The sequence below is a fragment of the Papio anubis genome, chromosome 7 (assembly GCF_008728515.1).
Source record: "Papio anubis isolate 15944 chromosome 7, Panubis1.0, whole genome shotgun sequence".
NCBI lineage: Eukaryota > Metazoa > Chordata > Mammalia > Primates > Cercopithecidae > Papio > Papio anubis.
Window position 1 is genome coordinate 159,350,434 of NC_044982.1, and position 72,089 is coordinate 159,422,522.

Sequence of the window (72,089 nt, forward strand, 5' to 3'; positions counted from 1 at the left end):
TTGTTTTGCAGCCACATTGCACCAACTGTATTGATTGTCAAACTTTTCTCCTTTGAACACATCTGTGGTTCATTCTTCTGCTGTATTATTCTCTTAATTGTCAGCTTAACATTTTCCATTTCTTCTAATTTTTCATCCAATTTTAGAGGCCTTTTGATATGGTTAGGCTTTGTGTCCCCACCCAAATCTCATCTTGAATTGTAATCCCCAGGTGTTTAAGGGAGAGACCTGGTGGGAAGTGATCGGATTAAGGTGGCAGTTTCCCCCATGTTGTTCTCGTGATAGTGAGTGAGTTCTTATGAGATCTGATGAATTTAAAAGGCAGTTTTCCTAGCTCTCACTAGCACTCTGTCTCCCTCTGCCATGTGAAAAGGTCCAAATTTGCTTCCTCTTTGCCTGCTGCCGTGATTGTAAGTTTCCTGAGGACTCCCAGGCCATGTGGAACAGAGTCAATTAAACTTCTTTCCTTTATAAATCACCCAGTCTCAGGTATTATCTTTACAGCAGTGCAAAAACAGACTAATATACCTTTCAATGGAGATGGCTTTATATAAGCTAGTGTTAACCTGCATCTTTATTACTTGGTTTGGAATAACATAGTCCCATCCAATTATTGTACCTTAATGCTTTCTGGCCACTTACTCCCTCCTGAAATCATCCTGGTTCTCAAAGCATCTTTCCATCTCACCTCTTCCTCTGGAATTCATAGAAAACCAAAATGGTTCTATTAATATATTTGTATGTGCTTTTGGTGGAAAGTATTCTCAACTCCTGATAAAGGGACATGTACAAGAATAGATGTTGCAATTTCACAAACACATTCAAATGGAAAAAAAATCCATAGGCAGGTAAAGCTATTGTAATAATGAAAAGGAGGCCTAGTGTGAGTAACTTTTTCTCCTAACCCCCCTGCAGGAGTGGTATCTTTTAGGTTCATTGTTTTTACTTATCTCTACATGTATATTAAGATAACTATGGGAAGAATTTCATTTATAGTTTAACTTTTTAAAGCAAAGATAGTAATAGTCTTTTTTTCCAACATTAATCCCCTGAGGACATAAGAAAGTATGTACACAATTAATGATGCTAAAGATTTATAGGAACACTGTGACCTGACATTATCTGAAGTCAACTGACCAAGAATAAAGAAGCTTTACAACCTCCTCGGACCCTTGCTGCCACCCAGATGACTGTGGTTATTGGTCCCCTCTTGGCCTCAACCCCCTCCCTCTTCTGCCTTCTCCTAATGTAAAAGGAGACTAAAATTCTATTAACTTGAGATGGTTCATTAGGACACTAGTCTGCCATCTTCTTGCTTTGCTGCTCTCTGAATAAAGTTACCTTTCTTGCCCCAGCACCTTGTTTCTGGACTTATTGGCTGCTGCACAGTGTATGGTAGGAGTTTGGATTGGGCTACACTAAGAGGGAGATAAGCTGATGAAGGGTAAAGTCCAGACTGGGGAAATTGAACATAACTGAAAAAAAACACACCATCCTTAGCTTCCCGAGGCTCACAATGGTATGCAGGGCTCAGTTTGAGTGTGTGGATTGGAAACAGTTGCTTGACTGTGAAAAACAGAAACAATCTTTGGTCATGCTCATTCCCATCCTCAGTCCTGGATTTGGCTGCTATGTGCATGATCCATCCTAGCAGTGATGGTGGAAGAGACATGGAGGGATACTAGATCTGTAAGAGCATGGTTTGCCCTTTCTCTGAACTGGTGCTTCCCAGTGACTCACAGTGGCTAACAATGGGCTGGATAATGGCGTTTTCTTTACACAGAAGCAAAGTCTGATCTCGCTACCCGTAATGCTTCACCATTACCTAAAGTAGATTATTTCTGCTGAATTCACCACTGAACTGTGAACCTTAAAAGTAACCAAAAATATTTCACTCCAAAACATCCTTCTTTGACATCTATTGAAATGGTTATTCAAAAAATGTGTGTGGTAAAATAACTAGCCAGGCTTTCTCTGCATCCCATCCCTTGTCCAAATACAGGAAAAATTAACTCCAACTCAGGTAACCCTCCATTCTCTCCCAGGGCAGCTGCGCCATTACCTGAGACACTTTCATCTGCATAACAAGATAGCTTTGGTTTGCTAGGCTTTCCTCCCTTCATCCTCCAATAACCTGTGATGCCACCTCCCCCAGAGCCCAGAGAAACTTGGTCCCACGACGTTGTTCTTTAGCTCTTTCATTTTCCCTGAAAATCATTCACTCCTATGAACCCCCATATTCCCTCTCCCCAAGGAAGAGGGTGTTTAAGTGACAACCATCTTGTCTGTCTTTGTGTTTCTATACTTTTTATGCCTCCCATGCACACATGTGCATGTTAATAAATTTGTATGCCTTTCTTCTTGTTAATCTATTATCAGTTTGTTTTATTAGGCTCAAAGGATCGAATTTTCAGGGGAAAAATTTAAACTTCCTTACAACCACAACTGCCACAATGACTGTGAAGCTGACATTTTCTACACCATAAAATCCGTATGAAAGTCTTTGACTTACAAGTATTTAGCATTTGCTTGAGTGAACCACATAAATCTCAGCCCTAAGGATAATCTCTCAGAACATCATCAAAAAGATAATGGTGGGTTACAAGGAAGACGCAGCATCCAGGGTTTCACAATAAAATGTAAAACATTCAGAGATAGCCCTTCATACAACGAGAGTGCTGAATAATAACGATGATCTCATTTAAATTTATGTATCAGATAATGAAATGAAATGGCCCCATCATTTCCAGAGGAATTTGTAGAAATCACTGGTTTCATTATTTCATGTCCTGTGCTCTAGAGCTCACCTGGCGTGTAAACGGTCTCATTTATATCCTGTGTTCCTTTCACATCCCTTACACCCTCATCACCATAGTCACTAATGTACTTTAATGAGAGCAAAGCATGGGGAGACTCAAATGAACCAATAAAAATAGAAGGGATAAAGTATTATTAGATGGAATGAATACAAAACTAAAATTATGCTATGTGAAGTGCTGTTGATTTTATTGATGCAGGCTTACAAAGGCATGCCAAATTCATGTTTTAGCTGCCCATGAATAATGCCAGTAGCAAATCATTTTCTCTAGTAAGACATCACTACTATCTTTTCTTCAGGGTCCAAATTTCCAAATTAATAACCATTTTTATTAACTTTTTTGGATGAAGCAACTACAGTTAGAAATAGTTTCTCCCTCCAGTCCCCATTTATTTCTGACACACAGACTGATGAAGTCAGATATAATTCTAACATTGTTATATAATCAGATTTCTGTCTGGCAGTGGTTGAGTTTGGGGGCATTTTTTTTAACCAATTTACATGCAAGCTTTAAAAGTGGAAAATTTAAATTTTTAAATGAGGCATAAAAGTGGAAGCAAAAGTTAGTTTCAGCATAGTAAACAGCAGAGAGCTGAAAAAAAAAGTGAAAAATTGGTTTCCTGAAGGGGAATACAGTAAGCGAGAGGAAACAAGAGGAGAGGAAGACGCGAGAGGAGAGAGCGATGGAGAGGTCTCCAGAGGCTGTTCGTCCTGTTAGCCAGCTCAGATGGGACCTCCTTAAGATCTGCTGCACAAGAAGCACTTTCCTACGTGTTCCCAGGAAGCACAGGTGGCAAGAGCAGCTTACAGGTGCCCCTGCATTCCACAGGTGGGACGGCAAATAGACTTATTTTTCTCGATACTGAATGCTATGTCCAAAAGCTTGCTGGAGAGGAGACTGCCCGTAGGCTCCTGTTTTCACTTTTCAGTTCCAGTGCTGATGGCAAAAATCTCAGTTTTGAAATGATGAAGAAAGAACCAACCATATGCTGTATCCTCCACACCTCCTGCCATCATCTCCAGAGTCTCTGTCTGTATAAGAGCAATAATTCTTATTTATTGAACATTTAAAATATGCCAAGAACAATATGAGGCTTCATAGACATTGTCTTATTATATCTTCACAATGACCATGTGAAGGAGGCATTGTATATCCTGGTTTTCAAATGAGGAAGCTAAAAGGCTCAGGTCTGTCCAGGTTCTAACCACTGTGCCCAGTGCCTCCCCAACACACATCCTAGCTTTACAGGTTCCCACGGGCTCAAAACTGGACTAACATGGTATGGTGGAAAGTGTTAATGAGTGGAAAACCCATTTGCCATAATCCTGAGAATGTTATTGAACGCCTCTGATCCTAAATACTTTTATCTATGAATAGGAAGAATTATATCCACGTAGTTTAGCAAATTTCACTAAGGATTAAATGAAATATTGTTAGTAAAAGCACTCGGTCCACATGAGCTCAACACGTGTTCCTCTCCTGGTGCAGGGATAGCCTCCACTCTGCCTCAGCAACTGCCTGTGGCCACTGAGCCCTGCCCCATTTCAAACAGCATCCTCTGAAAAGCCCTTCTCTAGCCATAGTCCAGGCGCACATGACACTTCCCCAAATCCACGCTTCAGCCTTGTGTGGCAAGAGCCTCCCGGCCAACACCTGGGGCTCCTCTCTCTGGCTTCCCAAACTCAGCATGGACTCCTGCTAATTCGTCACCAGTGCAGATGCCTCTATTGCTTTGTCTCTGTGTCCTAAGTTCCCTCGGAACCTAAAATGGTGTAGACCCTCTCAAAATGCAAAACCAGAAAAATGCAGACCTTGCAGCCCTAGCCCAGACCTGCTGAACCAGATCGCTCTATGTTGGACTGGAGAATCCGAATTTTAACAGACTTCCCCCAGTGAGCCATGGATTCATGAAGGCACAGGATAAAACACATCGACCTTAGAAAGAAGAGGCTGACATTTCCTTTCCAGTGTTAGGTGTGAAAGAAGTTTCTGGGGATTGTACTGTTATGCAGATGTTTTGCTGTGATGTTAAGTGTCATAATCATAACAATGTATATGAACAAATAACAATAGTAATGCTTTTTATTGTAGTAGGAAGTTAGAAAATAAACAGAAAGTAGGCTGAATGTGGAAATTACCAGATAATAGGGTCAGCCAGAAAAGAAATTCAATCAAATGTTTCCAAATACTCTCCTCCAGAGAGAGAACGAGAGAGATTGCTGTAAAATTCCAATTTCTGAAGACTGTAACAGAGTAGCACGTGACAATGTGTATATAACATGTCATCTCACAGAATGAAAAGAACTTGCATTAAAAGAATCAGACTTCAGATCCACCAACTCAATAGAATTTCCCTGCCCACAAGACGGGATTGCTCAACACCCCTGAGTGTGGTTGTTATTTCTTCCAAGTTTTTATTAGAAAAATATTCAAATAAACAAAAGAGTTGGAAGGCAAGTATAATGAATGCCAAAGTACTCTTCATCTAGATTCAATCCTTGTTAAAATCCTACCATGGTTGCCATCTCTCTAAATATATGTGTGTTTGTTGTCTGTGCACTTGTGTACACTGAGTCATCTGAAATTATGTTCCAACACTTGAGCTCCAAATACTTCTTAGCATGCAAGAATAATTCTTAGCATGGAAGGTAGTTCTCTAAAATCATTTAATATACATTCTATTTTCAAATGTTCCAAATCATATCCTTTATTTTTTAGTTGTTTTTTTCTTTGAATCCCCCAAAAGGATCCAATCAAAGGTCATGCATCGGTTGCATCACAAGCCTCTTTAGTCTTGTAATCTAGAACCTACAATAGTCCCCCCATTTATGTTACAACGTGGACTCTCTGAAGAGTCCAGCACCACTGTCTTGTAGCATGTTCCACATTCTGGATCATTCCTCATTCCTGTATCCTTTATTTTTCCTATAAACTGTACATTATGTCTGGAGACTTACTACTTCCAGATTAAACATTTTGGAAAAAATACCACACAGGTGATGTAGGTGCTTCCTATGGCATTACATCAGGAAGTGCATACTTTCAGGTTTTCCCTTCCTAGGTCTAGCTACATGTGATCATTTGGTTAGAGTGGTGACTGCTTACTCTATGAACTTAAACATTACATTTTCCTCTTTGAAGTTGTAAAGGAATTGAAGAGGTGATACTTTGTCACTGTGTAAATATTCTATTCCCCCAAAATCTTTTTTATTTTTTGAGATGGGGCCTCACTCTGTTGTCCAGATTGTAGTGCAGTGACAAGATCTCAGCTCACTGCAACCTCTGCCTCCTGGGCACAAGCGATGCTCCCACCTCAGCCTCTCGAGTAGCTGGGACTACAGGCACACACCACCATGCCTGACTAATTAAAAAAAGAAAAAATTTTTTTTTTTTTTGTAGAGATGAGGTCTCACTATATTGGCCAGGCTGGTTTCCAACTCCTGGGCTCAAGCGATCCTCTCACCTTAGCCTCCGGAAGTGCTGGGATTACATACAGGTTTTAGCCACTGTGCCAAGCCCCTCCAAAATCTTTCACAGAACAGTTTCAGCCTTCATTGATAATTCTCTCAGTATCAGTCATTACATTTGGGTTTGCAAAATGGTTATTTTCACATTCTATTATCCTTTCTGCTTTTATTATGCGACATTATTTTTTAAAGAAGGGCTTCCCTTTTTCTCTTTTTGTTGAAATGGCATTCTGAATTCATAAATTTTCATTCAGTATCTAGTAATCTAGATATTAGATTTTAGTTATTAGTTATTAATATGGCTGTGTAAATATTATCTCAGTGAATAAATAAAACACTGTGGATACATACAAGGGAATATTATTCAGCCTAAAAAAAAAAAACAGGACATTCTGACACATGGTACAACAGAGATGGACCTTGAAGACATGGTGCTCAGTCAAATAAGTCAGTCACAAAAAGACAAATACTGTGAGACTCCATGTATGCCAGGTACGTAGAGTGGTCAAATTCATAGAGACAGGAAGTAGAAAGGTGGTTGCCGGAAGCTGGGGGGAGGGGAGAAGGGGAGTGAGTGTTTAATGGGTACAGAGTTTCAGTTTGGCAAGACAGAAAGAGCTCTGTGAATGGACGGTGGTGATGGTTGCACAACAGTGTGAATGTACTCGCTGCCACTAAACTGCATGCGCACTTAAAAACGGTTATGACGGTCAATGTTATGCTATATGTATTTTTACCACAATTTCAAAATACAGTAAAATAAATAGAATCATCTCAAAATACAGTAGCATAAAAGTAGGGTTTATTGTACTTGCCAATCCTGTGGATCAGGAATTTGAATAAGAGACAGAGGGATGGCCCATCACTGCTCATTCTCAGCCTTCAGCCAGAAGATTGGAAGGACAGAGCGGGAATGACCTGCAGTTGATTCCGGGGGTACCAGGGGCCTCAGTTACTTGCCCCATCATATCTTCTGCATGTGGTCTCTCTAGATGTGCTTGTTTTGGTTTCTTCACACCATGGGTGTCAAGGACAAGCTTTCTCAGTAAGAGAGAGAGACAGAAGTTTTAATTTTTATGACCTCATCTCAGAAGTCACATAGCATCACTGCTGTGCTCTCTAGGCTGCAGTAGCCACAGGCACAGGTCTGGATTCAAGGCAGACACATAGCGTCTTCATCTCTGTAAGAGGAATTTTAGTCACATTGTACCGAGAGCACAGAACATATGGGATCTCAGGCACACACCCACACATATGCACACACACACACAGGCATGCATAGCCATCATAGAAAATACTTGTTGCCCATAAGGTGCAACTATCAATTACATTCATTATCCTGTGTTGCTCAGATTGTCCCAATCCTGCCAGTGTGAGCCCTTTCAAATACGGGGTTCGTATCCTCTTTTCGTCACTCTATGATTCTTTGTGGCTTCCTTGCCTTCTGGCTCCACAGGGCATCTCAGGCTCATTTTGTTCTTTTCCTGTCCAAGCTGGTCTCAGCATTTCTCAAGGAAGCCTGGTTGTCTTGATGTGGGAAATGTAGGGACTGTGTGTGCTCCCTTCTATTGAGACGTCATTGCTTCTAACCCCTTTCAGGAGACAGAGCTAGGAATATCTTTTTCAAACCAGGAATCCATACTTGTGGTATTTGCAATTAAAGTTTAATACCATAGGCCCGGTGCAGTGACTCCCACCTGTAATCCCAACACTTTGGGAGGTTGAGGTGGGAGGATCACTTGGGCCCAAGAGTTTGAGAACAGCCCGGGCAACATGCTGAGACCTCACATCTACAAATGATACAATTTTTAAAAATTAATATTATAAAGTTTTTTCTTACCTTCTTTGTTTTTTAATCTTACAGTAAAATCCTGGTTCCTAATAATGTTAATATATTTATTGATTTGCTTTATCCTATAGTATACATTAAATAATTCAGAATTACAATGCCAATATTATTAACAATAAACTATCAAATGAGCTTTAAAATTTATTTTTAGTACTCATTGTCTTTAGAATATGTCCTGCTAAATATATTCAGCCAGAGAACTATATTTAAGGATTCTTTAAAATAAGTTTTTCCCAATATAGTCAGGTTATCAATTTGATACAAGTTTAGATTTATTTGTTTCAGTTTGTGTTCAATGTTAGGGTTTATTTTATTCTCTCTGATTTAACTTTTTGGAGATTTCACATATGTTTGAACATCCATACACACAAGAACACATACATACAGAGAGAGAGAGAGACACACACACACACACACACACACCCAGTTCAAAAGTCAAGTTTATCTTTAAAAGTATTTTCAGAGATGTGTCTCTGCCAATCCTGTCCCCTTTGCTCTTTCGCCTTCCACACTCCATAGCTAACCATTTTCTTATGTATCTTGTTATTGTCTTAGAGTCTCTACTATTTTCTTCATATGCAATAGTGAGCTCACACAATTGACTGCCCTACATTTCGCCATGACCTGGGAGAACGCACTGGGATGGCAGCCTCACACGACGGAGGAATCCTGGCTCCCAAGCCACTCTCTGGCGCAGTTCCCTGGACAGTATTGGGCATTTCGTGAGCCTGGCTTTCAGCCTGTGTGATGCTCTGTCATGAGATTTCAGAGCTCGGTACTGGTCTTACCCTGACCGTCTTTCCAATTCCCACTGCCACTGAGGTTACCTTAGAAAAGCATCCGTAGTGGAGCAGCTGGTACATAGTCCATCCCTGCTCCAGTCCTCTCCCAGACGCTGTGAAATCCCTCATTGTTTCTTTTCTGGGCCACTGAACTAGCTTCCCAGCAAGCTTTGATTCCTGTTCTTTTACATATTAATGCAACCTTTATTTTCCCAAACAAAAGTGTAGTGAGGGGCTTTCTCTGTCTCCCAATGCCATTTTCATAGTATGTATCACTCCCTGACTATCATCCGAAAGCCCCTCGACTCTCATCCACCCATCCAAACCTGGCCACCCCGTGTCCTCTCTCCCATTCATTCATTGATCACATCAGCTCTGGATCGACCACCCTCCTTGCCACCCACAGTGACGCTGTTTGCCTCGGTCCCTCACCATTCTCATGGATGACCCATCTGATGTGGTCTGGGTGTTTTGTCCCCTCCAAATCCCATGTTAAATGGGACTCCCAAGGTTGGAGGTGAGGACTGGTGGGAGATGTTTGTGTCATGAGGGTGGATACCTCATAAATGGCTTGGTGCCATCCCCGTGGTAATAAGTGATTTCTTGCTCTGTAAGTTCAGGTGGGAGCTGGTTGTTTAAAGGAGCGTGACTCTTCCTCCCTTCTCTCTTGTTCCCGCTGTTGCCGTGTGACGGCTGGCTCCCCCTTTGCCTTCCATCATGATAGTAAGTTTCCTGATGCCTCACCAGAGGCAGATACTGGTGCCATAATTCCTGTACAGCCTGCCAAACCACGAGCCAATTAAACATCTTTTCTTTATAAAGTACCCAGTCTCAGATATTTCTTTACAGTAATACAATAACTGCCTAACACACCACCTAAAACTCAGCCTCTTTGTTTCTTGACCTCCACATCCTAATAATTTTTATTTTCTCTCCACTACCCATTTACTTATAAGGAAGCAGTAAATATCACAATTAAAAGTTTAAATCTTCTACCAATGAACTTAAGTATCTACTAGATTCTTCTTATGTGATCAGTGGAATGCATATTACTCATATTCTTTTTAAGTGTATGTAAGAAATTCCTTATATGAGTTTGAAGGGATGACAAGTAAACGTTTTTCGTTCTTTATAAAGGCTCATGCATCTAGAGAGAGCTGATCCCAGCAGCTTGATTGACTGATTTACGCAGAGCTAATGGAGCACACTTATGAGTAATGAATAATGATGGGTGCAAGCTTGGAAACCAATGCTCCCACCATGCTCAATTGCTGCGCAAGACAGGGAGCAGGTCTAAGAAGGGAACGGGATGTCTGGAGAGAGTCAGGGGCCCTGTGGGTTGGCCAAAGCACACAAGAAGGGCAGAGTAGACACAGCAGTCATGGAAAAGAAATAAAGAATCTCCAGGAAGAAGCATGTCCAATCAAGGTGTCTTCGTGTGAAACGCTTTATGCTATGTTAGTCCTCTTCACTCTCTCCCCAACACAGTCTTCAGTGATTTCTTCATTTTCAACAAAGCTCTTGTACAGAGGGAATGCTGTGAACTAAATATTTGCGTCTCCCCAAAATGTGTATGTTGAAATCCTAACTGCCAAGGTGGTAGCATTGGGAGGTGGGGCCCTTATAAAAGCTTTTATAGTGCCCTTGTAAAAGCTCCCTTGCCCCTTCAGCCATTTGAGAACATAGCAAGAAGGCACCGTCTATGATGCCCTCACCAGACACTGAATCTGCTGGCACTTTCATCTAGGACTCCCAAGCTCCAGAACTGTGAGTAATAAATTTCTGTTGCTTGTTAGCCATTCAGTCTAAGGTAAGTTGTTATAGTAGCTCAGGTCTAGGGGACAGCTGACCTATGAGTTATGAGCCTAATGGAGTTTACAATATCTGTTAATAGTTGTTAAATAATTAATTAAGGACCACTGATGGAGTACCAAACCCCAGCCTGTCATGAGGTACTCACCTGTCTAGGTAGCCCTGTTGCCTGCCCCATCACACCCCTGAAAACTCTTTTTTTTTTTTTGAAACAGAGTTTTGTTCTTGTTGCCCAGGCTGGAGTGCAGTGGCACAATCTCAGCTCACTGCAAGTCACCTCCCAAGTTCAAGTGATTCTCCTGCCTAAGCCTCCTGAGTAGCTGGGATTACAGGCGCGTGCCACCATACCCAGCTAATTTTTGTATTTTTAGTAGAGATAGGGTTTCGCCATGTCGGCCAGACTGGTCTCGAACTCCTGACCTCAGGTGATTCACCCACGTCAGCCTCCCAAAGTGCTGGGATTACAGGCTTGAGCCACTGTGCCCAGCTGCTGGAACCTCTTTGTAGAGAACAACCTCGAAGTCCAGTAGACATCGTTTACATTTTACCTTGGCAACATGTGATACTGAGACATGCCCCCCTTGTTGAAATATTATCTTCCTTACTTCCTTAAATCCCTTCAACAGTCCCAGTTCCATGTAAGAAAACAGAAAGTCTAGGTATTTCAAGAAGAAAAAAAAAATTAATCCAAGAAATTAGTTGCATAATAGAAATCACTGGATGAACTACAGAAGCAGAGGTCAGTGGACTTCTGCTGAGATGCAGAGCTTACAGGCATGTCGACAAAGCAGGATCCAGAGGCAGGGAGGCTGCTGCTGTGGTCACACTGTGCCCTCCACACCCACCTCTCTGTACAGAGCTGGTGACAACCCGCCGGAATGCTGAGTCCAGCCGTCACAACCACCCCGACTCCCAGGGCCTGCAGCTCTGCCAGCAGGACCAGCAGGAGAAAGGTGGCCTCTGCTTTCCTGCAGCTGTCCATGCCCACCAGCTGTCCATATCCACCAGCTGTCCATGTCCACCAGCTGTCCATATCCACCAGCTGTCCATATCCACCAGCTGTCCATGCCCACCAGCTGTCCATGCCCACCAGCTGTTCATGCCCACCAGCTGTCCATATCCACCAGCTGTCCATGTCCACCAGCTGTCCATGCCCACCAGCTGTCCATATCCACCAGCTGTCCATGCCCACCAGCTGTCCATATCCACCAGCTGTCCATGCCCACCAGCTGTCCATATCCACCAGCTGTCCATGTCCACCAGCTGTCCATATCCACCAGCTGTCCATGTCCACCAGCTGTCCATATCCACCAGCTGTCCATATCCACCAGCTGTCCATATCCACCAGCTGTCCATGTCCACCAGCTGTCCATATCCACCAGCTGTCCATGTCCACCAGCTGTCCATATCCACCAGCTGTCCATGTCCACCAGCTGTCCATATCCACCAGCTGTCCATGTCCACCTAACTGCAGAAGCTAACTATGATTTCAGGCCTTAGTTGCAAGGGCATCTGGGAAATGTTTCTGCTGCTTGTTTACGTATGTTCCAATGTCTCACACTGGAGAAACGGTGACACGCAGGTGGAGTGCCGGTCCACTGTGTCTGTCCAACTCACTGCATGTTCTTCCTGCTTCCAGGACCACAGCCCTTCCTCCAGTCTTGGTTCCTTACAGGCATCTTGAACCCATTTCATGGTCTACATACTTGTTGGGCTATTTTACTTTCTTTCTTGTTTCCAACTCCCATCTACTTGCTAGCACATCTCAAGCCAGGGTTGCTACCACAGATCCATCCCTGAATGTCTCACTGAAATCTCCCCTAGGACGTCTCAAAAACTTCAAGCTCTGTGTGCCAAGAGCTAAACAGATCACATGCCCCCAGATAAACATACCTGTGCCGTGGCCCCTAAGTCAGGCCACAACACTGCTGTTTATCCCACTGCAAAGTCTGGACCCTTTGCACCTGGTTTTAATTTAATTGTTTTTTACTTCTCATGCCCAGACCAATTGCTATGAACTCCACCTGTATTGAAGCCATTCCACTGCGCTGCTTTGTCTCCCTCCGACACATGCTCCGTATCATGGTCAATGTCTGAAATGCAGGAGCTGAAACTGTGTCATCTTCCTCCTTAAAATCAATGCTGGGCTGGGCGCGGTGGCTCACGCCTGTAATCCCAACACTTTGGGAGGCCGAGGTGGGTGGATCACCTGCAGTCAGGAGTTCAAGAGCAGCCTGGCCAAAATGGCAAAACCCTGTCTCTAGTAAAAATACAACAACAACAACAAAATAGCCGGGCATGGTGGCAGGCACCTGTAATCCCAGCTACTTGGGAGGCTGAGGCAGGAGAATCTCTTGAACCTGGGAGGAAGAGGTTGCAGTGAGGTGAGACAGTGCCATTGCACTCCAGCCTGGGTGACAAGAGTGAAACTCTGTCAAAAAAAAAAAAACCAATGCTTCCTGAAATGAAACATAAACCTTTGCTATGACTTAAATTGCACATCATGATCTGATCCATGCTCACCCTCTCAGCCACATTACCTGCTTCTCTCCCATTGTTTCACCCTGAACCTTAATAAGCTGTCTTCAGCTTCCCAAATGCACCAAGCTCTCTCCCACCAACACAGTTGTGCACATTCTGCTCTGTCTACCCTGACCTGTTTTCCTAACTTCGCCCACCTCTTTCCTGACATCCTTGACTGTCAGCTTAGCTGTCCCTAGGAAGCATTTCTCAAGCTGGCAGATCGGAGTAGGAGGACCTTTAATATCCTCCCAGGAGCCTGGTCCTGATGCCTGTATGATCTGGGGACTTGAAGCTCAGAGACAGCAGGAACAGTCCTGTGGAGCTGGCAAAGCCTGGCCCACAAGAAGCCTCTCCGAAGAATGCCGTTTCTCAGAACCTGTCGATGGCCCAGCATTTCCTGCCAGTTAAATCCCATATTCCAGAGCCTTCCTACGATAACAACTGTGCAGCCTGCAGCCATGTGTCTTGGCTCTGCAGCTGCCCTCCCTGTGAAGAGCTCACCCTTGTCTCAGTGCCTGAGAGTGCATTGCAGCTTCTCGCATCTGTGTTTTCACTGATACACTCTTTTTCTGGGGTTTTCTACCTTCTCCTTTCAGGCTGCCAGAACCCTTCTCAGGCTTCGAATCCTGCACCAAGCAAACCTCTTCCACAGAGCTTTTCCGTATTCCCTCGGCAGGGCTTGGTTCTCCGTCTTTGGGCCCATCAGCACTTTGTCTCACCTTCGCTGAGGCCCACTGAACTCTACCCCAACACTGGCTTTTCCTCCCACCCAGACTGAAAGACAAAAGTGCGCAGGTGTAATGTCCGACGAATCCCCGTGTTTCATGGAGCAGATGGTCACAAGAGCCACTTAGCAAAGACTAAAGGTCATTCTTTATAAATATCCTAAAAAGCAAGGAAACTGCTCTTCTGACTATCAGAGAAGAAAAGATGTATCAATAAACCACAGAATTCCTTACAGCCTTTGAAAAACTAGTCTGATTCATGTGACGCGATGGGAGGGGACACATTCCTCTCTAACTACTGATGTGGAGAGAAATCTCTGGTCTCACTTCTGCCCTCACCATTTTATAATTAAACAACTTCAATGGAATACCAGGATAATCACTGCACAGTATTAGATAGATTTCTTTACTGAAAGAAATCTGTGTGAGTAATGAAAGAAACAAGAGAAATCCTCTCATATTTATGTGTATTAGAAGGAGAGCAGTTGGAATTAATGAAAAGTCAAAATCCAGATGCATGAGTACCAACCAGCAATGTGTATTGCAAACTGTCCCTGGCCTCATCAGAGGAATTGACCATCATTTCTTCACAGCCTGCAGACCAGAGAAGGATATAGTTATCACTATGTTACAGGTAAAAAACCTGAGACTCACAAAAGCTAAGTAACTTGTCCAAAATTACAGTCAGTGAATGGAAGGGTCTGGATTCCAACCCTGATCACTCATCTTTACCATTCTGCCGTACTTTAAGAATAAACCTGTAATTAGTATGGAGCTAAAGGAAGGGGAAATTCCTTGGGGGAGTTACTCTAATGAGTAGGTGAGAGTGATTTGTAATTAGCTTATCAAGGATTTCTAAGTAAATTAGTGTTTGCTTCTGGAAGGGGCTTGAAACTTGAAAATGGAGTTCTGTTAGGTAGGGCCACACACTCAGCTTTCCTATAGGAAGCATCCGAGATTTAATTCTGCACCTCGCTGTCTGAGTCATCCCAGGCCCTACTGTGGAGGTGAGAATTAATTAGATTTGCCTATGTGTGTTTCATCAAACTAGAAGAATAAGAAGCGTTAATCACCACCCTCTTTTCTATACTATCAATTTAATTAATTTGGGGCTGGTTTCCCTCTGAGTGGTAAAGCTTTGTGACTTTGTGATGTTAGACTCCCAGCCTCCCTTGAGCTCTGTGGGGGTGGGGGCCGCTCCCCAGGCAGCTGTCTACACTGGCGTTCTACTGTGTTCTGACAACGGAAGAGCTCACTGCGGAGGCTGCAGATCACCTGCATCAGAACCCTGCTCCTGCAACTCAGAAAGGTTAGTTCACCTATCTCCATCTGCCACAGTTTTTCTATCTGAAAAGTAGGGTTAATAAGAATCCTGACTGTTTAGGATTGACAGAAAGATGAACAGAGTTAATTCTTACCTATAGTGCAACCTCCATAAATGGTACCTATTACTATTATTGCCAGTTCTTGTAAACAGGTTGCTCAATAGATGTTTTAAATTTGGGTACTACCATTAATGGGATGTTTGGGTGTCTCCAAAATTCATAAGTTGAGGCCCAATTCCCAGTGGGCTGATGTTAGGAGATGAAACCTTTGGAAGATGATTAGGTCATGAGGATAGGGCCCTCATGAGTGGGCTTAGTGCCCTTATAAGAAGATACAGGAGAGAGCTTGCTCCTCTCTGTGCCCTCCACCATGTGAGGATACAATGAGAAGATGGCCAACTGTGAACAAGTGGTGGGCCCTCACCAGACACCGAATCTGCTGGCACTTTGATCTTGGAATTCCAGACTCCTGAACTGCAAGAAATAAATGTTGTTGTTTAAGCCATCCAGTCTCTGATATTTATTATGTCCACTTGAGGCGACTAAGATAGACATTAACAGTAAGAAGAGAAGGAAGGCAGCAAAGGAGAGAAGGAGAAAGAAGGAAGAACAAGGCATCTGGAAATTAGTTCTTTCTGGCAAGATTTTAGTTTCACTCTGAAAACTCTTTTAGAACTCACATGGCTCACTCTCCTTAAAGCTGGGTCTCCTTAAAGAATCCTTCCTTGTCTAGGACATTATAGGGCAGCACAAGTATCAGTTCTCCACAATGGAGTCAGCCCAGCAGCCACTGGAAAAACCCTGAAAACAGACTTGCACTGACCTCTAACGTGTCTATAGCACCGCCAGCCCCATCCCTGGGTCATTAGAAGGCTTCATGTTGGCACAAAAGGTGTGTAATCTGGGTAACAATAACATGAAGAAAAAACGTGACATCCTGGGGGTGATGCCAGTGATCTGGGCACTGTCATTGCTATAATTGAAAGCAAACCCAGCACTGCAGCGAAAGTAGGTCAGTCATCGGCTTGGCGCAGTCTGGATGAGAGTGGAAAGCAAACATTAAAAAAAAAAAATGACATGAAGGTAAACAACGTTTTATAATAGTTCAGCAAGAAATCGACTGGGATTCCACGTAGTTGTGTCTGCATATTAAAAGGTAGCCTCATCAGTGCCGTGGTAGCTCAGACAATATTTCATAACAGTGGAATTTCAGAGCACAGGGGACATTTTGTTCCAGTTCTTAGTTGATGCTGTCTTTGTTTAAGTAACGAACACATCGATCCAAATACAAGCTCAACTTTTTCCTTGTCGGGAGACAATTGCCTTCATATCCAGAGCAGGGATGGGTGCTTGGTGAAATCCCTGACCGCACACCTCCAAGGTTTTATTTACAACAAATCAGTCATGGAAACTAAAGCTGGCTGGGGCCACCAGTGGAAACTGGAGAAAAGGGCTTATATGTCAGGGCCCCTTCCTGTGGCTTCTCTTGTAGATGGACAAAAAGAGAAGTGCTAGTCCTACTAGTTCTGTGCAAGGAGTAGATGCGGGACTTTGTAAACAGACAAACAGGGCTAGAATCCCAGCTCCTCCCTCGCTACTTAACTAAACTTGAGCAAGCTAATTCCTGAAGTCTTGATTTTCCTCACTATAAAATGTATATAATAATAAATTAAATGAGATCATATACACATATGATACATACACATATACACATATTACACACACATATAAAGTTCTTGTTATGCTACAGGCATCCGATCAATGGAAACGACTGAGTTTAGTGCTTTGTTCACGTGTTTCCAGGGGATGCCTCCTACCTGCTCCTGAGACCGGTCTCAGGAGCAAGAAAAGCCCATTATGCTTGAGACCAGAAAAAACAAAAGCAAGCCCAGATCCTTTACCTGCACCATTTTCAGGAGGGACTGAGGGAAAGAAAACCAGAGTGGAGCTGTTGCCATGCCAGCAAGCAGGCACGTCACTCAAATGCACCCACACAGCTCCCCAAGCTGGCATGACCCCTGAGTCAAATTTCTTCATCCCCTCCACCTGCCTGTCTGTGAAAATGTTTTGTCTTAAAGTGTATTCCCCCTGGAAGAATGAAACACCTTTTATTGGGTGTCAAATGCCCCTCTGTGGTGTCTAGCATGGCTTTTGCTTTGTTTTCTGCCTCTTCCAGGCACTTAGGAGGGACAGGAGCTGTATTCTCTGCCATCTGCCCCACCTCGGAATAGGGCAGGGTGGGCGTGAGGGCCGGAGATGCTCAGGAGCTTCCTGGGACGCATTTTGGTGACAAGAGTGGAGAAAGCAACTGACCAGAGGCATTTAAAAATGTCCCACACATCTCTATATCTCCAGGCTGTACTCTTCCGCTGCTGGAACCAGGGAGGCTGGACGGCTTGGTCCCAGGAGGTATTCCCCACAGCCCAACATGCCGGCTGTGCCAGACTGCAGTCAGAGTGCCTCTCCAGGCCTGACCTTGAGCCCTCCCTCCTCACTGGGCAGGGCCTCCCTACAGGAACTCCAGCAACTCCAGCCAGGGGCTCAGGGATAGAACTCTGAGCTCCCTGGGCCTGAGCCCCTAGCGGGAAGGGTGGCTGTAGTCTCCACAAACCAGCAGACTTAGTCTTTTCTCCTGCTAGTTTTGAGGAACCCAGGCAGTGCAAAAGAGTGAGTTTCCCCCCAGCACAGCCACTTCTTCCACCAAGGGACAGCCAAGTGCTTGGTTAAACTGGTCCTGCTCCCCTTGCCACCCCACTGGGTGAGACCCTTCAACAGGAGTTGGCAGACACCGCACACAGGAGCATTCCTACTGGCATCAGGTTGGTGTCCCTCAAGGTCAGAAGTCCCAGAGGAAGGAGCAGGCACCCATCTTTGCTGTTCTCCAGCCTCCTTGAATGACATCTCCAGGTGCAGGAGTGAACCAGATGAATAGGGCCTGAAGTGAGTCCCCAGCAAACCACACTGACCCTACAGAAGAGGGATCTGACTATTGAAAGATAAACAAACAAACAGAAAGCAACAACAACAGCATCAACAAAAAAGTCCCCACAAAACCTCATCTGAGGATCAGCAGCCTCAAAGATCGAAACTAGACAAACCCATGAAGATGAGAAAGAATCAATGAAAAAAAATGCTGAAAACCCAAAAGGCCAGAGTGCCTCTTCTCCTCCAAATGACTGCAATACCTCTCCAGCAAGGGCACAGAACTGAACAGAGAATGAGATGGATGAATTGACAGAAGTAGGCTTCAGAAGATGAATAATAAAAAACACTGCTGTGGAAAAGGAGCATGTTCTAACTCAATGCAGAGAAGCTAAGAACCTTGATAAAAGGTTACAGGAGCTGCTCACTATAATAACCACTTTAGAGAGGAACGTAAATAACTGGATGGAGCTGAAAAACACAGCATAAGAACTTTGTGAAGCACACACAAGTATCAATAACCAAATCAATCAAGCAGAAGAAAGAATATCAGAGATTGAAGACCATCTTGCTGAAATAAGGCAGGCAAACAGGATTAGAGAAAAAAGAATGAAAAGGAATGAACAAAACCTGCAAGAAATATGGGACTATGTAAAAAGACCAAATCTACAATTGATTGGTGTACCAGAAAGAGATGGGGAGAATGGAACCAAGTTGGAAAACACCTTTCAGGATATTATCCAGGAGAACTTCCCCAACCTAGCAAGACAGGTCAACATTCAAATTCAGGAAATACAGAGAATACCACTAAGATACTCCACAAGAAGATCCACCCAAAACACATAATCATCAGCTTCTCCAAGGTTGAAATGAAGGAAAAACTGTTAAGAGCAATCAGAGAGAAAGATCAGGTCACCTACAAAGGGAAGCCCATAAGACTAACAGCAGATCTCTCAGCAGAAACCCTACAAGCCAGAAGAGAGTGGAGGCCAATATTCAACATTCTTAAAAAAAAAGAATTTTCAACCCAGAATTTCATATCCAGATGAACTAAGCTTCATAAGCAAAGGAAAAATAAAATCCTTTTCAGACAAGCAAATGCTGAGGGACTTTGTCACCACCAGGCTTGTCTTGCAAGAGCTCCTGAAGGAAGCACTAAATATGGAAAGGAAAAACTGGTACCAGCCACTGCAAAAACACACCGAAATATAAAGACCAATGACACCATGAAGAAACTGCATCAACTAGTGTGCAAAATAATCAGATAGCATCATGATGACAGGATAAATTTACACATAACAATATTAACCTTAAATGTAAATGGGATAAATGCCCCCAATTAAAAGACAGAGACTGGCAGATTGGATGAAGATTAAAGACCCATGGGTGTGCTGTATTCAAGAGACCCATCTCACATGCAAAGACATACATAGGCTCAAAATAAAGGGTTGGAAGAAAACTTACCAAGCAAATGGAAAGAAAAAAAAAAAAAAAAAAAGCAGGGGTTGCAATCCTAGTCTCTGACAAAACAGACTTTAAACCAACGAAGACCAAAAAAGATAAAGAAGGGCATTACATAATGGTAAAGAGATCAATGCAATAAGCTCACTATCCTAAATATATATGCACCCAATAGAAGAGCACCCAGATTCATAAAACAAATTCTTAGAGACCTACAGAGACTCCCACACAATAATACTGGGGGACTTTAACACCCCACTGTCAATATTAGATCAACAAGACAGAAAATTAACAAGGATATCCAGGACTTGAACTCAGCTCTGGATCCAGTGGACCTAACAGACATCTACAGAACTCTCTATCCCAAATCAACAGAATATACATTCTTCACAGTGCCACATGGCACTTATTCTAAAATTGACCACATAATTGAAAGTAAAACACTCCTCACTTAGAAAATGCAAAAAAAAAAAAAAACCGAAATCATAACAAATAGTCTCTCAGACCACAGAGCAATCAAATTAAACTCAGGATTCAGAAACTCACTCAAAACAACACAAGTACAAAGAAATTGAACAACCTGCTCCTGAATGACTCCTGGGTAAATAATGAAATTAAGGCAGAAATCAAGAAGTTATTTGAAACCAATGAGAACAAAGAGACAATGTAGTAGAATCTCTGCAACACAGCTAAAGCAGTGTTAAGAGGAAAATTTATAGCACTAAATGCCCACATCAGAAAGCTAGAAATATCTCAAATTGACACCCTGACATCACAATTAAAAGAAGTAGAGAAGCAAGAGCAAACAAATTCAAATCTAGCAGAAGACAAGAAATAGCTAAGATCACAGTAGAACTGAAGGAGATAGAGACATGAAAAGCCATTCAAAAAATCAATGAATCCAGGAACTGGTTTTTTGAAAAAATTAATGAAATAGACTATTAGCTAGACTAATAAAGAATAAAAGAAAGAAGAATCAAATAAACAAAATAAAAAATGATAAAGGGGATATCACCACCGACTCCACAAAAATACAAACTACTATTAGAGAATACTATAAACACCTCTATGCAAACAAACTAGAAGATATGGATAAATTCCTGGACACATGCACCCTCACAAGACTAAGCCAGGAAGAAGTAGAATACCTGAATTCTACTTCTTAAATTGAGGCAATAATTAATAGCCTACCAACCAAAAAAAAAAAAAAAAAGTCCAGGACCAGATGGATTCACAGCCTATTCACAGTCTAATCTTGCCAGAGGTACAAAGAGGAACTGGTACCATTCCTTCTGAAACTATTTCAGACAATTGAAAAGGAGGGACTCCTCCCTAAATCATTTTACAAGGCCAGCATCATCCTGATACCAAAACCTTGCAGAGACACAACAAAAAAACGAAAACTTCAAGCCAATATCCCTGATGAACATTGATGCAAAAATCCTCAATAAAATACCAGCAAACCAAATTCAGCAGCACATCAAAAAGCTTATCCACCAGGATCAAGTTGGTTTCATCCCTGGATGCAAGTCTGGTTCAACATACACAAATCAAAAAATGTAATTCATCTCATAAACAGAACAATGACAAAAACCACATGATTATCTCAATAGTTGCAGAAAAGGCCTTTGATAAAATTCAACATTCCTTCATGTTAAAAACTTTCGATAAACTAGGTATTGGTGGAGCATATCTCAAAATAATAAGAGCTATTTATGACAAACACACAGCTAATATCATACAGAATGGGCAAAAGCTGGAAGCATTCCCTTTGAAAACCAGCACAAGGCAAGGTTGCCCTCTCTCACCTCTCCTATTCAACTTAGTATTGGACGTTCTGGCCAGGGCAATTAGACAAAGAAAGAAATAAAGGTATTCAAATAGGAAGAGAGGAAGTCAAATTGTCTCTGTTTGCAGATGACATGATCCTGTATTTAGAAAACCCCATCATCTCAGCCTAAAAACTCCTTAAACTGATAAACAACTTTAGCAAAGTCTCAGGATACAAAATCAACGTGCAAAAATGACAAGCTTTCCTATACACCAACAATAGACTAGCAGAGAGCCAAATCATGAATGAACTCCCATTCACAATTGCTACAAAGAGAATAAAATACCTAGGAATACAGCTAACAAGGGAAGTGAAGGAACTCTTCAAGGAGAACTACAAACCACTGCTCAAGAAAATAAGAGAGGACACAAACAAATGGAAAAACATTTCATCCTCATGAATAGGAAAAATCAATATCGTGAAAATGGCCATACTGCACAAAGTAATTTATAGATTCAATGCTATTCCCATCAAACTACCATTGACATTCTTCACAGAATTAGAAAAACTATTTTAAATTTCATATGGAACCAAAAAAGAGCCAAGACGATCCTAAGCAAAAAGAACAAAGCTGGAGGCATCACACTACCTGACTTCAAACTATACTACAGGGCTACAGTAACCAAAACAATATGGTACTGGTACCAAAACAGACATATAGACCAATGGAACAGAACAGAGACCTCAGAAATAACAACATACATCTACAACCATCTATTCTTCGACAAACCTGACAAAAATAAGCAATGGGGAAAGGATTCCCTATTTAATAAGTGGTGCTGGGAAAACTGGCTAACCATATGCAGAAAACTGAAACTGGACTCCTCTCTTATACATTATGCAAAAATTAACTCAAGATGGATTAAAGACTTAAATGTAAAACCAAAAACCATAAAAACCTAGAAGGAAACCTAGGCAATACCATTCAGGGCATAGGCATGGGCAAATACTTCATGACAAAAATGCCAAAGCAATTGCAGCAAAAGCTAAAATTGACAAATGGGATCTAATTAAACTAAAGAGCTTCTGCACAACAAAAGAAACTGTCATCAGAGTGAACAGGAAACCCACAGAATGGGAGAAAAGTTTTGCAATCTACCCACCTGACAAAGGTCTAATATCCAGATTTACAAGTCCATTTTCATGCTGCTGATAAAGACGTACCCGAGACTGGGAAATTTACAAAAGAGGGAAGTTTAACTGGACTCACAGTTCCACGTGGCTGGGGAGGCCTCATAATCGTGGCGGAAGGCAAGGAGGTGCGAGGCGCATCTTATGTGAATGGTGGCAGGCAAAGAGAACTTGTGCAGGAAAACTCCCCCTTATAGTAACCATCGGATCTCATGAAGCTTATTCACTATCATGAGAACAGCATGGGAAAGATGCGCCCCCATGATTCAATTACCTCCTACTGGGTCCCTCCCACAACTCATGGGAATTCAAGATGAGATTTGGGTGGGGACACAGATAAACCATATCGGAACTGAAACAAATTTACAAGAAAAAAACAACCCCATCAAAGAGTGGGCAAAGATATGAACAGCCACTTCTCAAAAGAAGACATTTATGCAGCCAACAAACATGTGAAAAAAAACTCAACATCACTGATTGCTAGAGAAATGCAAATCAAAACCACAACGAGATACTATCTCACATCAGTCAAAATGGCAATTATTAAAAAGTCAAGAAACTATGGATGTGGTTGAGGCTGTGGAGAAATAGGAATGCTTTTAAACTGTTGGTGGGAATGTAAATTAGCTCAACCATTGTGAAAGACAGTGTGGCAATTCGTCAAGGATCTAGAAATGCCGTTTGACCCAGCAATTTCATTACTGGGTGTATTCCCAAAGGAGTATAAATCATTCTACTATAAAGATACATGCATATGTATGTTTATTGCAGCACTATTTACAATAGCAGACATAGAACCAACCCAAATGCCCATCAATGATAGAATGGATAAAGAAAATGTGGCACATATACACCATACATATACACCATGGAATACTGTGCAGCCATAAAAAGGAATGAGATCACGTCCTTTGCAGAGACATGGATGAAGCTGGAAGCCATTGTCCTCAGCAAACTAACACAGGAACAGAAAACCAAACACTGCATGTTCTCAATCAAGAGTAGTAGTTGAATAATGAGAACACATGGACACAAGGATTGAAACAACACACATTGGGGCCTGTGGGGGTGGGACGGGGTTTATGGAGAGCACCAGGACACTAGCTAATGCATACAGGGCTTAATACCTAGGTGAAGGGTTGATAGCTGCAGCAAACCACCATGGCACGCATATATCTATGAAACAAACGTACACGTTTGCACATGTATCCTGGAACTTAAGGTAAAATTTAAAAAACTAAAAAGTCCCACACGGAGATAATTTTACAAAAGTAAGGCGCCGATGGGGACGCTGGCGCCCGCTGAAGTTTGGGTGCCCTCCCGACACGCTGGGGCCCAATCCATGTGGGGCCCTCAAGAGTGGAATCCCCACAAGGTCCCAGGACCTCCTGGCTGCTCAGCCAGTGGTAGGCCCAGGCAGGAATGAGGGGCCTGCGTGGCTCCCCAGAGACCCTGTATTTAGAACTCTTTCTTGACTTTTCTTTAGAATAGAATACTCTGACTCTCAGAAAGACTTCGTGTTATAAACAATACTGTTGGGTTTTGAGGATTCGCTCTAAGCCGTATCTACTATTAATAACATCAAACCGTAATCTGAGGAAAGAATTTCCAGAGTTTGTGTCTATTTAGGCAGTTTTCACACCATGGGGACCAACTCGTCAGGGCTAAATCTATTTTCTATTTTCTCACCCACCTTTTTTTTTTTTTTCAGACAGAGTCTGGCTCTGTTGCCCAGGCTGGAGTGCAGCAGTGGGATCTCGGCTCACTGCAGCCTGGACTTCCTGGGCTCAAGTGATCTTCCTTCCTCAGCCTTCCAGGTAGCTGGGACTACTAGCATGCACCACCACGCCTGGCTAATTTTCTTATCTAAAATTTTTTGTAGAAATGGGGGTCTTGCTATGTTGCCCCGGCTGACCTCGAACTCCTAGCCTCAAGTGATATTTTCTCATCTTTTATTTCAGAATGGTCTTGAGCTGCATTCCCCTGAAGTGGACTCTGGTAATAAGATTCACCTGCATGTGACTCATCAGGGAAGGGTCCCCTACAGGGAAAGCTGTAAGGAGGTGTGGGAAGCAGAAGAGGGAAGGGGAAGGAATCAAGCCAGGGTGCAACCTCAGACAATTCCCCGCCTACCTGGTCCCCAGGAGCTCTGGAGCTGGCTTGCACCTCAGACTGTCTCCACACAGGCAGGAGAGCTAAGTATGCGCTCCCTGCACCAGTGAGTCACAGTCCACCGTTGTCCTGGGAGGAGGCGAATTCCTAAGCATTCCCAGCTTTCTGCACAGGAGACTGAAGAGTATCGAGTGATCCTCTAGCCTTTTTCTGAAAGTTTCAGGAGCTGTAGAAACCAAAGAACAAAGAAGCTGAGATAGGGGTGCACTGAAACTGAGGTTCCCAGATTTGGCAAGTGCAAATACAGGACAAATACTGCAAGGACCATGCTTGCACTAAAAATGGGCTCGCCGTTGATCTGACATTCACACCTACCTGTCTCCTGTCTCATCTGGCAATTCCAGCCAGCAGAATCAGGGTGGTGGAGGGGGCGGCGGGCGGTGCCCAGCATCTGGTGAGCCCAATACCAGGCAAAGGGTCTAGACATGGTGCCGTGAGAGGGAGCTTGCTGGTCCACAGTATTCACAAAATGTGATCTTTGTGCAAACATGTAAGGAAGACGAGCTGAACTTTCCTTAAGGCAGCCTGCTTTTTTATGCACAATGTGGTAGAAAATTTCCCACTAGTTTCCAGATTTGAATCGGGAGAGGCAAGTCTAATCCACTGTCCATGTTAAACTTTTCTTGGGTTCTTGGGTCTGCTATGTTTCATTCTGCTACAGGCTAGAAACCCCGAATTCCTTCCAAAATTGCTCCATTCCTCTGCTTCTAGAAGGTTCCAAGCAACGTCCTAGGTGTGATACTTTCACGGAAGTTCCTTGGAAATGGACCTTGTCTATCTTGGTCACGGGTGTTTCCTGTCCTAGCGTCGTGAGGGGTGCTGGGTGAGTATTTTCTGCAGGCTGAAAGTGGGGCTCCCCTTTGCCATCTGCCCTCTCAGATGTCGTCATCCTGACATAAAATTTGCATTGAATTACATTGAAATAAATAATGAAAGAAAGGGAATCAGGACTTCTTATTGTGGAGTTTTGTTATCAAAGTGTTTCCCAAGCTTCCTGTCTTTGTCCCTGATACCTGTTTCTTTCAGAGGCTCTTGTTCGTAAACCCAGATTATTTTTCTGTAGATGCACCAAAAGGTTCCCTGGATCTTTCAGGTAAATATGAACTTGCCCGGTGCTAAGCAGCACCCTGTCCAAACCTGACACTGAGGGACATTGTATCAGATTAAATAGGCAAGCAGCTCTTCATCCCAGTCGTTTACCGGAAGACACCAAACCCAGTCAATGGGCATCAAGGCGACTGTGGAGCCCCCACGTGAAAAAGGAAAAATGTCGTCCAACCGACTGGCCATTTTTATTTAATTTTTCGTTTTGAAATGATAATAAGAAGTTGCAAAAAACAGCACAGAGAGGCCCTATGTATCCTTTATCCAATTTTCCCAGTGATTACCTTTTATCTAAAAGTAGTATAATGTCACACTGGGGACGGGGCACCCTATGACTGCTGGGTGGGGCGGGAGACTCAGGCTCCCCGCTAGAGAGATGACGCTGGGGTCAGCTGCAGCTGCCTGGGCAAAAACTAAGCTTTTTGCCTAAAGAAAACTGCAGTTTACCAGGGGTAAACTGCAGCTTTTCTATGGGGTGTAGCTGGAGTTTTTGCCTAAAAGTTATCACCCTGTCTTGCTAGGCTCTCCCTTTCCTGGCCCTTTAACTAGAGGGGGCTGGTTTTTCTTGGGGCTTTTCTTGTCTGTGTTTTTTGGTGTTTGGGGTTCCTAGCTACTCCAGAAGGCAGTCCTGGATATACACATCAAAAAGAAAGCCAGATGAACTGAACCCTGGAACATTCCTCAGTCCCCAGGTCCCTAGTAGCTCTGCCTTTTCCTCTACACCCTGCAGTCTTGTATTTGGTGTATACACAATGTCCGGGGATGGGATTTTAGCTTTACTTAGTGGAACACATAGGGAAAGGTATGTTTGCTCCTTCTTATCCCCCAAAACAGAAGCCTCACAGACTGGCTTTTTCAGCACTTGGCTGTTTAATTTCCCCAAGGAGGTAAGTCTTGTCTTTCTTTTTTACATGCACTCTATCCAATTAGTATAATACAGAGTGAAGCTGTTAAAAAAGAAAACCCACACTTTTAAAATAACAAGGCATTCGCTATTGTAGCAAAGAGTAACCTTGTTATTTTAAATAAAGAAAAAAAAACAGTGTTGAGGTCATCCCTGGCCAAATGGAGTTCGCAGGACACATCTTTACAAGCCACCCTGTCCTCCAGCCCCCTGGCACTTGTATTTAATCTAAATATCATAAGTGTTAAGGATTTTCCTCTCAATGGAACTGGGAGCATAAGCATAAGAAGCCCTAATGAACTGACAAGCTTTCAGCCAGACTTGCTTCTGTTGTCATGGTGACAGCAGAAAGAAGCTGGAGCTTTATGAATGCCTTGAATCTTTTATTTATAAAAGATTGAAAACAGTAAAATCCATCCTTAGCTCATAGACAGTAGGCAGTTGGCCAGAATTGGTCCATGAGCCACGGTTTGCTGAACCCCCGCTCTAAGTAGATTTAATAATTGTTGGGCTGGGCACAGTGGCTCACGCCTGTAATCCCAGCACTTTGGGAGGCCGAGTCCACTGGGCTAACTGATTTTCCTCCTGCCCCCAAACACCTTGATTCACTCCACAGACACCTACAGTACGTAAGACCAGGACTACTGTCCCACACGAAGCTATTTGAGTAATAGTTTCTACGAAGTCGTGGTAGTACTTATACATTCCTTTTAAATAAATAGATTCTTTCCATCTGTAGAGCAATTAAAAACATTCTCCAATCTAACAATTGATTCAGATGAACATCAATGAATGCTAAAACCCTTAGAGGAATGGCAATTGGGAAATAGGATATTTGCAAGGTGCCAAAGAGTCCCTGCAGAGCTGACTTGCTGATTGCAAAAGGATGGTGCATCTTCATGATGGAGAATCTGTCAGTTTCCACCTGGGACAGCCAGATATTATGCGCTTCCAGATGAGATGAGATATGAAGTGCACAGCACTGCCTAGGAAGAACTCTTGCCAAAAATGTTTACCCTGAATCTAAAAAGTCATCTAGACTCAACTTTAATTCACAGAAAATAATATAAATAGAGAAAAACATTAAATACCCAACAAGGAAAAATTCCTGTAATTCCAGAGTGTTGGACACTAGACACAACAATCAGCCCTGACTTCGAAAAATAAAGATGATGGGGAAGAAAAGCATGGACTATTTTAGACTAAAAGAGACTAGGGATATCATATCTCTTCAAATGGTTTGCACTAAAATCGTTCAAATGGTTTACATAGAAAATATGGCAAAATATTAACAATTATTATTTATTTATTTATTTATTTATTGAGACGGAGTCTCTCTCTGTCACCCAGGCTGGAGTGCAGTGGTGCGATCTCAGCTCACTGCAAGTTCCGCATCCCCAGTTCATGCCATTCTCCTGCCTCAACCTCCCGAGTAGCTGGGACTACAGGTGCTGCCACCACGCCCAGCTAATTTTTTGTATTTTTAGTAGAGACGGGGTTTCACTGTGTTAGTCAGGATCGTCTCAATCTCCTGACCACGTGATCCACCTGCCTCAGCCTCCTAAAGTGCTGGGATTACAGGTGTGAGCCACTGTGCCCAGCCCAACAATTATTAAATCTACTTAGAGCAGAGGTTCAGCAAACCATGGCTCATGGACCAATTCTGGCCAACTGTCTACTGTATATGAGCTAAGGATAGATTTTACTGTTTTTGATGTTGAAAAAACTGGAAAGAAGAATAATGTTTTATGGCATGTGAAAATTCTATGTAATTCCAATTTTGTTGTTCATAAAGACCTATTAGAACACAGTCATCATGGCTCACTTAGGGACAGTTAGGGCTGCATTTGTACTAGTGTCAGAACTGGGTAGTTGAGATAGAGACTATGACTTGCAAAGCCTGAAACATTTTCTTTTCTTTTCTTTTTTTTTTTTTTTTGAGACGGAGTCTTACTCTATTGCCCAGGCTGGAGTGCAGTGGCATGATCTTGACTCACCACAACCTCTGCCTCCCAGGTTCAAGTGATTCTCCTGCCTCAGTCTCCCAAGTAGCTGGGACTACAGGCATGCACCACCATGCCAGGCTAATTTTGTAGGTTTAGTAGAGACAGGGTTTCACTATGTTGGCCAGGCTGGTCTCGAACTCCTGAGCTTGTGATCTGCCTGTCTTGGCCTCCCAAAGTGCTGTGAGTACAGGCATGAGCCACTGTGCCCAGTTGCCTAAAACATTTAATATCCAATCTTTTACAGAAAAAAAAACCACTTTACTTGAAAGATATGTTGATGTTTATACATAATTATTTCACGTTTTCTCTACATTGTAAATTTTTCATAATAAAAGAACTTCACAATTAATGTGTAAGATTATCAGGGAATATATTTGTTTGCCAATACATTATAAGTAAGTAAACTGAAGTTCAGAGAACGTAGGTTAAATGATTTGTTCAACTCCTCTCTATACTTAGTGACAGAGGTGAGCCTAGACATATGACTGTCTGACCCCCAGCCACTCCTATTCACACGTTGAATAGCTCCTGTTGAAATAATATTTTGCATGTGTGTTTTATCAATTGAAATCTTCTAAAAGATATTCTGGCCACACAGTTAGTGTTCAAAAAACTTGTTTCTGCAGTATTCAAAAGACTGCTTTCCTGTAGGTTTTGTTCTACCTGTAAGAATCACACACTCGGAACAGTAATACCCTGTACTACAAAGCTACACTGAAATCAGATTTAAAAAACAAGAATAATATGTTTACATGTTGCCACTGAGACTGCATAGTATTGCTACAATCACTCTGATGAATAATTTAGCACCATCAGAGAAGGTCACATAGCACAAACTACATCAAATTCATAAGTCTTACAAGTAACAGTGTAAAAACAGAGAATACCCACTGTTTCCTATTAAAGATATAGATAAACAAATTGTGGCATATTAACATTGTTCAGTGAATTAACAAGATTTAAATATCTCAACACAGACGAATCTCAAAAACATAAAACAGAGTGTAAAAAGCATATAATAGTATAAAACAATTTTTGTAAAATATGAAATCACTAACATTACTGTAGATTACTTATGAATATCTGTGTATCTATAGCTAGTTCTATATGTATATCTATCTCACGTAAAAAGTATAAATACAGAAAAATTCATAATAGTGGATACTTCTAGAGAAGAAGGCAGGAATTAGGCCTGGGGAAGGAAAAACAGGGAAGGATGCAAACATATCTGTAAGAAGATTTTTTAAGAATCTGAAAACAAAACATGTCACCACGTTAATTGTTGATTGTGGGTAGGGAGTACTTGAGTTCCTTGTATTATTCTGTCTACTTTTCTGTACTTTTTAATTGGAAAGGAAGGAAAACTTTGATACTGCATCTTTAGGCGGTCCTCTCCATAAACCAATATTGGTAAAGCATTTGCCAAGACATGGCCAATACTGGCAAAGAATATGGCAATACTATTATTATTAATAGGTGATATGATCACATACTTATAGAATTAAGGAAAAATCGCTGTAACAACTGAAGAAATAAGATACTTTACTAAGTGGGTGGAGACCTAAAATTTTTCTTGCCAGCCAGAGGAATCAGAAAAGGCACCCCTTCAGGTCAGAGAGGGAAGTCCTAAGAAGAGAAAGGGATCCCTGAATTCCGTGTAGGAACCCACACAAAGTCTTTGCTCATCCATGAACTATGAGGTGCAGAACAGACCCAAATCAACAGAGCAAAGGTTTTGGAAACCAAACTGAGATTTAAATTAGTGCCTATGTCTTAAACTAATACCTTAGTGACACATGTGCAGAACGGACCCAGAGTAGCAGAACAAAAGGTTTGAAACTAATCTAAGATTGGAGATTAGTGTGGAGCCAGTACTCACAGAAAGCAGGGAAGAACCTGTGATCTGCCCTTTCTGGGTTGATTGGCTGCAAAAAAATGAAAACATTAACATTTTCCTTGGGATTTGAAAAGGACTGCAAGCCTACACAGCACAATATTCAAAGATGCTAAAGTAGCACATGTAACTATGTCCAAGGTAAAGATACTATCAAAAAAAATGCAAGCAGTTCTCAGCAGGAAAATGGAAACTAAGAAATAAACAAATGAAATTTTAGAACTTAAAAATATAATATTTATATAAGAAATTCACTGGGCAGTTTTAGTAGCATAACAGAGATGGTAAAAGAGTCAGTGAATTTGAAGACAGATCAATATAAATGATCCAATCTGGAAAAAAGAGAGAACAAAATGTTAAAAATGGCACTTTTGTGATCTGTAGAAAAAATAAAATGACACATTTGCCTAACATTCATATCACTGGAGTCTCAGAAACCGAAGAGAAAGAAATTGTATTACTAATGTCCAAACATTTCCCAAACTGGTAAAATTGAAAAATTTACAGATTCAAGAAGCTCAATGAACCTCAAATGGGATAAACTCAAAGAAAACCACATCCAGATACATAATAATCCAACTTCTCAAAAGCAAAGTTAAAGAAAATCATGTAAACAACTAGAGAAAAAAAAGAAGTAAGGAAACTCCAATTCAAATGTCCACATATTTCTCATCAGAAATCACACAGGGTAGAACACAAGGGAATATGATATTGAAAGCGCTGAAAGAGAAGAACTCAGTGCAGAATTCTATATCCAGCACAAATATCCCTCAGGACTGACAGATAAGTAATTCCATTCTCAGATGAAGAAACCAAGAGAATTTTCCACCAGTAGAATTTCTTCAAAGGACAATTTAAAGGTCACACTTCAGGACTACAGGAAATTATACCAGAAAGAAACTTGCAATTTAAAGAATGAAGAAAGAGCTTCAGAAAGGTAACTATCTGGATTAAAATAAAAGGTTGCTTTACTCTTTTTAAAAATCTTTAAAATATGTAAGACCATTGAAAGCAAAACTCAGACGGGCATGGTGGCTCACATCTATAATTCCAGCACTTTGGAAGGTGGGACCAGGAGGATTAGTTGAGTCCTGCAGTTTTAGACCAGTCTGGGCAACATAGTGAGGCCCCATCTCTACAAAAACAAAATTAGTTGGCATGGTGGTGTGTACCTAGAATCCCAAAAGCCAGGCAGGGAATTGAGTGTGGAGAGCACCCTGAATGAGTTCTAGTCATAAATGAGCCATATACGACTGCAATCAGTCAACCAGCTTAAAAATAGAAAAGATCCTTGTCCCAAGAAAATATTGTTGTTGTTATTATATATATATGAAGAATGTTATATAAGGGCCGGGAAGGATGGAATAGCTGGAGGGAGGAAGTGGAGTGGCGATGGAGTGGAGGAAGGAAATAGCCAATGAGGAGGAGGATGTATATGGGAAGTCAGTAGATGAATAATGAAGGAAGGAGGGAGGGAGGAGTGAGGGAGGACTCAGCCTGGGAAGGAAGCAAATAAGGAGGAGGAGGATGATATGGTGAGAGAGGTATGGTAGCCAGGAAATGGAGTGGAGGAGGAGGTAATGGAAGAGGAGGGAGTATGCGGGGAGGCAGAGTGGAGGGGAGGGATAATAAAGGAAGGGTTCAAAAACCCATACACGCATAAGAGGCTTCCGCGTGCATGTTGTTATAATGTATAGGAAAACTATAACGTAAGTGAGGGACTGTAAAGCGACCAATATGACTGTGAGGCTCCTGCTTTTACTTGATGTTAAGACATGGTTTTAAGGAAACTTATAAAGAAAATTATAATTTCTACAGCAATCATTAAAAAGATATATATACCCCCCAAAACAGATAAAATAGAACACTAAATTAACATAATCCATAGGAAGGCAGTAAAGTCAGAATGGTGGAACATAAACTAAAGGAGCCAAACATGCAAACAGAAAACAGATTTTTTAAAAATAGTAAAACAAAATTTAACCATATCAATAATTACATGAAATGTAAGTTATCCAAACATATTTATTAAAAGAGACAATTAAAAGACCATTTTTTAAAAATAGGATCTGACTATAAACTCTTTATAAGAAATTCATTTTACATCTAAAATAATGGATAATAAATAATGACCAAGTAGGATTTATAGCAGGAATATAATGTTCAAAATGTAATTCACCATATCAACTGAATAAAGAAGAAAAAGACATATAATCATTTTAATAGATGGGGAAAGACTCAATCAACAAAATCTAACATGCATTCATGACAAAATATCATTATCAAACTAGCAAACTAGGGCACTCACTCACTCCGATAAAGGCCATCTATGACAAGTCTGCAGCTAACAATGTACTCATGGTACCTTCTGGAGAAGACAAAATTACAGGAACAAACACATCAGTGATTGCCAGTGGGGGCTGGGAACAGTGTTGACGGCAGTGGAGCGTCATGATGGAGAGCAGAGGTGGAGGGTGACAGAGCTGGGCCACATCGTGATTGCTACGGTGATTACACCATTGTATTGTCTGTGAAAATCCATAGAATTGTAAATTTTACCAGAAAGAGTAAATTTTACCACACAAACATAAAAAGTCAGTAAAAAATTTAATATATGTAAAGACTAAAAATGAAAAGCATTTTCATGTATCAGTTTGGAAAAAATGTTAAAGTTTAAAACTCCATGTTGACAAGAGTTTAAGGAAGCAGACACTTTGAAAACTTCTGGGTCAGAAAAAAATGTGTGCAGTACTTTTTTTGGAGAACAGTTTTGCAAAAGCTTTAAAAATTCAATGAACACAGTCATAGACAAACAATAATTCTATTCCTGAGAATTAGTTAATTTCCGTACATCAAAACAAAGATGTATAAAAGGACATAGATTTATGAATGTTTTATATCCATTAAAACGCAAAAAGAACCCGCGAGGTATTGTTAAGTATAGTTATAGCTGAAGGTAGTAGTGGAAGAGGAAGAAATTTACTTTTTAATTTATACTCTAATGTGTCATTTCCTTCAAATTTTTACCGTGTGATTGTATTTCTTCTATAATTAAAAACCTAAACAGTGGACGTGGATGCAAATTAATATGTGGTGGAATAGGCAGAATGAGTTGTCAGCACTTGGCAAGTTGAAGGATTCCAAATTCTAAGTTAGGACACACTTCTGGAGAACCATAGTCCAGCAATTTGCATTGCACCATCTGTTTTTGCTGCCCCATCCAGTGGAACGTGGTGCCTAAAATAGTGCCTTTGTTTAATAAGTGTAATTTTATCACTTAAAGCTATGTTCTTTCCGTCACTGTGTCAGCACAACATCGTCCCTTCTGCCGTGTGCTGAAGCTGGCATTCTCCACAATGGGTATTATAATGTCACACTGTGCTTTCCACCCCTAGTTTAGCTCTTAATAACTTTTGGAAGGAAAAAAAACCCAAAACCCTGCTGTGTGTTCTCTGTTCTGCATTTGTTTGGACACAGTGCCTACTGAAGTGTGTTCGGGCAAGACAGCAAACACTGTTCAGATCCTCTGTGCTCCATGTCCCGGCCACATCACTCCAGCGCAGAGCCTCCTAGCTGTTGCCTGGACTATTGCAATAGAGTCAAACATGTCTCTGAAAAGTCTCATATATTACCGTCCCCAGCTTACAATGTTTCAACCTGTAATTTTTTGACTTTACAATGGGTTTATCAGGATGTAACCCCACTGAAAGTAAAGGAGTACCTGTATTCCAAAACATCTCTCAAATCTATCTTCATGCAGCACCCAGAAGAACTTTCTAAAGTTTCCTTACAGTTCCGGTTACTCCGTCCCAAACTTCTTCGGGAGCTTCCTGTTCCTATGAGGCAAGATCTTGTCTCCTTAGGATAACTTGTCCCTGTCTTCTCCAGCCTCATCGGTCATCATTGTATGTTCCACCATTTATGCCCTGGTCAGGACACCTTCCTCACTACAAAATGCACCAAGACAAGGTGTGTACTCCTCTATCTTTTCCCTCTTCCAACCACCTTTAGTCCTCATCACCCCCACTCCAGCTTTTACATTCTTTACCAGATGCCTTTCTTAACTCTCTGAGCTGAGACCCTCCTAATAGTTTATTTCACACCCTGTGCCTTCATCTGTCATGTACTGTCCAAGGCTGGCATCATCTGCTCTTGTGCCTGACCTCAGCTACTGTGTGAGCTCCATGGGCAGGTCTTCTCTCTGGTCCAGTTTTCTATCTGTCGTGCATAGCACAGTGCCCAGAAGAGAGTCATTACTTTAAAATTTCTTGCTTAACTGAATAAATGTATAGGTCTATGTAGATGTTCAGCTGCTAGATATTATTAAGATGATGCTTATATGAATCATCCAGTTTCGATCAACAGAAACACGGGTAGCCATTGATTTGCTGATTTCTTTACATACCTAGTTCACTTCTTAGATCAAAAAGAAAATGTAAACAAGGAGTTTGGATCAAGATTTTATTTTGTCTAAGGACAATTCAATGATATGTTTCCAGTCAATACACAATTTATCATCTTTATTCTGTAGCAGTTGTTGTAAAAACTATCATGGGCTTTACCCACCTTCTGGGTGTACCTTCTTGCTTTTATTTTCTGTGACCTGTGTGGGTGACTTTTGGCAGAATTGAATTGAGAGAGGACTCAGATGAAACGACGGACCGATTGGTGTTAGCAATGTCCCAACCCGCCACTGAAGTAAGACAAGCGTGATGAGGATGGCCAGGCACTTGCTGAATCAAAGGTCCTCTTTGTCAGAGGACAAAGATGACCTGGGGTCTGTATGTGCAGATGAAAACGACAAGGTCCCTGCCTTTAAAAAAAAAAAAAAAATTCCAAAAGATCAGAGAATTGAGGAAATGTTCAGACTGAGATCGTCCCTCTCTGATGTCTGGCTGGCCAGATCAGAGAAGTAATAATCTGCCTATGTGCCAGACAGATACTGGGACCGTGGAGTGGGCACTTCCCATGTACTGCCCCAATCTTGATGTTACTTTCCTTGTTCAATGGAGGAGTGCATTGAAGCGCAGGGATGTTAGAAAGTTGCTCGAGGAACTAGTGCAAGAGCCATTCTCAAACTCAGCCCTGATGGCTACAAATTAATGTCACAAGTCCCTAACCTGTCGGATCAGAGGGTATCAGACAGATATCAGTGGAGGGGGCAGTCTGGGGGGGGTGTAGGAGTGGCAGGGAGAGAGTGCTGGCACACTGCAGAGAGCAAAAGTATGAACTAATTTAACGCTGCTCCCTTTCTTTAGATCAGGATGCAGCCACTTTTCAGAAAGTGACACATCTCGTTCTCCTTTTGGGGAAGGAGGGTGGATGTGGTATGAAGCCCACATCCCCACCCACCACACCTCCAGCACCTCCTGCTGTGGTCGCTTTTGAGTGCAGGTGGCCCGGGACCGATAGGCTGGTGCTGGCTCCGCTCCCATTGTGTTCTGTTGCAAAGCCCAGTGCAACTCTCTCTTGCATTTCCTCAAAAGGTGCATGGCAGCTCCTGCTCCACAAGGAATAAGGAAGGCCTCATGCACTCTCTTTGCCTGTCACTGCCCAAGAGCCAAGACTCTCCCCTAAGGTCCTCACCCAGGACGGTACACTTAGCTTGCTGCCCAAAACCACAGAGTAAATGCAGCACACTATGCTTCTGCTCAGCGATTTCTATTTCAGTGTTTCCTAGACTGTCCCTGTGTTTATCTCATGGAACAGCAGAATGTTCTACAGAGCTGAGCGGTGACAGGGAGGCTGATGTCAGGGGTCAGAGTTTCCTAAACTCACTGAATATTGTGATGATCCATGCATCTTTTTTATAATGAACTATTTCTGGTCTGCTTAAAATAAGGAGGTCCCATTATGAAGGCCCCTTTGGCACCACTGGATTTCTCCCTAAATGATTTATAAAGGTTTGTCTTTAAAACAGTACACAGTCCATGCGGTGTGGTTCAGTTAGCCAAACACACCAGCAACAGCCCAGAGGTTCCACAGCTCCGCGTGCCTGCAGGCCCTCACAGTCAAGCAGCTGCTGGTGGTGGTTGTGGAACTCTATCGCACTAACCAGTGTTCGCTGACAGCAGCCCCCCACTTTTACAAGGCCCCTTCTAATTTACAAAAGGCCTTTCTTTACCTGTATAGATCTTTGTTTAATTGTCACGAAAACCCGGTGGAGTAGATATTAAGGTGCACCTTTTCACAATGGGCAAAGGGAGGTTCCAGGTGACTAAGGCCCCCGGTGGGGTGTACAGTCTATTAATAAACAGATGAGAGACACTCGTTCTTCCCTCCTACACGGGACTCTGATTTCATTCTCAGGGCCAGCACTGAGGGGTGGCAGGTGATACACTTAATGTGAAGGCCGCCACTACCCGTCATTCTGCTAAGAAGATTTGTACACAGTGTTTCACGGCACAGAGGGCGCTACCCAGGAAGAGAGGGAGGAAACACAGCAAACTCTAGAGGCTCCTTCCAGGTTTACAGAAGCCCACAGTCCATCTCCCCTCCCAGACATCAGTCTCCATGTGAATGCATCTTTTGTGTGTATATAAACACTGATATGTTTACTTACATAAAAGGCAAGAAAAAAGACTTAAAAGCCCATTATTAATAAAGTGAAAACATGCCATAACTACCAAGCTCATTACACAGCTATGCTGGCCTTGGCAGCCTGCTGAGCCCAAGAGGCGATTTCATCTTTTTATTACTTAGTATTTTTACTATTAACGGCATCTATTCTCATCCTTTTCTGTCACCCTGCAACTATGAGAAGTGAAGCCGGCTGGGCTTCTGCCTCAGGTGGGGACTTGGAGAACTTTTCTGCCTAGCTAAAGCATTGTAAACACACCAATCAGCGCTCTGTGTCTAGCTAAAGGTTTGTAAACACACCAATCAGCACTCTGTAAAAATGGACCAATCAGCTCTCTATAAAATGGACCAATCGGCGCTCTGTAAAATGGACCAATCAGCACTCTGTAAAATGGACCAATCTGGCCTCTGTAAAATGGGCCAATCAGCAGGCTGTGGGTGGGGCCAAATAAGGGAATAAAGCTGGCCACCTGACCCTGCAGCCAGCTTGGTCGGGTTCTATTGTAGGCGGTGGAAAGTTTGTTTTTTAGCTGTGTGCAATAAATCTTACTGGTCATTCATTGAGTGTGCACTATGAGCTGTGATACTCGCTGCGAAGGTCTACAGCTTCACTCCTGAAGTCAGAAAGACCACAAATCCACCGGCAGGAAGGAGGAAGAAACAACTCTGTATGTGCCATCTTTAAGAGTTGTAACACTCACTGCAGAGGTCTGTGGCTTCACTGCCGAAGTCTGCCAGGCCATTAACCCGCCACAAGGAGGAAACTCCAGACACATTGGAACATGAGAGGAAGAAACTGGGTACACACCATCTTTAAAAAGCGTAGCACTGACCTGTGAGGGTCCGCAGCTTCATGCTTGAAGTCAGGGGCCAGTGACGCTAGAACATGCCGGAAGGAACCAATGGTGGGCACAGTTACGTATCAGCACAGAGGGGCCACAAGTTTATGGGCATCTGAAGAAAGAATTGCGTATCTCATCAGTTTCCCCACACGGGAGTCTTTTGAGCTCTTTTTGTGTACATACTAATTAAAGGAATGACTCAGCCTTAAGCCAGACTGGAGTTGACTCTCCGTGAGTCCGTTTTCTCATGTCTCATTCTGCCGTGGAAAAGTGAAACACAAGCCACCGTGTGGCCTTTAAACACAACATTGTCTTACTTTCTGTGTCTTGTCGCAGACCTAGGGAGGTGTAAGTAGGCTTGGCGGAGGCACCCAAACCAGAGAGATTCCATTCTGCGTAAGGGCTGGGTAAAATGAGGCTGAGGCCTGCTGGGCAGCATTCCCAGGAGGGTAGGCATTATGTAAGTCAGGGGGTGAGGTGGCAGCCTAGTACAAAATACAGGTCACACAGACCTTGCTGATAAAATAGAAAGCAGTAAAGAAGCTGGCCAAAACCCAGCAAAAGCAAGATGGCAATGAAAGTCACCTCTAGTTCTTACTGGTTATTACAGTAGTTACAATGCATTGGAATGCTAAAAGACACTCCCATCAAAGCCATGACAGCTGACAGGTACCATGGCAGCATCTAGAAGTTACCCTATGTGGTCTAGAAAGGGAAGGAACCCTGGGTTCCTGGAATTTCCCACCCCTTTCCGAGAAAAACTCGTGAATAACCTACCCCTTGTTTAACATATAATCCCGAAACAACTCCATACTCAGTTGAGCAGCCCATACCACTGCTCTGCCTGTGGAGTGGCCATTCTTTCATTCGTTTACTTTCTTAATAAACTCGTCGTCACTTTATGGACTCACCCTGAATTCTTTCTTGAAGGTCCAAGAACCCTCTCTTGGGGTCAAGATCGTGGCTCCTTACCACCAGCAGGCTGAGGGGCACCCATGGCATCTGCTCTGAGTTCCTCAGAGAACTAGGAAGAGTCTCATGTGAAAGACCAAGGCTCACCTCCCCCAAGAACAGCCGGGAAAAGGGGAGAAGGAAGGGAGGTCACAGGGTCAGAGGGCCTGGGAGGGCGGCAGGTGAAAGGCGCCGAGCTCTGAGCTCATCTCCTTGTCTCCCTGGGAAAGAAACAGTGTGGTGTTCCTGGTTCCAGGTGAACATGCGCACCCTGGCGGCGGAGCGGCCCAAGCGCTGGCTGAGGGGCCCGCGACCCAGGGCGCGCCGCCCCCGACCCCTGCCGCTCCCACTCCCCGCCGGCAGGGGACGGGATTTCTCTCTGGGACAGCTGGCCCGCGTTTTGGTAACACGTCATAACAAGCCGCGGTGTTCAAACCCGGAAGCGCCCAAAGGGGCCGAAAGTGTTTCCCGCCCCGATCCCGGTGGGCGGTGGGGTTTCTGCCTTTGGTGTCCCCCACCTGGCAGCTGGCCCTGCTTCTGTGATCCTACTGGGTTGGAACCAGGGATCCAGTAGGCTCGAAGTGGCCTCAGACGAATATTTAGAAGATGTTTCAAAGAAGGTGAAAAGTGGGCTAATGTTTGTAAAACTGGTTAACTGGTGTTCAGGAGACGGAGCCATTTAGTTGTTCGCTATGTGTCTACAGCAGCTGTTTGAAGTAAAAGTTTTCAACTATTCTTGGTTTATAAATCAATCAGTTCAATCAAGAGGCCGTCTCCACTTTCCCACACCTGTGGGTCCTCTAGTTCTGCCGCTCCACTACCTCATAAAGGCTGATGAGGAGGGGAAGTTTCAGCCCCTCCCTATCAAGTTGTGGTGGGTAACGTGTTTGCAAATTGCATCTTGTTGCTGAAACTTCCTGAACTTGAGAAGTTACTTCACCGTGTGACAGAGGAAAAAGAAATAGACAACAAGAAATATTACAAGTACAGCAAAAAGAAGACATTAAAGTGGCTGGAAGAAAAGGTTAAACTACGGCAGCATTAAAAACCAGTAATGTGAATGTCATTTCCCGGGTACAGTCAACTGCATTTTTCTCTAGTGACCAAGTTTCCGCTGACAAGGAAGAGGATTATATTCTTTATGCCCATGGCCTGATATCTGATTACATCCCTAAAGAATTAAGTAATGACTTATCTAAATACTTAAAGCTTCCAGAACCTTCAGCCTCATTGCCAAATCCTCCATCAAAGCAAATAAGGTTATCAGATGAGCCTGTAGAAGCAAAAGAAGATTACACTAAGTTTAATACTAAGGATTTGAAGACTGAAAAGAAAAATAGCAAAATGACTGCAGCTCAGAAGGCTTTGGCTAAAGCTGACAAGAGTGGAATGAAAAGTATTGATACCTTTTTTTGGCGTAAAAAATTAAAAATGGGAAAGGTTTGAAACTTTGGAAAAAAAAAAAGAGACAGTGTGACCTGAGGTAGTCAGGACCGAGAGTGGACAAGGGCTGGTTGTCTTCTCTCCAGCTGGGCTGACAGTGGGAAGCATCCCATGGTACAAGGTGAGTTTGGTAAGTAAAACCTTTTGTGTATGTGTCAAAAGATTCATAAGTGCTTGGGACAGAATGATGGAAACAAGATTTAGCAAGACCCCAACCGCCAAAAAAGGTTTAGAGGTTGCAGCTGTAGGGAAACTCATACAGTATGAGTCAAGAGTGAGATAATGTTCCCTCTTTCCCACCCAAATAACTTACGAGACTTTAGGTGGCAGTTTAATTTCTCTGTGATGGCTTAATCCACACTGGCCGACAGTAACAGGAAAGCAGCAGCATCCCAGGGCAGAGGCACCGGCCAGGGAGGAGACGGACTTCCCTGGAGCAGCTGAAGGAAACAGTCAGGTCTGAGGAGCTCAGGAGCAGAGTCAGGGAACTGGTGCTTCATTCAACCCACATGGGGTTTCCAGCGTGATTTGAACTGGCGTTTAAAATTCAGACTGGGTCACATACACATCTAGATTCTGCTTTTTCTCATACTTGTTGCATTTTCCCATGAGACAGCCATTGTGTGCACCCCAGCTGGACCCACCCCCAGCCCCGACCACGGGGACCAGGGCTGCCATTGGTTAACACCTGTCATGAACTTTATACTGAGGCTTTTCTTCTGGTAAGAGAGAGAGTTCTCTGTATCTGTGTCCATTAAAAGCAGCATAATGAGATTTTAAGAGTACGTGAAGAATGTTTTTGTAAGTTTAATGCAAGGAGCAAGTCCATTTCTCTCCTTTATTTGCCTGGATTCTGTAAAATGTCTAAAATCTTGACATCTAAGCCATTTGGCAAAGGAAATAGCTGGAGGATGTAGAATAATTAGCCCAGAAAAGAGAACACCTGGGTACTATAAGAGGTTAGGCTCTAATATATGTAAGATTGTCACAAGGGGGAAATATTGAACTTGACCTGCAGGGCTACATAAACTCAACCACCAGTTGCAAGAGATGTATCTAAAATAGAAAAATACAGAAAGATTGAAAGTTAAAAGCATCTGTGGTCCAATTACTTTTTAAAAAGTAATTTAAAAGATTTAAAAAGGTATTTCATGCAAACACAAAACAAAAGAAAGTGCACCTAATTTAATATCTGTCAAGGAAGATTTTATGGGAAAATATTATGCAAAAAAGTGATATCACATAAGAATAAAAGATCTAATTCATCAGGAAGACCTGTCAATTCTAGATATGAAGGCACCTTATAATACAGTTTCAAACCCTTTTAAAATTTTAACAGAATTACAAGAAAAATCACATCTACAATAGTGGGAGACTTTATTCTGCCACTCTATGACTGATAAAACAATTATACCCCCCCCCCAAAAAAAACAACCAGTAAGAATATAAAAGATTTGGACAACAATACAAGTTGAGCATTCCTAGTCCAAAAATCCGTAATCCAAAATGCTGCAATATCTGAAACTTTTTGAGTGCTGACATTGAAGCCACCAAGTAGAAAATTCCATATCTGACCTCACGTGGTGGAGTCAAAAACGCAGGCTATGTGTATAAGCTGTGTACAACACATTGATGAATTTCATGTTTAGACTTGGGTCTCATGCTCAAGATATCTCATTATGTATATGCAAATGTTCCAGAATCTGATGTCTGAAACACTTATGGTCCCAGGTGTTTCAGATAAGAGATACTTAGCCTGTATTAGTAAATATGATTTAATTGACATACATGGAACACTGTAGTCAATAGCTACAGAATACATTCGTTCCAAGCATGCACAGAATATTTAACAAAACTGACTGTCCACTGTACCATAACACAGAGCTCTACTAATTTCATAAAAGTGAAATCATGCAAAATAAGTTTTCTGACCACAATGCAGTTGGACTAAAAATCAATTACATATCAGGAAGGTGTTTAAACTAAAAAGAAAAAAATCAATTACATAGGTAACTTGAAAATTGATATATGGAAATAATAATTCCTCTAAATAAATATATGGGTCAAAGAAGACATCCCAGCAGAATCTAGAAAACAATTTGAAATGAATTTTAAGGATAAAATATATGCCAAAACATAGAGGAAAATTTACAGAATAAAAAAAAGATAGAAAATAAATGAGGCTATCACAAGAAACATAAAAGGAATAGCAAATTTAGTAATTTGCCTCCTCCCCAAAAGAAGAAACAAGAAAATAATAGAACAAATGCAGAAATAGATAAATTAGAAAACAAGTGTATGATAGAAAGGATTAAACAATCTAAAGTTTAATTCTTGCAAAAACTTTAAAAATTTAATAAAATTTAATGTGAGACATATCAAGAAAAACCTAGCAGGAGGGATTTTTAAAAGATCATCACAAAGGTCATTATGATTTAAAAATGAGGGCATCGGGAGGTGGAGGTTGCAGTGAGCGGAGATTGCACCATTGCACTCCAGCCTGGCGACAGAGCTAGATTCCGTCTCAAAAAAGAAAAAATAAATAAATAAAAATTTTAAAAAAATTTAAAAATGAGGGCATCACAAGGATACTGCAAATATCACAGGAGGAAATTATAATAATACTAATGCTAATATATTTGACAATTTAGATTAAATGGACAAACAATAGAAAAATACAACTAATAATAGAAAATGTGGAATCCTATAATTATTAGAGAAATTGAAACTGTAATTATAAACCTTCTCACAAAGAAAACTCCAGGCCCAGCTGGTTTTACCAGTTAATTCTGTCACACATTTAAGGAATAAAAACCACCAATCTTGCTTAATTATTTCGTGGACTAGGAAAAAAAAACATTAAATATCCCACAACCTGTTTTTATGTAAACCAGCATAACTTTCGTTCCAAGAACTGACAAGAAAAAAAAAAAAAAAAGAAATTGTAGAAAGGAAAATTACAGGTCCAAATCTGGCATGGACTTAGCTGGAAAAAATATAAACAAAATAATATTAGATATAATCTGAAACTATAGTAAAAGAATAATTCCACACAAACAAGTTTATTTATTCTAAGAGTGCAAGAGTGGTTTAAAGCAAGAGGTTGAATAAAAATCAATCATTTTAATTTACCATATTAACAGAATGAAAGAAAAGTTATTGGGTTATTTTAATAGATGAAGAAAAAGTATAATGAAATCTAATACCCATCGTTATAAAATCTGTTACTCCACCGGGAGTGTAATAGAACTTTCTTAATCTGATGAGGAACATTGCTCAGTTTCATTCCATTTGAGATTGGGAATGAGATAAAATATGCCTGCCCTTGCCACTGCTATTCAACAGCATATTGAAGGTTTAACCAATTCATTAAGTCGAGGAATACAAATAGGCCAGGCGCGATATCTCATACCTGTAATCCCAACACTTTGGGAGGCCGAGGCAGGTGAATCGCTTGAGCCCAGGAGTTCAAGACCAACCTGGGCAACATGGCTAAACCCCATCTCTACAAAAAACATGAAAACTAGCCAGGTGTGGTGGTGTGTGCCTGTAATCCCAGCTACTTGGGAGGCTGAGGTGAGAGGATGGCTTGGGCCCTGAAGGTCAAGGTTGCAGTGAGCCAAGATTGCACCACTGCACTCCAGCCTGGGCAACAGAGCAAGACCCTGTCTCAAAAGAAAAAAGATGGAAATAAAAATTAGAAGGGTTAAAAAAGAAGAGATGAAAACAGTCATCTTATTTGAAGATGATGTAATTATAATTGTATTTGTAGAAAATGTAAACAAATTTACAGATAAATTATTGAATCAATAAGTGAGTTCAGCAACTTTGCTAACATAAGATCAATTTAAAAATCAACTGAAATTCGGTATGTCACCAACATACAATAAAATACATAAAGTAAAATTTTGCAGTTTGACACAGTTTACAATAATAAAGGATTCTAAAAGTTAAAAACATATTTAATAAAGGATGTGCAAGATTGCTACACTGAAACTATGAAATATTATTAAAATAAATTAGAAAAGACCTAAAGGGAAGCTGCCAAGTTAGTGGATTGGAAGACTCAATATTGTAAAAATATATTGATCTATGAAGTTAATTATCAATTCCCTCCCAGTCCAATGCTAATAAGGATTTTTTGTGGGAGAAGGGGACTTGAAAAAAATTTACATAGACATGGGGAGCGCCAAGATTATCCAAGACACTCTTAAAGTAGAAGGATAAGTCAAAAGGTTTTGCTCTGTGAATATCAAGACTTATAATTAAACTACAGTAATTAAAACAGTATTTTTTAAAATTTGTATTGTGTATGTTGAAGGTATACAACATGATATTATAAAATATATATATATAGTAAAATGGTTACTATAGTGGAACAAATTAACATATCTATCATCTCACAGAGTTGCCCATTCTCCCCTCTGTTGCAAGAGCAACTATAGTGTACTCATTTAGCAAAATTTCTGAATGTGATACACTAGTATTAACAATTGTCCTCATGTAGGTTAGATCTTTTCACTTGCTTATCCTACATATTTACTAATTTGTATTGTTGGCATAAGAATTAAAGAGACTAACAGCAGAGGAAGTGTAGAAACAGATTCACATGCATATGAATACTTAATTTCTGGTTAATTTGGTACCAAAATCATAGAGGAGAAACATTATTTTCAATAAATGTACTAGGTCAATTGAATATCCATATAAAAAAAAATTGACTGTAAGCTATGGGCTGAGTCATGTCCCCTTTCAAAATTCATATGTTGAAGTGCTGACTCCCAGTACTTCAGAATGTAACTGTATTTGGAAATAGAGTCTTTAAAAAGGTAACTAAAATGAGGTCATTAAGATGGGCCCTAATCCGGTGTAACTGCTGTCCTCATGAGTAGCAGAGGTTAGGACACAGACACACATGGAGGGTTGACCATGGGAAGACATAAGGAGTGGGCAACTGTCTACAATTCCAAAAGAGAGCTGCAGGAGAAACAGCCCTACTGTCACCTTGGTCTTGGACTCCCAGCCTCTCAGAATTATTTCTGTTCTTTAAGGCACACCATCTGTGGTATTTTGTTATGGCAGCCCCAGCAAATTAATAAACCCTAACATACTATTGACAGAAATCAATCCTAGGGTGACTGTAGACCTAAAATCAAAACAGTAATGCTTCTAGAAGATTCTATAGATAATATCTTTATGACATGGGGGTACTAAATGTCTTTTTAGAATAGAAAAAGTACTAGCCATAAGGAAAACATCAAATAGTTAGACTGTATTAATACGAAGTTCAGTTCAACAAAAAATACCACTAAGAATGTTAAAAGGCAAGTCAAAGAAAGGGAGAATGTGTTTGTAAGGTGTATAAATAAAAAAGAGCCTTTTTCTATTATGTATGAAGAACCCCTATGAATCATTAAAAAGAAAAAGCACACACAACAGAAAAATTAGCAAAAAATTTGAATAGACTCCTGGCAAGAGGAGATCTCAGTTTTGTAGTCAGATCAGACTTCTATAACAAAATACCACAGCCTGGGTGGCTTAAATGAGAGATGTTTTTCTCTAACAGTTCTGGAGGTTGGGAAGTCCAAGATCAGTAAGCCAGTTGACTCAATGTCTGGTGAGGGCTCTCTTTGTGACTTGTAGACAGCCACCTTCTTGCTGTGTCCTCACATGGCAGAGAGAGAGGGAGAGCTAGTGATTCTTCCTCTTATAAGGACACTAATCCCATCATGGGGCCCTGCCCGCATGACTTCAACTAGCCCTGATCACCTCACAAAGATCCCCACATCCAAATACTATCACACTGGGGTTTAGGGCTTCAATTTATGAAATGCTGGGGAACACAAGCATTCAGTCCATAATAAGGGTTGATAAATATGTTAAAGGGAGCTCACTTTCAGTTCTTCAGGAAATGCTAATGAAAGCCACCTTGTTACACAACCACAAGCCCACTGGAGTGGCTAAAGTTTATGAGACTGACAGCTGCAAGTCTTAGGAGATGCAACAACTGAATGTTCATGCACTACTGCTGAGAGTGCATCCTGTACGATCACTTTGAAAAAGTTTTATTTGTTAACTGCTTTGGTTGGAAATATGTAGGACCAATTGGACCCAGCGATGCTAGTCCGCATGCCCAAGAGGAATGTACCTGTGTGCAGGAATAGTCGAGGCTACAGAAACATTTATAGCAGCATTTTCATGATAGCCCCAAACCATATGCATTATACAGCATGAAAATGAATGAAATGTAGTGGCATACAATGTGGATGGATATCACAAGCATAATATTACTGACTGAAAAAAGCAAGACACCAAACAATACAGACTGTCTAATTCCCTTTTTATAAAAAGTTCAAAAGCAGGAAAAACTTAAGTCTACTGTCAGAATTCAGATAGAAGTCACCTTCGGGGAGACGTGAAGGACTAACACCACCATCACAGGGCACAGGTGAGGATTTTGGTGTGCCACCAACATCCTGTTTCCTAACTTTTGTGCATTGTTTTGTGATGATTTATGGGATTACTCATTTAAGTTTTCACACTTTATTGTAAGTGTTCCTCATTTCACCATTTAAAAAGTTAAAACTGAGCTGGACACAGTGGCTCACGCCTGTAATCCCAGCACTTTGGGATGCCGAGGCAGGAGAATTGCTTGAGACCAGGAGTTCAAGACCAGTATGGGCAGCAAAGAGAAACCTTGTCTCTACAGAAAGTAAAAATAAAACAATTAGCTGGGTATGGTGGCATGCACCTGTAGTCCTAGGAACTTGAGAGTTTGTGGCGGGAGGCTCATTTGAACCCAGAAGTTAGAGGCTGCAGTGAGCTATGATCTCATCACCGTACTCCAGCTTGGGTGACAGTGAGAACCTGTCTCAAAATAAAATAAAATAAAATAAAATAAAATAAAATAAGGGAAGAAGACTAACATGTGATTCAGCATCTATTATATACTCTAATGTTGTTAGGCACATTCCACATCCCTCCTTTAGCCCTTTCAGCATTATTATCCATAATTTTGCAAATGATGAAACCAGCTTTCAGAGAGGGTAAGTGCATTATGTACCACCTATAAAAGGTAAAGGGAGCGTTAAATGCAATTTCTTTTCCAGTGCATACTGCCTCAGCTCAGTAATCCATTTAACCCTGTTCTTGCCTGAGCTTTGCTATTTTTAAAGATGGCAATTTAAATAATGAATAAGTATTTTAATATTTTGTAGGTCGTATTGATACAGACTTAAACATACACTATGTATATATTCGTGTTTATGCACATTCACATATTTGTATGTGAAAAACAAGGTCCAGTTATTTGAAAAGGCCACCTAATTTTAAACATTTGAATGGTGGTATGAGATGACTAATGTTCAAATTATTTTTCCCTTTTTTATTTAGTGGCAAGTTCACGGGAAAATCAGGAGATATGGATTATTATTTCTCTGTTCATGGTTTATCAGATAAATTTTGGAAAATCCTTTAGACTCCCTGTACTTTAATTTCTTCATTCCAAAAAGAGAAATTATACAACCCCTCCTCCCTCATAACACTGCTGTGAGAACATTGGAGCAGGAGCATACTAAGACTTTATTGAAAGCACCGCACTGTAGAAATGCAAAGAACCACTAGAAGCTGAGGTATGGAATTTTGCAAGGATCCACATTGCTCCCACGTGCTTCACAGGAGCAATCATGAACAAGTAGAAATTTTTAACAATTTGAAAGATAAATGAATCTGAAAAAGGGAAAGAGAAATGAAATTGTCTTTCTCTAGTCCATCTTCCAAATGAGAAAATGTGTTTCTGTGTCTTCATCTAAAAGCAAGTGAATCACTACTTTGATATGTCTTGTGATTCTTGCAGAGAAGAGAGATAATAATCTAAAACTATATTTCTCTCTGAGTTCAAGTTGCTAAGTGGAATTGATGTACAGAATGTTGCTGCTGAAATCAGTGGATACTTTGAACAAGTGTCTATGATATTTAAACTACATCCCAAGCATCTTGCAGGCACTTCTGGATAGTACAGTTCACTTAATTCTAACACAGGAACCTAACAAGAGGAACCAGGATACTGTGGGCTTCATTTCAGAGAAGAAGAAACTGGGATTTGGAGCTGAAGTAACTGGACCAAGAGCAGATGGCAGGTGAATGACACACTCAGCACTTGAACTCAGATTTTCTGATTCCTATTTCAGGATTATAGTCACAAGAAACTTTTGAAAACCATTTATCACATAGAAAAATAGATCCAGTGCTTTGCTTCTTGGCCTTTTGGCTAAGATCAAGTGTAGATCCAGAGAAGGCAGCCCACTGTTACAAGGACATTCTGGTGAATGCATTAATATTAATTAACTCAGAAACCTTTCCTCAGTTCAAAGGTCTGTGCTAGACAATCATGGAGTGCAGATGAAAGAAAAGAAAGGAGGGAGGGAGGGAGAGGGGGAAGGAAGGAGAGAGGGAAGGAAGGAGGGAAGGAAGGAAGGAGAGAAAAGGAAAGAAAAGAGAAGGAAGGAAAGGAAGGGAAGGGAGGGAGGGAGGAAGGGAGGGAGGGCGGGAGGGTGGGTTTCTGGACCTGGTTAAATAATCTGTTGGAAGATAGCATGAGATTTAGAGAAATCAGTAAAATTAATTATGAACCAAAGTATCAGAAATATTCATTAAATCACCAAACCTTTTAGACTGGATTCCTGTTGCATTAAAGGCTGAGACTCCAGCCTGTGACTGACCTTCTAGGGTGTCCTACACAGATCTAACTCAATGGACTCACATCCTTCCCATGTCCAGGCCAAGTTTCCACTTAAAAATTATTCTGTGAGTTAAGATCTTACTCAGCTCCAAAGACATCCCTAAAAATAGCTTCACACATTTATTATAGACTTCCTTTTCAACAAAATGTTAAAAATTCATTCTAAGAGAACCTCTAAAATTTACTTAACATTTGTTAACATTTTTATGATTAATATTTAAAAAGCTCAGATGAAATTAAAGAACATAATATAAACAATACTTAGGAGAAATAAATCATGCTATTTATTTCTGTACAATAAACTAGTTTTCCCTCTAGTAACACTATGGATTTTCTCAATAGATTTACCTTTTCTTCACTGTCTTCATTCAATATTAGCAACTAAGAGTGGATGCACATTTAATTCTTCAAATACACTGGAGGTTACAGCTCCATGTTAGACCAAATTAATTCTGTTTTTACATTGACTTTTGTTAAGTGCCATGAGCTAAACATGATTTGCAGAATGCATAGTTGCAACAACAGATATTGCAGGGCTTCATGTGTGGTCTGGACCTTACCAACAGCATTCATGAAACAATAAATACAGTAAATTCCAATTAAAATATGAGATGTGTCTGGTAAATTATGAGGCTATAACCTTAATGGCCCTGTTGTTTTCTAACCGTATAATCCAGCTAATTGGTAGCTCAGGGACCAGCCACAAGCCCAATTACCTAAGTGAGATAAATTAATGCTTGTATTAAAGCTGAGAAGATCCCTAAGGGACTTAGGAAAGACCTGCCCTTCAGGGAGGAGAACAAATGACTTCTTTGTAGATATCTGGAAGGGAACCTCGCAAGCTTTCACTGGTTGACCTTGTGGGAATTCACTAGCATTTATACACACAGAGGTACCTGCTCCTCTAGTGTATGCTGAAAAACACCAGCTTTCCAGCAAAATCTTCAGTGATACTTCTCTGGCCAAATCAGTCCCCAATCACACTTTCTTTCTCACTGCAGGGCCAAGTTTAACTTGCTTTTCTCTTCTCTGCACCTGCCACCTCCCACTCCATTCCTGAGGATGGTCCCTTCTTCAAAGACTGAAGCCAAAGTGGATACGATCTTCCCATTCCTGCTTTTCTTCTCTTCTAAAAATAAGCATATTTTTATTTAATTTAAACTATGCAGTGCTAATCTTTAAAGTGAATCAAAGAGAGGAAAATAAAATGACAAAATAAACTTATAAAAGTTAGACAAGGTTCCCAAACCTACAGATTTCTTGCAGCCTTCATCTCCAAACTACAGTCCTGACTCCCTTCTTAGATATCTTAGTCCATTGGTATTACTCTAAAGGAATACCTGAGCCTGTGTAATTTATAAAGAAAAGAGGTTTATTTGGCTCACAGTTCTTCAGGCTGTGAAGAAGCAAGGCAACAGCATGTGCATCTGGTGATGGCCTCAGGCTGCTTCCCCTTGTCATGAAAGGCAAAAAGAAGCTAATGTGTGCAGAAATCACATGGTCAGGGAGGAAGCAAGAGCAAAGGGGTGGTACCAGGCTCTTTGTAAAACCCAGTTGTCACAGGAACAAATAGAGTAAGAATTCACTCATTACTGTGAGGAGGGCACCAAGCCATTCATGAAGGATCCATCCCCATGACCCAAACACCTCTCCTTCAGTCCCACCTCTAACGTTGAGAATCAGATTTCAACATGAAGTTTGGGGACACAAACATCCACACTTAACCAGATCTCCCTTCTCCTCAGATCCTTGTCCCCCATCCCACCTTATTCCTCTACTTCCTCTTCCTGTCACTTTCCAGCAATGGGTTCAAAGGCTAGATTGAAGATCTTTTTTTTTTTTTCATCTCCAGCTAGGTTGGCTCAGTACCGTGATTCTGTATATCAATATAAACCTCATGTATCTATCAGAGTCAACTTCAAAAGGCTCCATTGTTCTTCAAATGCAAAACTTTAAAAGATGGCAATGGTCGGGTGCGGTGGCTCATGCCTGTAATCCCAGCACTCTGGGAGGCCGAGGCGGGCGGATCACGAGGTCAGGAGGTCGAGACCATCCTGGCTAGCATGGTGAAACCCCATCTCTACTAAAAATACAAAAAATTAGCCAGGCGCAGTGGCGGGCACCTGTAGTGCTACTTGGGAGGCTGAGGCAGGAGAATGGCAGGAACTGGGAGGCGGAGCTTGCAGTGAGCCGAGATCGCGCCACTGCACTCCAACCTGGGCGACAGAGTGAGACTCCATCTCAAAAAAAAAAAAAGATGGCAACGTTTGCATCTACAGTTCAGATGTAAGGTTAGGTCCAGTGGTTTAAATAGGAAGGGAACCTATGTGATATGATTTGAGAATGATTCTCATATAGGCTGTGCTCCCAACTGTATGTCACTTTTATTTCTTGGTTCTTAAAGTCACCCCTATGCATGAAATATAAATTTCTCCCTGAGGATTTATTTCTTATGTCTCCAGAGTGACATGGGGAAGAGAGACACCTATAACTGTTTAAGACAGTTCACCCCTCTTCCCAGAATATTTTCTCCCTAACTCCTAACTTTTACATGAGTATGTCATACTACCAGAAATTCTGATTCAGTTGTCCAGAAGATGTTGGCACTGAAGTCCTTCGATTAGTTTCACACAGTAGTTAATTAAGGGTATGGTCAAAAGGTGTCAAGTCAACCTCGATTATACCTTCCTCCCAACAGTCCAAGATTTAGTCAATTTTAAGTAAGTCCTGGAGATACAGTGTTTTTCAGATAGCCAAGATGTAGTCTAAGGTCACACTACTATCCATGACCACCCACTCAAGGGTATGTAGATTTACTTTCTGATCTTTGGTGTCATTGTCAATAACTAGAGGGGCAATAGATGGGCCACAAAGCACCTGCATTTCTAATGGAGCAATATTCCATGGCCCACCTTCAAACATAGAAGCCAAAGAGACACAGGTCCCTCCAGTTTGGGATTAATTGTTTCACAGCGATTTGGTAAAGTTGCATGGGCTATGTCACTGAGTTGTTGCAGCCTCAGTCACCGCTCCTGGCACATCCCAAGGCTTCTTGGATATGTGGAGAAGCACATGCACGTGGATGGCCTGTGGGTCTGTGCACGTGAGAGCTGAGGCTGATAGCACCAGGCACAGCAGGATCAGGACAAGAAGCTGTGTTCACGTGAGCTTATTGTCTTCATGGCTCACGGACAGGGTACAAACCCGGTAGCAGGTCAGTCAGATTATCAGCTGCAGCCACTGTTTGACTTAGCCATTGTTGCTGGATCTAGGGAACAAAGAGAGTGTTAACTGTCATCAACACCCATGGTCTAAGGTGTTTCCTCCCCAGTTTCCAGGGTCTTTGCTCCTCCTATACCATCTAAACATCGGCAGGTCCCATCCAGTTCCTGTAGTTTATCTTTTCTCCAGTCATCCACTTCTTCACCAGTCCCTTTTTCTGGAAGCATCAGGGCAGAATTCCCACATTTTAAAATAGCTCAGTATGATTTTATATATCCCTACTCAAAGCAATGAGAGAAAATGGTCCTTTCTAGGGACAGCTGTATCCAGTGACCAAAGTGGTGTAAGGATCTAGAGGAAGTGAGAGAGGTAGAGTCAGAAACCATTCTGAATAAATTTTCTAGAAGGCATTCAGGTGCTCATCTCTACCAGACATAAAGGAATTTTGGGGGAACATGGTATGTCCATTAAATACATTGGTTCACTGATAGGTGGCCTTTGTGACAGAAGTGACCTTTGTGACAAATAGGTGGCCTTTGTGACTGAACAAGGCCCAGAAAGCAGATAGCACCACACAACTGAGGATCAAGAGCCCCCCGTGGCATGACTGCAGTTGGCAAGAGCAACACTATTAGCCAGATTTTCTAGACCTCAGCACTACTGCCACTTGGGGTCCAATAGTTCTGTTGGAGGAGCTGCCTGTGCATCGTAGGGTGTTTATCAGCATTCCTGGCCTCCACTCTCTTGGTGCAATTGCATCTCTTCTGCAATTGTGACAACCAAGATGGCTCCAGATGGTGCCAAATGTCCCCAGGGGAACAAAATAGCCCCTGGTGGAGCACGTTGTCTGCATCAGCACTGTCCCCAGCGCCGAGGACACAAATCTGAAAGCTGCGGGAAGATGTGTACTGACAAACAGATCCTCTGAGCACGCTCTGCTAAAGCTAAATGTAGAGCGCCAACGAGGGCTAGGGGCGCCACAAGGGCCAGACGTGGGAGGGACTAGAGGGCCAGGGTGTGCTCAGCTAGCTTAAAAAGGAGGAGATAGTTCTGTGCAAGGCCACAGATGTCACCTGTCCTTTCAGGAAACTGTCAGAAAAGACATCAAGGCAAAGGGAAAAGATCATGGCCTTAGGGTCTAATCCCTGGGTTTGCGTTTTGCTTCCACAACACTAGGACAACTGTACAATGTTGGACAAGTGATTTAGCTCTTCTGAGCTTCAATGTCCTTATCTGAAATGCCCAGGTAATAACCGTAGCTCCTGGAACCTGTGTCAGGGCTGTTCTATGATGAGATATGGTGAGTTGGTAACTGGCAACAATACTTGGTAATTCAGGCCTGCTGGAACAATGCATGAGAAAAGTATAGAAAAGATGAAGCAGAAAGGGAGAGAACAAGAGCCTTTTTATGGTTTTTATTTTGCCATGATGGCTGGGCCACGGGCAAAGTTCATGCATAGAAGATGTGGAACCATCTGTATTCTAGTAAGATTGGTCTGACAGCAGTGTGAGGAACAATTGCAGGAGGCAGGGCTATAGCTGGAGATTCAAGTCAGAAATCCCTGCCACAGTGTCGGCTTGGAAGTGACAGAGGCTGAGCAGAAGCAGTGGACGATGGGAAGGCAAGGAAGGGAGTGGTTCTTTGAAGGAAAAATTTGTCAGGATTTGGAGAAACACTTGATATAGACTATTAGGGCAAGGAAAAAGGGGGAGAGGGAGGCGGGGCCACAGAGGAAGAGAAGGGAAGAAAAACAGGAAAGTGAGAAAAACCCTGAGAGGCATCCATTAGATTTAGAATTAAGGGATCAGTTAGTGAACTTGGAAAAATCAATTTCATGAGACTGAGACGCAAGCACGACTTCTCCCAAACAGCGTGTGTACGAACAACTATATTCGCCTCCTCCACCTGTCCCTGAGAATGTAAGCTATTCACGTAAATGCACGCCCTCCACATCCCCATAAATGTGCCCCGTGTACCCAGAGGTCTCACCCTCCATTTTTACTGAATGAATAGTAAAAAATGTCAAGTCAATGTACAATTTTTAATGTCCATAATATTTAATTACCCATAGATATCAATTGAATCAGCAATCATTCATTGAACTGTTTCATTATTTGCTTTCTCACTAAGTTACACTCACGGTAAAGATGAGATTTTTTCAAATGGGATTTTTAAAAAAAATAATTTATCAGTCATTCTACCTAGAACAATGTAACACGAATGATAACACAAAGGTTAAAACATCACTGAAAAATATTTTCAGACTAGCAGTTTGGTTGTGCTTAATATCTTTGAGGCAAGAAAAAACAGGGGCCTTAGAAGATACTTGCTGTGATCCTGTGTTTAAAATGGAATTAAACCAGAATTATGATGGAAACAAAAAATTCCACAGCTGCTTTTCTAACAGTTATATGGAGAAAAATCAACTATTAGCTTAACAACTTCTTTCGATATCCAGAGCAATAAAATTACTATATTTAAACAAATTTAAATAGTGTTTAAAAATTACTTTTAAATCCCTTTCATAGGATTTGAAATAATGGTTATACAAAATTTATTTAATCGGCATATTCAGAAATAATTTATTTCTTTTAGATTCTTGTTGTAATGTTATTTAAAAATGTGCATGCTGGCAGTTTATATATTTACTAGGGAATGCAATTTTCTTGCTATATTTAATGGATAAATAATTATTACTTGTATAGTGAAGGGAAGTATAAATCATTATCTCGAATAAATGACAAACATTAATGTACTATCTGGGAAGAAAGTAGCATCTTTTTAAGTCTAATAAAAATTGTGGCTCATGCCTATAATCCCACCACTTTGGGAGGCCGAGGTGGGCAGATCACCTGAGGTCAGGAGTTTGAGAGCAGCCTGACCAACATGGAGAAACCCTGTCTCTACTAAAAATACAAAAAAATTAGCTGGGCGTGGTGGCAGGTGCCTGTAGTCCCAGCTACTCGGGAGGCTGAGGCAGGAAGAGAATCGCTTGAACCCGGGAGGCGGAGGTTGCAGTGAGCCTAGGTCACGCCACTGCACTCCAGCCTGGGAAACAGAGCAAGAATCCATCTCAACAACAGCAAAAAAATCATTATTTGCTAAGAATGTATGTGCTATTGACTAATTCTATGTGGTTATCAGTAAGTGTATTTTGATCTGCAGATGTAAAGCAGTGACATGTTTTATGTCATTCGATGTGTCAGTTTATTTCTAAAGAGCAATTAAGGACTGTAGAATGAATATTTTACTCACTATTCTAAAAGGTAGATACCAGACCCTAAGTCAAGCCTGTGTAGTAAGGCTGGTCTCCTTTGGGAGGTCGCTGTGGGCTGGATGTGTGCAGATGCTTTTCCCTAGATCACAGCTCCTGCCTCTCAGCTCTCACAGCCCATCCAGCCCACTCCTTTCCTGGATGTGTATGTATATGAGAAATGCATGCACACCCCCGTGGCATACACAGATAGCTCACTGCCAGGGCCTCGGGGTCTTTTGTGGGCCTTTCCATAATTATGATCCTCTCCCTCCCTCTACAAGTCACTATTACTGATTTTGTGATAAATACTTCTCCATGCTTTTATTTGTAATTTAACCAACTATGTATGTGTGAAAGGAAAATAAATCTTGGGGTTCCCAAATCACTAAGCTAAAGAGAAAAATTAACCTGGGAACTGCTTAGGGCCAACCTGCCTCCCATACTATTCAAAGTCATTCCTTTGCTCCCTAAGATAAATGAATATCTGAGTGGCTCCTTTGGAGAGGCTGATCAGAAACTCACAAGAATGCAACTGTTCGTCTCTTATTTACCTATGACCTGGAAGCCCCGCCCCGCCACAAGCCTTCCCGCCTTTGCTTCAAGGGGTCCCGGCTTTTCAGACGGAACCAATGCTCATCTTACATATGTTGATTGATGTCTCATGTCTCCCCAAACTGTATAAAATCAGTGCTCTGACAACCTTGGACACATGTTGTCAGGACCTCATGAGGCTGTGTCACGGGTGTGTCCCCTACCTGAGCAAAATAAACTTTCTGAATTAACTGAGACCTGTCTCGGGTTTTCGGGGTTCACATATGATTCCTCACACACATCATCCCATCATTCTGCCTGTTTGGGAACTACATGTGATCTGCACGGATGGAAGTGCTTGCTATTTTTTGCCTTGTTTCCCTCCCTAAATAGGGAAATTCAACCTTGTTATTCTGTTTAGAATAAAAGAATTTGATTCATGTCCATTGATGTGTAATATCGTATCCCATGAATATACCACAATTTATCTGTTTTCACTCACAGTAAATACTTGGGTTCTGGATTGGGGTTATTTCAAACATGCCACCGTGAAGATTCTTGCGCATGTCACGCTGGTGTATGTATATGGAAGTGTCAGTGAGTACACACGTCACGGAGGAACTGCTGTGCCGTAGGGGATACACACCCTCAACTTTGGCAGATGATGCTGAGCTGCCTTCCAGAGCAGCAGTGCTGGTTTGCACTCTCAGAAGCTTTGTAGAGCATTCCAGCTGCTCCACTTTCTCACCCACATTTGGTATTTCCAGACTCAAGTTTTTGCCAGTGGGCTTGTATATGTAATGGTGCCCTGCTGTGGCTTTAATTTGCATTTCTGTTCTTGCTATAAATAGCAGAACCCCCTTTCTTCTGTTTATTGGCCCTTTGAGTTTCTTCATTTGTGGAGTATATCTCTGAAGTCTTTGGCCCGCTGGTTCCCAAGGAGTCTTTCTCTTATTGTGTGTAGAAGTTCTCTAGATGTTTCAAATGTCAGTCCTTTGTTGCAAAGTCTCTCTCCCTCTTTATGCCTTGCCTTTTCATCTCTTAAAGGTGTTTTTTTTTAATTAACAAAAATTCTTCATTTTAATGTAGTCAAATTTATTTTATGTTTAATGTTTTTTGTGTTTTATTAAGATGAGTCTCCACATAATGAAGAGGGAAAAAGAGGTTCTCCTGTATTGTCTTCTAAAAGCTTTATAGCTTAGTTTTTCACATTCAGATGTACAATTTTTTCTTAAATTGATTCTTTTATAGTGTTATATCTCTTATTGAAGATAGTTCATAGTTTTTCTGTATGGATACCATATGCCCCAACACTCATGGCTTTGGGGGCCGTTTCTGCCATATATCAAGTGTCAATGTATTCATGGGTCAGTTTCTGGATTCTCCAACCCGCGCCTCTCGTCCATTTGTCTATCCCCAGACTTAAGGCAAGGTATCCCATTTATTATTGTTTACTGCTGATAACAGGTGGTCCTCCCTCCTTATTTTTCTCTGGCTATTGTAGGACCTTTGCATTTTGTCATGAATTTTTAAAACAAACTTTCAAGTTCTTTGCAACACCTGCTGAGATTCTGAGATGTGAATTGGCATCTTCCATATTGAGTCTTCCAGTCCACAAGCATAGTGTATGTCTCCATGCCCTGAGATCTTCGCTAATGTATCCAAACAAAGTTGTTGCTGTTGCTGTTTTCTCTGTGAGTCTTGCATATCTTTCGTTAGATTTGTTGCTAGGTATTTGATATTTGGGATGTTATGTTAAGCAGTAAAAATTTAAATTTTGCTTGCTAATAGTGTTTTTCTGATAGATGGGCTTACAATTGATTTTTTTACATGGACTTTGTATTTAGCAGGCTTGTTAGACTCTCATTAATTCTGATTTATCATTAACAGATTATGCCTCTTCCCATGCCTTGTGTAATTTAGTAGAGCTGTGACTAGACAGTGGAGGAAAACATTCTTAAAGCTTCTGATCAAAATGCGTGGCACCCAGTGAGAGAGACAAGCATCCATCATTGTTTTATTAAGACTCTGCTCTCAGTGGCCCTGTGCCAGGCACGCTCTTGGAAGCAGCCCGCTGTGACCAGTGAAAGGATCTCAGGGAGCAGGACCACAGGCATGGATGATTCATCAGGCTTTTGCAAAACCTAGGCAAGAAAAGGGATATGTGATGAACGTAGATTTCTTGATGTGCCAAGCCCTTTCAGGACCAGAATCTCCCCACCCTCTGAAATGTTCTTCCCCCTTTCCTATTTTTTCTTACAAAACTAACTTAACTGTCTCTTTCACAGCGAAACTAGCTCTACACCTTCAGAGTGAGTTGCTCTGTCCTCCTTTATTAACTTTATTCTGATTCCCTGTAGATTCCTATGCATTCTAATCCCCTGCCACCCACCACGGGATATCATGGTGTTTCTGTCTGTCACTCTCTCACCCTTTAGACTCTTAGATTTTAGGATAGTGATCCCTATACTGATACTATGCTAGACACAAAATAAGCTCACATAAATCTTGACATGCTGAATACCAAACATAATATATGCATTGACTTCATTTTTACTGTATCTCACTGACATTAAACATTGGAGGGTTTTTGGTGGGAGATAAGGGGTTAGAAGTCTTTATTTTTATGTAGGTTACATAAACCCCATGACTATTCAAGACTTACAGGTAGGTGGTTCTCTCTCTCTCTCTCTCTCTCTCTCTGTCTCTTTCCTGACGAAACATTTTTCTAAAATGTAATTTGAAGTGGAAAACATGCCAAATATATATTACTTGAAGAAAGAGTAATAGATATTTGATGATGAACCTAGGATATAGTGTACATATGAAAATAACATAATCACTGAAGGCCAAAGCTACTGAAATGTCACAATTAGAGAAACAGAAATATTATAGTCTTGTTTCAAACCACCATGTCACATTTTTGGTCTCATTTTTAACAGGATAGGATATAGGTTAAGAAGAGGTATAAAAGAGAAAAGAACAAGACTGTGATTTCACAACATAATCTTGGTGAAATGTCATGTCTATAAAATGAGGAGTGGGTTAAACCACATGGTCCCAAAGTCTCTCCCAGCTCTAATGTTCCAGATATCTAGGCAGAAACCACATTATGCATTTGAGTGAAATACAGGGAAGGGAAGGAAGGGAAGGAAGGAAGGAAGGAGGGAAGGAAGGAAGAAAGGAAGGAAGGAGGGAAGGAAGGAAGGGAGGGAGGGAGGGAGAAATTCAGAGTTGAATTTTCTAAATGATAATAAATTGCAAGAAAAGAGGGGTCCTTAATCGCCTTACCTGAAGTCACGCCACCTAGCCTTCCACATAGCATAAGTATGTAAGATTGCAAGACAAAATCTCCTCTACCACCAGACAACCTGAAATGATGATTTGGAGTTATTCATATAGAGATTTTGGATTTGACTAAAAAACTATAAGCCCTGCAATTAGATTCACTTGGACAGTTTGGGCTAAATGATGTGTAAAGCAATTGAAAATAACACTGAGTTCAGTCTCCTTGGAAAGACTCCAGTGTAAACAGTTCCCTCGACTCTTTTTTGGGTTTTGTGGTTTGCAAAAAGGTCTAGTCCTAATTTTAGAGCCATGTAAAGAACTTCCTATCTGGAATTACACAAAGAACATTATCTTGATGCTAGAGATGTTTTCTATAATCATCTTCCAGAGGGATTAATAAAACCTTTTTACTTAGTTGGCTATTCAATGAAAACAATTCAGTAACTTCAAAAATTCATTTTAAAACATGTAGAACCAAATAATTATTTGGTCTGACTGTGATTCACATGCTTTTGCCAAGTATATTAATCTTATTTTGAAGATTAATAGGCTGGGTTTCAGAATGCCTTAGCGACTTGTGGCAAAGAAATAGCACCCAGCTTTCTGATGTGCTGATGGATAAGGTGTCTGTGTGGTCAGGAAGCACTACACACCACAGTCCACATTCTGGCCAACATGGTGAAACCCATCTCTAATAAAAAGTACAAAAATGCACCAGGCGTGGTGGCAGGCACCTGTAATCCCAGCTACTGGGGAGGCTGAGACAGGAGAATCGCTCGAACCCGGGAGGTGGAGGTTGCAGTGAGCCGAGATCATGCAGCTGCACTCCAGCCTGGGCAACAGAGTGAGGCTTCATCTCAAAAAAAAAAAAAAAATCTGGATACCCGAAAACATTCATTCAGATTTTTGTGTCTTTTGCATGCCTGTTTCTTCCACTCTTTACCAAAGATCCTTGAAATTTAAATTTTTGGATTTGAGGGCTAATATGATATTGATTGTGCTTTTGTTTGTCTTAGGGGAAATATTTTGATCTTCAAAGCACAGTAAATAAAATCGAGGTGAAAAATCAGATCCTGAGTTTATAACAAATAAATTATTTGAGAGCTTTATAAGTTGCTTTGCCTCTCAAATCTTCTTTAAGATGTGATTAGCACTAAATTCGTATCACAGTTTTCTTGTTTACGAAAAACTCAGGCATGAGTCCATGCTGTAGTGTGTAAAATAAACTGTAATGATGCATTTGGTATATATCCCCCACTGCTGTATTTGGATGTTAATTTTAAAGTAAAAAAAAAAAAAGAAAAAAATGCCATACCTTCTTTAGAACAAAGTAAGTTACATTAACATTATTTACATAAATTGGTGAACTCAGGAGGGGTTTGCAACATTGTACATGTTAAAGAAAAATGTTCTTTCCGTATTTTCAAAGAAGAGAGTTTTGGTTTTATACAGCATTTGCTAAAAACAATGATTGCTATTTTCTATAGAAATAAATAAACTTAGTTTTTTTTAAATACAGGTATTTGCTCATGAAGGCTGCGCATTGTCATTGAAATGGCATCTGGTGACAAGCCTTAATGCTCTCCTCTCTCACACTGTCCTTCTCTCCCAGTCCTTTGCAGAACGTCATTAAGTTTCCCGCCCCCCCCACCCCACCCCCATAGGGTCTGACTCTGTCACCCAGGCTGGAATGCAGTAGTGGCACAATCTCATTCACTGCAGCCTTGCCCTCCCAGGCTGAAGCCATCCTCCCACCTCAGCCTCTGAAGTAGCTGGGACTACAGGCTCGTGCCACCACACCCAGCTAATTTTTTGCGTTGGTTTGTTTTGGTAGAAACAGGTTTTACCATGTTGCCCAGGCTGGTCTCAAACTCATGTGCTCAAGTGATCTGCCTGCCACAGCCTCCCAAGTAGCTGGGACTACAGGTGCCTACCACCATGCCTGGCTAATTTTTGTATTTTTAGTAGAGACGGGGTTTCACCATGATGGCCAGGCTGGTCTCGAATTCCTGGCCTCAAGTGATCCCCTCGCCTTGGTCTCCCAAAGTGCTGGGATTACAGGAATGAGCCACCATGCCTGGCTATGAGGGATATATATATATTTTTAAATCAGTTTCAGATGGATCTCCTGGGGCCCCTTATTTCAGCTTTCCTGATTATCACTGTTATTGAACACTCATGACGTTGAGTGCCTTATGGCTTATTGATCCCCAGTGAGGACTTACATAACAGTCTATCAGGGGTTGCCAGGGCTCAGCGTGGAGTTGACTCCTTGAGAAAAAAATGCAATGCCTTTTGTGGCAAGATAAGATATTGCCATCATAAGCTCTGGTGGCTTTTAGCATGTGCTTGTCAAGGTCTTGCCATTTGCTAAATGATGATGGTGGTCAGGAATATCATGTCATTTTGGTGTTCACAGACAAACTGCCCAACATTTGATTTAAAATCCCATTTCTAACTGACAACTTCACACAGTGGGACTTAGCTCTCAGGAGCAGCAGCAGCTGTCTCGCCAATGCTGACTAACTCATATTTTAAAGCCAATAATTGTCTCTTTGGATCATATCTTCCTCGTTTAAGGGCTCTTTTTTAAAAAATATGCACTTATGTTTGTACATATTTTTTCTAAGTATGTTAAGATCATCGTATTTATATCAGCACAGACTAAAAGTGGACTTAAACTTTCATTTGGGAAAATTTCCTGTCATTTGCAGATGTGCGGGCAGCTGGTCAAGGTTTCCCAGCCTCTGCCTTTGTGTTCATGTTATTCTTTTCTGTGGCTGTCTGTAGACAGTTACCATGGCTGTCTGCTGCTGCATAACCAACTATTGCAAAATTTAGTGCCTTACATCAACCATTTTGTTATAGTGAAGAACTCTGTGGTTCCGGGTCAAGGACCAACTGGGTGAGTCTTCTGTTCTGTGAGTGGTAGACTGGGTTCACCTGGTGATGTTTGCTAGTGGCTGGGCTGGTTTGGGGAGTCTGGGATGGCTCTGGGTACACGCCTGAAGTTGGAGCTTGGAGGGGTGGGACATCCTGTGTTTGTTCTCCATGTGGCTTCTCCATGCGGCCAGCTTGGACTTAGGGTAGTTAGATATCTTAGATGATGACTCAGGGCTCCAGGAGAAAGTGTTTAAAGACTGAGGCAGAAGTCACAGGCTGTTAGAAACCTAGCCTTGTAAGTCACATAGCTTCACTTCCACTGCAATTTACGGGCCAAACAAGTTAGTAAGTTCACCCCAGAATTTGACTGCCATCTCCCCATGGCCAAAAAATTGTCATCATTTATAATCAACCGCACATCTTCCCAGAGATCGACTAGATTTTTTTTTCATTCCTGTTTCTCTTTATTGATTTGAAGTTATTCATTTTCTGGTGCTTTCCTGCACTTCCCAGCCTTTTGTTGTTGGGTAAGGCCAGGTGACTACTTCTGGCCAGTGTGAATTCTCCACTTTGTGTGTGAGTTGGAATATGTGTTGAGTTGGAAGATCCACACTTTCCAAACAGTCAAGGAGGCTGAGTTGATTCAGCATCTAAAGGACTAACAGTCCTCCTATAGTGGAATTTATAGGGTCAAGAGATCCTGAACTCTGAACTAAACATGAAAACTCAAGAGGACTTGTGAGCTATCTTCCTTGGGATATATATGGCAACAAAGGGGTATTTGGCAGCCATAAAGGTGGGTTGCAACAGTGATGGAAATTTTCACCAAACATTTTCCATGTACCCCTAGATGCACTGTGAGTCCCTGCAGGAAGGTTATCTGATGGATGTCATTTCTCAGGCTAAGGTAGAAGAGGGGCTGTGAGCTCCCACGCCTGACCCTCCCTCTTGGTGTAGAGTGGGGAAGCCGTGTCGACATGGCATATGCACGCAATCCATCAAAGCCCCCAGGATTAGCTGGGGCACAGCAGGCAGGGCAGCTGCCTTGGGGAATTGCCTAATCTACAGTGGAATTTATGTGAATAATGAATAAATTACACATGGAGGCTAGAGACTGTGGATTTCACTGTCACCTGGCCTTCCCTCTCCAATAAACAATTCTATTTTTATTGTGCTAGAGGCTACTCTTAAAATGGATACATGCACACAGTTGATTTAACAAAGTATAAAGTTAGCCATTGTCTCCACCCTCCTCCTAATAAAATAAAAAATAAAAGTGGTTTTGAATTCCATGCTCTGATCGCCACTTACCCTCACAAGCTTACATGTTATTGTCAGCTAGCATTTTTGTTTCATCTTTATTTATGACCTCAGTATTGGTCATTTTTATCATTACTAATATTCTTTGAGACAAATATGTCCTTTTTTCAGATTTACCTATAAATTTGGCAAATTTTGCTCCCTTCTTGTTGTAGTATCTGCCTTTGATTTGGGTTTTATTTCCTCCACTGAAGTAAATAGTTTAACCCTTATTTCAAAAAAAGAAAAAAGGTAAACTTTCTAAATTTTTTGCTTTTTGAAATATTTTTATTTTACCTCCACCTCTAAAACAAAAAAAAAAGTTCAAGTATGTATAGAATTGTAGATGTCAGCAATTTTCTCTCAGTGTTTTAAATATATTATGTCACTGAATTCTGTTCTCCATACCAGGGGTCAGCAAACATTTTCTGAAACAGAGCGCTTGTTTAAGAATCAACCACATGCACACCATGTGATTTCCATCACAGGTACTCAACAATGCTACTGAAGCGTGGAGGCGGCCATAAAGACATGTGCATAAGTGGGTGTAACTGTGCCAACAAAACTGTATTTGCACAGGCAGCCCTCCAGACCATGGGTTGTAGTTTGCTGATCCCAGCTCTACAGTTCAAGTTGAGAAGCCTGCTCTGAGTCTAATTGTTTCTTCTATTTTAAAGTAACCTGCTTTAGGTTCGGTTCTTTGTCTTTGGTGATCAATATCTTGGTGTGTTTTAGTTTACAAATGAGTCCTTCTCAGTACTAGTACTTCCTGAATAAGGAGCATTATCTTTAATGAATTCTGGAAGAAGGGTAACTGTCACCTCTTCACACATTATCACCCTCTCTTTCTACTTTCGCCTCTGGAACTCATAATAAATGTATGTCAAAACTTCCCTCCCAACCAATATGGCACTCCTGTTCTGCTTCCTACTTTCTCTCTTGTCCTTCTGTGTTGTATGCTCTTTAGATGTTTCTTTCACTCAGTAACTATTTCTCAAACTGTGTCTAATATGCTGTTTTATACACTGTTCATTTTTTAAAACTACATATTTTCATTTCTCGAAGTTTTCTTCTTTACAAAATCTTTGTCAAAATATTTTTGTTTTTTTAAATTCATCTTGTATGCCTTTAATCATTAAAAAAATAATTTCGGCCGGGCGCGGTGGCTCAAGCCTGTAATCCCAGCACTTTGGGAGGCCGAGACGGGTGGATCACGAAGTCAGGAGATCGAGACCATCCTGGCTGACACGGTGAAACCCCGTCTCTACTAAAAAATACAAAAAACTAGCCGGGCGAGGTGGCGGTGCCTGTAGTCCCAGCTACTCGGGAGGCTGAGGCAGGAGAATGGCGTGAACCCAGGAGGCGGAGCTTGCAGTGAGCTGACATCCGGCCACTGCACTCCAGCCTGGGCGACAGAGCAAGACTCCATCTCAAAAAAAAAAAAAAATTCATAGTGTTTATTTCTTTTTTCTATTTTTATAAAATTTTTGTAACTCATAAAACAGTGTTTGTATGAAAATTCACACAAAGTTGCTAGAGAGCATACAACTTCCAAAACTGTCCTGGGTTTCTGTTACATTCAGTTTTCTAGGGATGCACTCAAATCAATGGTAAAATGCAGACTTTATGCAATATGTCATTACCTTTGGTAAAACTATTCTCATTGTTTTATCTCCTCATAGTGTTAACTCTGATATCCACTTTGTGCAGGGTCTGCTGTTACTAGGACATCAGAAAACCATTAAGGCTGGATCTATGAGAGGCTAGTATTTCCAAACAGCAGTAATAGCCCCTTGGGCCCCAGCCACACTTCATATATTTATTTCATTGTTTTATCATCTAAAGTTTTTGAAGGTCTAATCCTACAGTTTATTGTTTCTGTTTCTTTCATCAAGACTTTCACTCTTGGTGAATTATTTTCTCCTGTGCATTAGAATTATAGACTGTGAGTTCATCATCATTGGGGTTTTATCTAAGGGAATCATGTGATAACTTATTTCTCCAAATAAGGCTCGCATTTACTTCTGCCAGAAATCTCATGAAAATGTGGACTGGGACCATTTTGTATATTAATTGTTTGGCTTGAGAATTACTGCACTATTCTAGTAATATAAATTTGAACCCCAAATCGATGTCCATTGCAGACAGAATATTGTGAATTCTAACACAGGCATTTCTCCCCATTCAGAATTGAGACTAAGACAGATAAGATTTCACTGAAGGTATAAACCTTTACCTGTTTCTGACTGGATGTGTGAGTTTCACTTTTCAATATCAACTTTGCTAAGGCTAAAGACACACTTCATCTCTTCACCTGATATCAGCATTAGAACCTAAACCCTTGAATTACAAACAACAGCAGCAACTGTCTCCAGCACAGAGCAGAAACAGCCATAGCTCCTCCCTCTCTTTCTTCATTCCCTTCTTTCCCTGAAAAAGTTCCTTCACATTTTTGTTTTTCTTTTTTGTATTTGTTTTTTTCTGACGGGGAAAATACAATTTAAAGGATGTTTGTTAGGTTTTACACCGTGACCCTTTGTGGTGGAGGGAAGCAGGATTTCCAAATTAGATACTCTGCATTATTGTCAGAAGAGGAATGTGTGCTTCTTTAATATTTACTAGTTCAGACTTTCTTGGAAAGCAATCTAAAGGTATAATATAAATACACTATTTTCAGAGATAGCAGGCCTGCCCTTAAATCCATCCTCTGATTCTTTTTATTTTGTTTTGTTTTTGAGATAGAGTCTCGCTCTGTCGCCCGGGCTGGAGTACAGCAGTGCCAGCAGCACGATCTCAGCTCACTGCAAACTCCACCTCCCGGGTTCACGCCATTTTGCCTCCTCAGCCTCCCGAGTAGCTGGGACTACAGGCGTCTGCCACCTTGCCCGGCTAATTTTTAGTATTTTTAGTAGAGACGGGGTTTCACCACATCAGCCAGGATGGTGTCGATCTCCTGACCTCATGATCGCCTGCCTCAGCCTCCTAAAGTGCTGGGATTACAGGTGTGAGCCACCGCACTGTGCCCATCCTCTGACTCTTAGTCATCATCTGCTCTTAACCTTACTGAGCCCCAGTTGCCTCATTTATGAATCAAAATAATAATTCCCATCCTTATCACTCAGTTCAGTTGCAGGGGAAAAAGGTTATTTTAATTATGTAAAGCAGAAAGGAATTTCGTCCAGAGAACTGGGTGCTCACAGAATTGTTGGCCGAGCCAGAGTGAATGGCTCTGGTCTTCGTCTCTGGGACTGATGCCCAGAACTGGGGAAGCAGCCCCGTGGGGGAGAGTCTGCCTTCGGGAAGCACGGTGTTAGCTGTGCTGCAGGATCAGGAAGCCCTGCACTGAAATGCAGCTGTGCTGCACCTGCTGGTCCACATAAGCAAAACTCAAACCCTGATGGATGCCCCAGCCCTGCCACTCGACCTCCCCAAGTGACTGGGTGCTGTTGGTGATAGATCCATAAGGCCATGCTTACCAGCAGGTCAACCAGAAAGGCAGCCCCCACGTCATCCCTGCCCTCCGGATCTGCATCCGGGCTGCTTGTTGGAATCATAGATCACATTCAGGGCCCTCTGCACAGTGGTGTAGAAAAGCAGGTTCCAGCTTGCCAGCTCCTGCAAGCAGGAGGAAGAGACAGTGTCACAGTTCATGGTGTCCTCCACAGATCTCAAAGGCTGGGCCGGGAATCAGCGAAACAGCCTGCACAACGTGCTTGGCACCGGGCTTGGCGTGTAGCAATTGCCCTCATGTCTTCTAGTGTCTTGTGTGCTTCAAGACCACCCGTTGCCCAGTGCGGCAGAACTTGTGCCATCTCAGGAGTTCCTCAAGCTTGAGCACATGGGGCTCACTCACACTTGCAAACATCAATTTCACCAAAACCTGATGATTGTTTTTCTAAAAATAACACGGAGGTGGTGATTTAGAGATTAAACCCATGGTTCTCCTCCACGGGGCAGCATTACTCTGTCAGTCAGACACAAAGATGAACACAGCAACTGTACAGCCACAGTGTCAACCCTAAGAACCACCATTGTGTCTGACAGCGGGAAGCATGGCTGTGCCAGCACAGTGGCCTGCACACAGTGAAGAGGGCAGCGATGCCACTCCCGCGTAACTGGCAAACACCCGCTCAAAGCCCACGGTGCTCGTGCGTGCACTCGGCCAGCCAGGGAGCTTCGCTAGACTCCTCACCTGGAGTCGTTTCTCCCTCCTGTTGCATATGATATGTGGCCCCAAGTGCCTCAGTCTGCTAACAACCCGTTCTTCATCCTGTTTAATGTGGAATTCTGCAGGAAGCTGGGGGAAAAAGATACAAGCACTCTTGTTGAAGGTATTTGAAACAAAAGAAGTGAACTAAACTAAAATGATACCAAACTTAAAATACAATAAAACTTCTCCTGACACTGTGAAGGATATTAACGAATTAGTATTAAGTAGGCTACTCAGACAATTCTGCATTCGAGTGTTTTAATGTAGGGGGATGTTAAGTGGCCACGAGGGACCAGAAGTGGAAACGGCTTCTCAACGCCGCATGACTTGGGGCACTGCATGTCTTCTCTGCGAGCCACACCAAGGCTCCCTGAGTCAGAGCTGTCATGGGGAGTCCTCTGGTTCCATAAGTCTGTGTTTATCTCACTGAATCCCCACAGTGACTCTCAAGACAGGCACGAGCTGCTGGCTGAAACCTGGATTTGTGGCTGGAGAGAGCTGCAAGTCTGGACATTTTAAGGTGGATCTTATCGCCTGAGGGACTAATAGCATACATTAGAAGTCTAGTCCCAGAAATCAATTTTATCCCTATACAAATACTGAATTGATTATTTAAAAAATGATAAAAGTATTCCAGCACTTTGGGAGGGCGAGGCAGGTGGATCACTTGAGGTCAGGAGTCCAAGACCAGCCCGGCCAACATGGTGAAACCTTGCCTCTACTAAAAATATAAAAATTATCCATTCATGGTGGCGGGTACCTGTAGTCTCAGCTACTCAGGAAGCTGAGGCAGGAGAATCGCTTGAACCTGGGTGATGGAGGTTGCAGTGAGCCAAGATCGCACCATTGCACTCCAGCCTGGGTGACAGACCAAGACTCCGTCTCAAAAAAAAAAAAAAAACCAAAAAGATAAAAATAAGGTACAAACATATGCCTTGCAAAGATCTTTAAAAGCCTCTGGACAAATATTTATATTAATGTCAGAGTCTTCTTTTTTTTTTTTTTTTTTTTTAGACAGAGTTTCGTTCTTGCTGCCGAGGCTGGAGTACAGTAGCTCATCCTCAGCTCACTGCAACCTCCAACTCCCGGGTTCAAGCAATTCTCCTGTCTCAGCCTGCCGAGTAGCTGGCATTACAGGCATGCACCACCATGCCTGGCTAATTTTGTATTTTTTTGTTTTTGAGACGGAGTCTGTCTCTGTCGCTCAGGCTGAGTGCAGTGGCGCGATCTTGGCTCACTGCAAGCTTTGCCTCCCACGGGGTTTCTCCATGTTGGTCAGGCTGATCTCAAACTCCCGACCTCAGGTGATCCACCCACCTCAGCCTCTCAAAGTGTTGGGATTACAGGCGTAAGCCACTGCACCCAGCCAATATCACAGTCTTATAAGGAGTTAGGAGTTTCTGACTGCACGACTCTGGCTATATCCTCTTATAACAAACCTGGTGAAACCAGACTCAAGATTATGTCTTCTCTTCCTGGTAAATCTCCTGAATTCAGCCTCCATTCAAAATCAGGATCATCATTGCAAATTTTCTCTTTGCCAGCAGGAAGTTTTCCTGTGTCCAAAATCAGAGAACCAATGGCAAATGCCAGGCCACTCCATCCATCTTCCCATCAGCTTCCTGTAAAATATTTAAATCGGAACACATTTGCATCTTTGCTGAGCTTCCTTTTAGTGTGTCCACTGACTCTGCCATTAGTACTGGAGGCTGCTCTTGTTAGCGTTACAAGGCTTCTGCAGTGGCAGTGCACACGAAGCTCTGCTAAGTGAAGGACCAGCCGCTTAACAAGTCCTGTTGGATGGGTGGTGCAGAAAGCCGGGGGAGATATATAACTTGTCTAAAGTTTTGAGCGTAAGTGTCACTCTGAACTTGACTTCAATTGTAACTAAAAATCTCTTATTTTTGCCTCAATGTGAAAACTCTCTAATGATAATAATAATAGACTCGTTGAACACATAAAAGTTTCAGACATGAATAGACATTTATCCAAAGAAGATATACAGTTGGCCAATAAGTACACAAAAATGCCCTCACCGTCACATCACTAATGAAATGCAAATCAAAACCACCATGAGGTCCCATTTCACACTCATTAAAATGACTACTATACACAAACAACAGCAGACAAACAAACAAACAAAAAACATAAAATAAGTATTGGCAAACCATGTAGAAAACTTAGCACCCGTGTGCATTGCTGGTGGGAGTGAAAAATGATGCAGCCACTGTGGAAACAGCATGGAGATTCCTCAAAAAGCTAATTTGCATAGAATTACCATGTGATCCACCAATCCCACTTTGGGGAAATACCCAAAAGAAGTGAAAGCGGGAACTCAGATATCTGTACACCCGTGTCCCCAGGGGCATCATTCACAATAGCTAAAAGGTGGTTAAACAGCAGAAACAACCCCAGTGCCCACTGAGGAATGAACGTATAGACAAAATGTAGCCCATCCACACCAAGCAACGTCAGTCTACCTTAAAAAAGATTCAGACACATGTTACAACACAGATGAACCTTGAGGATATTATGCTACATGAAATCAATGAGTCACAAACGGACAAATACTTTATGATTGGATTTAGAGGAGGCAGCAAGAGTAGTCAAATTCATAGAGACGGTTGAATGATGGTTTCCAAGAGCTTGCGGAGGTGAAATGAGGACTTGTGTTTAATGGGTACAGAGTTTCAGCTGTGCAAGATGAAAAGCGCTCTGGAGACGCATGGTAGTGATGGTTGCACAACTAAGTTAATGTACCTAATGCCACTATGCTGCACACTTAAGAGTGGTAAAGATAGTAAATTTTGTATCATGTGTACTTAGGCACAATTTTAAACAGTTAAGAAATTAGCCTGGTGTGGTGGCGCACGCCTGTGGTACCAGCTCTTTGGGAAGCTGGGGCGGGAGGATCGTTTGAGCCTGGGAGGCAGAGGCATGATGCTCAGTGGTTCATGCAACTCACCACCTTATTTGTACTCTTAGAACATCCCCTCAAGACAGTTGTTATCAGCCTCACATGACAGATGAGGAGATGCACCATGCAGGCTGATGGTCCCAGCGCCCACAGCAGGACACTGGACCCAGCACATCCAGATGACAGCAGAGATGACACTACCGAGAGCACAGAGGGTGGTGCAGGGGCTCAGACTGGCAACAGCAACTTGCTTCTTAGGAAATGGGCCTCAGACTCCTGTGCCTCCAGCCCTGAGACCTGAAAGCCCCTCCCAACAGGGTTGGAAGCAGGCAGGGAAGCCATTTACCATTTAGAAACGATGAGGCGTAGTTGCTAAAGTTTCCAAGCATCTCAGTTCTGCTGTGAAATAGCCATGCACGAAGGAAAGCTGAGGTAGAGGTTGTAGTGAGCAGAGCCGAGATTGTGCCGCTCCAGCATGGGTGACAGAGCAAGACTCTGCCTCGAAAAATAGGAAGGAAGGAAGGGAGGGAGGGAGGGAGGGAGGAAGGAAGGAAGGAAGGAAGGAAGGAAGGAAGGAAGGAAGGAAGGAAGGAAGGAAGGAAGGAAGGAAGGAAGGAGAAAGAAAGAGAGAGAAGGAAAGCTGTCTGCATGGTCAGCTGCTTGTAGTCTGAACCTTGCTCTTTATGTGTCATGCTAGCAGAAAGACAGCTGAACTTCTGCTCAGGTAACTTGGTATTTAATGAGTGTATATTTCTCCTCTTTGGCATTTGCCTTAAAGTCCTAACATTAATTACATGGTGTGATTTTATCCACCCAAGAAATGCTAACCAATTAACTACTACGTGCAAGAAAATCCTAAAGGTAAAAATTTTGTATCTTATTCTTAAGAAATCTACATCCTCCTAGATTTGAATTTCCATCTTCTCTCCGCATTCTCTTTTAGATAGACCCAGATAGAAGAGATATGTGTGAGGATGGCATCTAAAAAACAAACCAAAAAGAACAGGTTCTGCACAGCCAACACCCAGTACTTAGAGTTTAAAATGTGAAATTGGCCGGGCACGGTGGCTCACGCCTGTAATCCCAGCACTTTGGGAGGCCGAGGCAGGCAGATCACGAGGTCAGGAGATCGAGACCATCCTGGCTGACACAGTGAAACCCCTTTTCTACTAAAAATACGAAAAATTAGCCAGGTGTGGT

At 41.8% G+C, this 72,089-nt stretch overlaps 1 long non-coding RNA gene and 1 pseudogene across 2 annotated transcripts; one reads left to right on the forward strand and one right to left on the reverse strand.

Moving 5' to 3' along the window:
* Positions 1-7,066: 7,066 nt before the first annotated feature.
* On the reverse strand, positions 7,067-25,955 carry LOC110743659. Of its 2 annotated transcripts, XR_002522983.2 has the most exons (3): positions 25,135-25,955; positions 24,781-24,985; positions 7,067-7,467 (listed from the first exon to the last, which is right to left on the reverse strand). It is a non-coding gene; the product is annotated as an uncharacterized LOC110743659 (long non-coding RNA). The 2 variants fall into 2 exon arrangements; XR_002522984.2 differs by lacking the exons at positions 24,781-24,985; positions 25,135-25,955 and adding an exon at positions 9,350-9,468.
* Positions 25,956-39,512: 13,557 nt separating this feature from the next.
* Positions 39,513-40,564, forward strand: LOC101021033 (annotated as a pseudogene).
* Positions 40,565-72,089: the final 31,525 nt, after the last annotated feature.